A 71,336-nucleotide genomic window follows, 5' to 3' on the forward strand; every position below is an offset into this window, starting at 1 on the left:
GCTATATTAGACCATGGTAAATGTTCAGTAATACTGTTTCCTAACAATTATCATAACTAAAACGAAAAATTGCGAATCCGAAACAATTTTTTTCAATTTTGCCAATTTACCAAACCGTGAAAAGATCCCTTTAACGCTATTTCATAGTAGACGGACAGTGGACAGAGGGCAATCTTATTCCCTACCCCTCTCTAGCTTAGCGATTAATAATGTTAATTCCATAGGAAAAAATAATCTACTAAAGTGATAGTTTGATTAATTTATCATTCATGTCACATGTGAGTATTACGGTTATATGTCTCGTTGACGAGTGTTTCACATAGAGAAATATCGATATACTTAACTATGTGTGCAGAATGTCTCAAAGAAATATCCGCACATCAAGCATAGCTGCACCATTATATGGAGAAATGACATGCTGTAACTTTAAACAAATACATTTTAATGGTGGGTTTTTAAACCACACTTCAACGTTTGCTGGGTAGTAACATATGATGATGAAGATGACGTAGATTGTGAGATATAGATTAATACAGAGTTAGAAAGACTCATTTCAGATGAAACACGATGGAGCTTATAATATGAACATTTTTTTAATCGTGTAAAATTATGGCATTTATAATTGAGTAAAAAACAAAAAAGACGAACACAGATTCAGAATGACTACGGTTTATTTAAAATTGGCGAGCGTGCGTGCGTGCGAGCGTGTTTGTGTGATTGTGGAGGAGTGGGATAAGGGAGCATGCGCGCGTCTCCCCTTGTGTGTTATAAACCTGGGCTAGCTTTTTCAATTCATCTTTGTGTCATTATCACCCACTACGTATAATTGAATGTCATTCAACTGTATGAAGAGTGTCTTTAAACACACCTTATCAGCGCATCTGGCCTTATTTATTAAGTGTTTGAGATAATTCTATTCAGATAGCAAATGTCGATGCTACGAGCAAAGAATTAAGTTTCTATCAAGGTGATATAAAATAGTTCAAGTACTCTGCAGGTACCATGCGTTTGCTACTTCTCATAACAGTGCTGTGGAAATTCCCTTTTCATAGAGGTAATTAGCATTTAATTAATTGAAATGGTTTTGTTTTAAAGATATTACTTAATTATAGTAAAATGTTTTATAATACATATGCGAAGATTCTAACCAGACTTATAAAATGTAAATAATTGTATATTAGCTTGCTTTTTTTCTCCACGATATGGGTTTATTTCATGTGCAGTTGTCATAATGTGAAGAACTATTTTAATGATTTGAACTACATTGTATTTCACCTTTGGAAGCCCTGACGTGTTTAAATTGCAACGACGTTGTGCAGCCACGCCACTGCGCAACGGTCATGACCTGTCCAGATATTGACGTAAGCATTTCAGACTTCACATTTGTCAGATACAAAATATATACATAAATATAAATAAATAAATAATAGTAATAAAACTAAATAAATAAATATAAATAAAGAAAATAATAAAAATATATGTATTAAATAATTTCATTAGCACGTTTTGCATCATTTTCCAGTTTAATGCACACATTGTTATTTAGAGACTATAATTTCAGGATAAACTATCTTATCAACTTATGTCATAGTCACATGCCCTAGATTTGCCAAACCTATAACGAAATAACCACGCGTATTGCTCATGTCTAACAAATGCTTTGCATGACCACAAGGTCATCTATCTTATGATAATGAGGATTGTTCGGATTGTGATGCCAGCCGCAAAAAATACGTAATATATATTTTTGGTCTCAAATATAGAATTTTATTACACGTAAGCACGTATTAAACGTTTTGACAATAATGCAAAAACATATCACATATACAAAATCGGCATCTGAAAATATTTCCATGTATTGTATACTTTGAATAATATGCGTCCATTGTCAATGTCATCTTTATCTTCGTAAAAAATACTATTAAGTATTGAAGCGTTATCGAGGCATGTGTATTAAGTTCATGAAACATGCTAAAATGGTTCAATGAAATACAATATCCGATACAAACATGGAAAAAAATAGTCTGAAAAAATCACCCCTCGTCACAGAAGGAATGGAATTCACGATCCGGAATAATACACATGTATATTAGTCAGCACTTGAAACAATAGCTTTAAATTATTAGGATCCAACCAGCTGAAATCAATATAATAATTTGATTTTATTAAATTGATTGCGTGCACTCTTTTCGTTCTGTGTATAAAATGTATCTACCATCCTACTATGTGAGTAATAATATCTGACTTTGGTATTAATTTTGTCTAAGACATTTATACCTTGCGGCTCGTTTTGATTTTGAAACCTTGTATTAGGCAGACATAACTACGTGTAACATTAATTAATTAATAACTAATAATAATAATAATACAACAAATATGTTTATTATCAATAACTGACTGTAACCTTTGCATCGATGATTACCAAGTATTTGTATATACAGTTATTTAATCTAAACCAATTTGTATGTGTAGGTGTGCTTTGTTGAAAGAAGAATTAATTTGGTGAAGAACGCTACGCTCTTGGTTGTATGCGAGATCATGTATGTATAGTAATGGCGAATACATTTCTTTTACATCGCACTTGATGTAAACAAACATTACAATTTTAATATTTTTTGTAACTGTTTCTGCAAAGCCCCTGAATCGGAATGTACTGGATATTCAACATATTTAAATAATACACATTGTCTTGACTGCATGCATCAGTAAACTTTATTTTTTATAAATTAGAGCGTCGATTTATGTAATCACGGTACCCTTTCAATACATTCGTGTATACATAGGTGTGCAGAAATATAACATCAATATCGTCGACAAGTCGCTGCGCACATTGTTACAGTTAAGATCTGTGTAACCAGGAAGGTTGTGGCGCACCAGGTATGCCTTACAATAAAAAAATATCTAAATCTGCATTCATGTACAATTAAAATGACGTGACGTAAATTGTATAGGGTTGTTATTATTGTGTTTTCGCATATTAAATTAAAATGTTAAATCATTGATGAATAAAACGCATGTTTTTGTTGGTGCTACCATTTTCGAGGTAATGTGCTTCATTCTTGAAGGTTATCCTGATTCTCGGGGCCCCGTATGTTACAACTGTTTGGACGCAGTACCCGAAGGTCGGTTTCTTCAAATTGAAATTTGTCGACAAGGCGAGGTAACACTACATACACTCAACAAATATGTAGTCAAGAAACATCAAATAAATATTGATGGATTTACTTCGTTAGAAGATAAAAATGCTGTTTCTCGAAATTATTTTGAACACGTTCATAATTGTAAAAATATGCTTTTGTTAGTTTCTGTGTGCACACAATTATCATAAAAAAGATGTTACTATGATCAATTTTTGTATTGCATTGTTTAAAACATACATATATTACAGTATATGATTGTCTGTTCATTTGTATCTAGATATGCAGCGTCAATGGCAAAGGCATGTTTGGAACAACTGTGTTTGCATCGAAATGCATTCAACAAGAAGTATGTTCGACCCTCAAATTTTTCATTATGCAAAAAACAAACAAACCATTTTTTACTAAATAGTTTGTAAGCGGGTGGCACTTAAGTATTTGTAATATAGGAATGCATTTAACAACGATATATAATGCATGTGTTTACAATATAACAATTTAGTTCTGCCGTGTCGATACCGTCAAATACTTATCATGTGTAAGAATGATTGAAAGAATAAAACAAACATCAACAAGTTATCGGACTTATTATGATCGCGATATCTTTCAAATTAAAAACAATAAGAATTAAGGTATTTTGTGTGAAGGGCTTATATAACTCATCTTTTACATAAAAACGCATATGTGTAGAGCTGTGGTGCGCTTCATGCGATAGACATAATTGGAAAGCGTGGTCAGATGTCAGCGATACGTGCATACGACGTTCATGACTGCTTTCAGTGTTGAACTGCGGACCTTTGTAGCAGGAACTGCCATAACAGCGGTAATATAAATTAATCACATACTTAAGATGTTGTATTAGATCAAATACAGGCATAACTATTAGTATTCTTTGTTTTATTAATATTTTTTTAATAATTATTTGTATGACATTGTTCATGTATTGAACACTGACATTACTTCTGTTTTGAAACATTGTTGCTTCATCTAAACAAGCCGTGTTGCGATTCCAGCGGATGGTCAATGGGGAACGTTGGGCCGATGGTCGATGTGTAATGTAAATTGTAATAAGATAAGAATACGGTCGTCCAACAATCCAGCTCCAGAAGATGATGGACGAAACTGCAGAGGTCTTGCGGTTGAAGTTACACATTGTTCAGTCTGTTTGGGTACAGCTGTTTCATTTGTTCAAAATTTGTCAATAACCTTAAACTAAAAATTAGGTCTGCATAATTAAATACATTTTATAGACCGGTCATTGCAAGATAAGATTTCAATCCATTCCCACAGGGTATAAGACAATTTGAGGAAAAATTAATACTACGAAATAATGTGTTGATTGTTGAAGCAAAAGACTGTTCCGAGTTGTTGGTTCATGACGCGAGGCTAAGAAGTGGCGTGTACAACATCACTTCTCCTCTAACTCACGCAAAGGTACCTGTGTACTGTGACATGGACACTGATGGAGGAGGCTGGACGGTATGATCAGTTTACTGAATATAGAGAATATTATGTGAGTTTTGGATAAAGATCAAGTTTATCATGCGAGGGTTAGAACCGATGTAGCGCGAGGCTTGCCGAGCGCTAACATGGTTCGTGCCGAGCATGATAAACTTGATCTTTATCCAAAACTCACATAATATTCTATTTGTCCTATTATTTTGTGGTCGTTTATCGTTCAAAAAGAGTAAAAATACTTTAAAATTCAAAGAAACAGCGCTGGTTTTCCAAGTTGACTCCGAAGTGTTTGTTTACTTCAACGTCATCATTTGCTATGACGTCACATTCAAACATATAGTGTTCTTAAGATAAAGATCGGAAAACCATGGTCTAAACATAGCGATAGTATAAAGGTAAAGTTTATACGATCGTTGTTATACTATCGATTTTCATCTGGTAATAGGATAAAACATGTTACCACCCCTCTTGCACACAGCAAAATACAGATGAGCTTTGTGATATTGAGACAGCTGCAGATAGATGGAAGGTTTTGTCAAATTTAATCATAAATTAAGTATCACAACCCCTCTAACGCACACACAGATACATATAAACTCTTCTGTAAACTTGTCATGCAATGAGGAGGGTAGACCGTAATATCAGTTTAATTATAAATGCGATATCCCCACTAATCCCAATCACATGAATAAACATGTCAGCTTTAGCATGGAAACGGAGTGAGGATAATTGGAGCTACATACATTTTAAATAGTAAAATTCCATAAGAAGCGTTTACTTATTACTTACTATCACTACAAATTTATGTTCCTGTGTTTTGAATCCAAATTTCAAGTTTATAGAAGATGCGTTAATATGTGTTTACCATAATTTTTTCAGATATTTCAAAGACGTTTCAACGGAAGTGTTGATTTTTATAGAAACTTTAGTGACTATGAACACGGATTCGGTCATGTGGCTGGTGAATATTGGCTAGGTAAATTTTATAAATACATACATCACTTTAATTAAAAGAACGCATATAAACACCTTTTTATAATAATATCAATAACGAACTTGGTTTTAAAAGATGTATTGCATGGCTTAAACCTCCTCCTATCATAAAATGTTGATCCATTTAGTCATGGAATCGACTAACTGATCTGCGCGATCGACTTAGTAAGTTTTTGAATGTCTTAATAAGTCGAGGGGACTTCTAGTTATACTTTAAACCCCCCATATATATCGGAATAAAATAGTATTTGATGGTATTGCCGCTATCTAGTAAAATGAACCTTATAAATAATACCATTTAAAAATACCCTAACTTTGATTGCTTCGTTATGTGATTGCTTTACATGGCGTCCATTCGCCATAACAGTTATCAACATGTGCACGTACAAGTCGGTACACAAAGATGTTTACGTGCGCACGTAAAGACCTGCACGTAGACGCATTTAGAAAATATAAAATACATATTTTACTCCCGTATGCCACTGTTAAATATATTTATTCATCTGGTATTTGTGAATTTGAAAACGATCAAAGAACGTAACTAAGAAATATTCTACATACGATTCATGTGTTTTTGAAACAACTCTTCTAGAACATGTGTTAACTCAGTGGCATATAAGAATCATTTACTGCATATGTCATAATTACCGGTATCTTATACATGACGTCTTGTTCAGTTGTGATATCATTTGGTTGTTACTCCTGGGTTTAAAAGTTTGTATCCGGGTTTGTCAACAACTTCTTTTATACCGCAATTTGCTTCGCTTCAAGAAGGGTATATTCAGGTGCAGAATCAACGGGGTGTTCAGCGGTTTACAAACGGACTGGACAGAATGTAATCACGCCGTTAAGAACTTATTTTTTTGCAAATATCTCAAGTTATTAAAATACGTTTGAAAAATCTTAAGTGCATAAAAGGAAGGTTTTCTTGCAGTTTGTGCTGATATCTTAAGTTATAAAAATAAAAAAAATCCTTGAATACGTCTGAAATCGGTGACAAAATTTCAAGTTGCGTGTCACATAACCGTGTACAATGAATGCAGTAAAAATGGAATTTTTGAACAAGAACATATGCTTATTAAATAAAGTAATTCTGATTTATTGCACATTGTCATAAGCAGCATAAAAATCTGTCTTTTATGCACTAATTGAAATTCTTCAGAAAACTTGTTTTAAAAAGTTATTTGAAAAAAAGCACCACTTACTGTCGTTTAAATCCGTGAAAGTTAAAAGGAGGAATCACATAAAGTCACGTGATCCTGCACACTGATATTACTTGCATGTACAAGTAAGTGACTATATCGACGATGAACAGCTGAAAATGTATGAGCAGTTCACGTGACAGACTGAGCAACTATGAAACGGCGAATATCCGTACTAACAAACCACTATAGAAATATTTAGTACGCTCCGTCGTCAGCACCCACTCTTTATCAAATACGCTATGGTTCTTGATTGACCATGAGAGGACTCGTATGAAAACTTCGTACTCATTAATTTGACATCAGGTTGTGTATTACATGACGCGATTTAAAATCAACTTAACGTTTGTGCGGTGCTAGCCTTTGTCGTTTTAAATATTTAAAATTTGACCAATTATATGTAGATTTCTTTACTTTATTCGATTGGTTTTAAGTTCCTGTTATTTCATTACTTAAAATGTGCCTTAATAACATGCTTTAAAATAACATTCTGACAATCAAATCTTCCACGAGATATAATGTAGTTATACCGAAATATCTAGTGGGCTTCGACAACAAGCTCATTAGATGAATTATTTCGTTTTTTCCCTCATTGTTACATCTGTTTAATATTGTTCTATTGTGATCAGGGGCTCTAAGCGGAATAAAGCATTTGGTATTGCCTTGTTTTTGCACTTACATTTTATTGATATTTATGCAATCAGTATTCAAATTAACGTTTTTGGATTTCACAGGACTTAAATACATCTACGAAATAACATCAAACGGTTCCTTTCAACTTCCTTTGAACATAAAAAAATATGACGAAAGAACAGGTTATGATGTATACAGCAATTTTAGTCTTCAACATGGAACCAACTATACACTCAATCTTGGGGAACGTGTAAAGTCACAAGGCGGTTATTATTGACTTTTTATGCGCATGAGTTTGATGAACTGTTTGTTAGCTGTTTTGCTTGTTTTATATTTGCTCTTTTGTGCTTTTGTTTGTTTGCATGTTCTTGTTGTTTGCTTTTTCATTCACTTGTTCATTCGTTCGATTGCAATTTGAACCAGTTAAGGAAAACATGTGCTGCCTGTAATAATGTAACGGTTTTGTTAATGTTATGCGAAAGTAATATATTAAAGGCTGTATAAATCTGAGCCTCACTCTATAAGTATGTCATTTTAAACGATAAATTTATGTGTGTCTTTCTTATTTTCCAGTTGATTCAAGTCTCACATTCTTCACAGACTCGGCACATACACCCGTTGGAAGTGCCTTCAGTACGTATGATCATGATGTTGACAACTTTGCGACAAATTGTGCCGAAACGTTCAAAGGTGGCTGGTGGTATAATGCGTGTTACTACTTAATAAACCTTAATGGTTTGTACAAACCTGGAATCGATGAAACCACGTCTATGAAATATGACATGTCCGGTGGACTTACTTCGAGCACGATTATGTTTAAAGGCACGGTCAAGAAAGCATGAACCTGGTACCGGAAACCGTGATTTTAACTATAAGAAAGGAAAGGCAATTACAATTTAAATATTTGATTTATTGCCTTTGGCTTTCCTTTTAGTAGTTATAAATAAAATTCAACACGAATTGTTGTTAGAAATGTGTTATTATATCATTTTCTATCGCATAAAATGCTAAATCTGAGGAGCACTTTTTTAAAAAGGTGCCGTTTAAAGGAAATTTCACAAGTGTCAAAATGGATATGCGGTTTTTATAAAAATTATTTGCAAAAAATATCAATCATACCTTTAATAAATTGTAATTATTTCATCCATTTTTTAAACATGCTTGTTATTTTCAAACTGTTTTTAGCGAATTTATAAAACACTATCGTATAGAGCAATGAGCTTACACAACAAATACATTTTTTAAATAAAACATGAAGCTAGATTCACGTTTTTTTTTTATCTTTAAATACCAACATAAAAATTAAACAAATGCCACAGACATTGACGACCCAATTTGAAGACACAGACAAATTCATTGTATGTTCAACAGTGGACAAAAAGACAAAGTGCCAAAAAATAAATAATTGCAGACTAAATTCCGTTTTCTACGATCATCTACACATTAAGATAATTCAGCTGTGAGATAATTATAGCGATACCTAGCAACCAATTAAAGAGCAGTGTACATTATATTTTTGTGTTTATATGTTGAGAAGTTGAAACACATACAACAGACCACAATGAGAATTCCTTTTTAATGGTCATGCAAACACTAGGGGTATTCAGCTGTTTACGGTTTAAGAGGATTCATGACGCCGTTGCTGAGGGGTTGGAACACACACAGGTTTGAGGACTCAATTTTGCAAAAATTGATCATATATTAAGTTTAATCTAAATTTTAGCACAATCTACCCATTTTTTTAAATTGAGTTGAAAACACACGCTTTAAATTGTACGTTATTTTAGGAAATATTTTAACCATATCGTGACTGAGATAAGGATCATGCTCAAGGCGATGGGTGGCCGAAGATGGGCAGCAATAATGTGTCGGCGCACTTCGACCATTTGTAACCGGATTCGGCGCCGTAATTTTTATCACACCCTGCCTAGAGATACATCAACTTAGTTATTAAGGCTAATCGCTAAGTGTGGCATGAATCTCCAGATGGAGATACAGCGCCCTTTGACCTTACATAAGCAGCGCCGATTCACATTTGTAAAATCATGAGTTCAAGACTTGACGCGCATTTGGTCGCAGTCGCGTATCTGACACCCATCAGAAAAAGAAAAATCTCTGCAAGATAATTGACGATAATTTATCACTTTAAATATTGATAACATAATGTACATTTGCACCTAAGTAGTATACTTGTCTTGCCGTGACGTTTTACATTGTCCGCGAGATGATCGCGTGAATTATGACTCAAAATATTTTAACAAAATTGACAATAAAAAACAACACAATCTTCGAAAAGGAAATTTATTTTCAGTACCTGTACCTGCCTTTAACAGACTGAATTTCGTCAGTTTTACTTTTTACTGTGTTGTCTTATTTAAGCAATACATTTAGTTTTTTTAGTGATGGCAGTATTTTCCTGTAATGTAAACACAATATGTAGCCATGGGAAGTTGAAACTCCAATATTCAGAATGACAGCTGACAGAAGAGCCATCCACTGTATACGGAAGTCAGCTACCTTGTATTTACAATACCGTATTGTTCTGGAGTTTCATGACCTTGTCCAGGTTTTGATTGAATTGTGTCGATTTTCTTTTTAATAAATACAACCTCATTTGCATTTAATAATCTTAACTAACGGAGTCTAAGCATGTGCTTGAAGAAACATAAGGTATTGTATGCTTGAATATACATATCCTTAAGTTACAGTTATAACTATGTTGTTTGTTGTCTCAATGGGATTCACTCTATTTGCAAATACAAACGCATTTATGAGTTCTACTTTCTTAAACACAAACCTACGACAGATGACCTATTTCTATTTTAGTACAAACATATAGGATGATATATGGTTATCTAGAAATGGAATCTCTGAAGCCATACGTGTGTGTACATACCATTTATTTTGCAAATTGATATAACCTTATTGATTATTGAAGTGTAACATATTGCCTCTCAGGTTTAATGTCAGTGGTCTTCAAAACATGCTGTTTTTAATATATAATTTCAAATTCGATTAAATAAAAGACGCACACCCTTGTAGTGCAATAGTAACCAATCATGTGGTAAATCTATAATTCCTAACTTTGAATCTTTTATTTACAATTATACAAGAATCTGAATTATGTAATCAGATTGTCATAATATATCCGATGTAATATAATAATCCGCTATGTAAGTAATTGAATAATTTGAAAAAAAAATAAATCAAAAGACAGACGAACATACATAAAGACAGAAACACAGCACCTTATATGGTCATTAACATTATTAAAACAAGACACACTCTTGTATCAGATATAGTACAAAGGTATAGTGAGCGACTGCTTTAATTACATAATGATAAATATAAATACTATCAAGAAAAAATATATACAACACGTCAAAATTGTTAAAACATGGTATAAATCGAACACTGAATTAATAATAGTCGGGAAAGTATGAAATTTTAGGACGTGATTCTTTATAAACAAATTTCGCACACACTATTTTAGCCAGCTTTCTTTGATGTTCATACGATATGCGGTTGTATCATATACGTTTATTATAGTAACACCTGTGAAATCAGTGTTTGTAATCTTAACGACGAACCATTTTCTAGTACATCATCAATAATACTATTTGCATTTTTACATACGAAAGCAATCGATAATGCAATATGGACAAAATGATCATCTTTTTACTAACACGTTACTGTTTGATTCATATTAAGAAATAAGATAAAATGCAACTATTCTGCAGATATTTTATGCTGCTTTTGGCATAATTTTAAATTTAGTTTTCTTACAGCGCATGTGTTATGAAGATCAAATAATTTCAAAATAAAAAAACAGCATACATAAACAATAAATAGCATGCACAAATATGCAGGTTTTGTATTAAAGATATGGATACTAAATATATTAAAAACAATCGTGAAATTCATGTTTACCAATGTATAAATATTGTCCATCTGTGCTATACATTTTTTTAAATTTAATAAGCTTACATATCTTTCACAATATGAACCAACTTACGTTAAAATATAAAAAGCGAAACGTTTTGAAAAAGAGTCCATGACAATGTACATGTGTAGCAACAGTTTGGAAATGGTGCAATTTTATACAACTGTACATATGCCATGTTTACGCCATGTTTATATGTGCAGCATAAATTTTATCAGGTAATTCTAGGTTCATTTTACTATAACATTGGTGATTTGTGATGTTTAACAAGTTTATTGAACAATACATCTAGAAGGCCAAAAGCCCAAATGGACATAGTAAGCATTCAGTGTGTACAAAGTGAATAGTGTATGATGTAAATGTTATGATTTTAATAAAAAGAATACCGAAGATATTATATATCGCTTTTCTTCACAGCCAATGATTTTTTGGTGAAACAATAAGAGTGGTCATGTGTCGATTAAACAATGTCGTGAAAGGTTAAATTACAATTCTATTTAATTCTGACCTAATTTGTGATGCTATATTAAAAGGAGCATTAAAAGTAACCATAGACGGGCTCACAGACTGGGACAACAGTTGAGTAATTTGCATGATATTGGCATTTAATGGAAGGTCAAATGACGTTGTATTATACGTCAATGTGTTCTTATTGTGTGATACCTGTATTGAACATTAATAAGTAATTATATTATTATAAAGTACTATTATAACAAGAGTAAGTGCTGGCAAGTCAGAACAAAGGCAATTTACAAATTACATATAAAATACTATATAGACGTATGTTGCCTCATATTGGGGAAGACTCTGTATTTTACTTCCACATCTTTCGAGATTCGGAAAATTTTGATTACAGGAACTTATATCAGTAAAACTTCAATTGCGAGATTGTTACTATATCTGTGGAGTTTAAAATATATTCTTTTGTATTTTTAAACCACTTTGTTTTGTTCCAAGAACATGCGAGTCGTAATATTAGGACGGCCTCCACTCAGGTCTGTTGTGCGCTTCTGAGAGTAATTCAACCATGGGATGGGATGTCCATTCTTTTACATTATCCATCCAGCTTTGCTTTTGACGGCCTCGACGCCGATCTCTTTCTAGCGTGCCCTGGAGAGCAGTCTTGCAAAGAGAGTCGTGCCTGGTGTATAAACATTTTTTCTCAATTAACGGACATTTATTCATAATACAAATCTTAATGCCTACCATTAATGTTAGCCACGTGTTCTTAGGTCATCCCAAAGGCTATGCGGCGCATTTACCTCGTTATTTATTACGGGTTTGTTGTTAAAGCGGGTTGATGAATCTATACATATATTAATGAAACTGATTCCGTTGCTTCGTGATAAGATAATGATCTATTATCTCTACAATTGTTTATATCCTGATATTGGTCATATAAATATTACCGCTCGCCTGCTTTGTGTGAGCCTCTTGTTTCATCATCATTAGCATCAGATTTACGCTTGGTGCATTAATTTCTGATGTCCATTTTTAAACATCGGATATTATCTGATTCTGAATGTATACATGTTAATCATGGATTAACATGCATACATTCAGAATCAGATATATCCGATGTTTAAAAATGAACATCAGGAGTTATTGCACAAAGCGTGAACGATAATCATTTATCTAAAGACGACGGAGCACCACCAAGCAAACGGCGCGACTGCAGTGGTGACGTTTCTGTGTCAAACGAGCCCACGTCAGATATTCAACACATACGATTCTCAACCATCAACAATCGCTACCTCCGATCTTCAACAGCCAACCGCTTGAAGTGTTCAAGTGTGCCATGATATGGATATTGGGAAGCACGTCAGTAACGATCGAATCATTTCTAGTGATTCCCGCCATAAGCGTTTAACAAACGCATACACACCTCAAATTTACTACGAATTCCGATAAGACTCAAATGGTAATAGATGCATTTGTCATCCTTAGTTGACAAAATATCAGTGGCTAGCGAACTCACCTTTGCTAAAAGGGCCGGTATGTAAACTATGTGTGCTTATTTTGCAACCAGTTCACTGGACATAACTGGCGCCTTCATCAGTGAAACTTGTCGAAAGTATAACGCTTCCATTACGCTATGCGTAGTGCCTGACATCATCAATCTCAAGAGGATGCTTACAAGTTCCTTGCCAACTCGAGCAATCCAGAATGTCGTGTTGACAGTGCCTTCCATGAAAATGTTTCAAAGAACCGTGCACAAATAATTCCATTTTTGTAGAACATAATCTTTTGTGGTAACCATGATATTACACTAAATGGGTAAATATTCCAAATCCGGCAATTTTAATGTTTAGTGATGGTTTCGAATCGTATAAAGTGGTGATTTCCTTAAGTGACATATGGAAAGCGCAAGTGATAATGGAAATATACTTCGAATCGAATCCAAAATGAACTGATTAGTCTATGTGAAGAGACTGTGAGGGATGATAGTGTTACATGTACTGCAGCTAACACTTCAACTGGATGCTCAATGTGAGCGGACGAGACTGCGGGTATCTCGGGAACGGAGCAACTTTTAATAGGACTGAAATGTTTCGATGAAGAGAAACTCGTCATAAGAGACGAATTACTTTGATTTACAGAACTGGATGGAATAACGCATAAACTTTTGCAGGGACAATCGTAATACAGTGCAAGATGTACCGGCTGAACTTGAACAAGCTTCGCGGAAAAGGATACGATGGGTACTCGACTATGACTGGAAAAGAACATTTTGAACAAGACCGTTTTAAAGCCGAATATCCTAACCACGTCGCCTTCACTGGACCTCGTGGACTGAATAAATGTTTTAATCTCCCCTCGATTTGACGCCAATGAATCATATTTAAGACAACGTGTTGAGTGCATTTAAAGTGTACAGTAACCGCATCCATGATTTGTTTACATGTAAATGAAAGTAGATTTTTCGTGTGAAACTAACACGGGGTCATTCTGATCCAATTGTTCAATTCATGAATTCCAGATCACCGATGTCCAGGTGCAGTGATTCAGCTGACCGCATTTTTCCCAATGTTCGGACGCCCGTGCTCTTACGAGCTACTAATAGAAGGCATATGAAGTCAATATATTAAAACTTTGTTGTTTGGGAAATATTTGCGTTGTTAAATATTGTTTGGTCTCTTGAAAGGCAATACAAGATGCAATATGCTTACAAAGGCAAGCACAAGTTGTATTGATGATAAATGAACTCGGCTTTGTTCAAATATACATTCATACCTGAGTTCTTCCCCCTATTTTATTAAAATTTTCAAACCATTCATGTGCATACATTTGTTGAAAAAAGGTTTTTGTTTCAATAATCATCTTTCAAAAGAAAGTTGAGTTGAGTCTTTCTCATACCGAACTTATTTTCACTTGTTTTCACGAATTTCTTTTCTTAAGTGTAGTTGATGAAACATCCTCCGTTAATAGTTTACAGTGTAAAATTGTATACATCTTTTTTACGCATATTGTATAACTGAGCTGTGTAGAGAACTATAATGTAGCATTAACGAGGTGACATGAAATGGTCGTTATTTATTTTTTCCCCGTTTAATTTATAATCATTTTAACATGAAACGCTTTCACCTAAATTAAATGAGGTTTGTTTGTAAAATAAATGCATAATAAATTAATTACGTACCATATAAAAAATAGCGGTTTCACTGCAATGAAAAATTTGTTTTCGTCATGTGTGTATTTAGGAAATATACAATATCGTGGGTTTTTAATGATGGACTTAATTATAAGTTGTCCTGAATTGTGGTCCGAAGTGTATGTATTATTCGCGGTTTATCTTAATCACGCGTTTGTTTAATCATAGTCTTCGAATACTTAATGTTTCTTATCCACCTACATGCGTATAATATATTATTTACCCATTTCTTACGAGTAACATCATCCTTGGCAAAACCGAAAAGTCCCTTGTTTCCCTTTTCCGGACGTTTTTTGCACCCGAAAGCAACACACTGAACCATGTCGAATAACGATTGTCATGCAACAAAACACACAGGAAAGCACACGTTTTTAATAAAACTTGAATAAAAAGAACTGTATTAATATAACACGATATTAAGTGTCAATGTTGACGTAAAGCGCGAAGTGTTCACGCTTCGATCCGTAATAACAATGGACGAGTTTCCGTGTCATGCGCGTTGTGTAAAAATGACGTCACAACCAAACTAGGTGGCGGAAATACCGAGCGGTTTATGGAAAACAAGATCATTGTTTTTTAGTCTCATAATATTTTTTGCCAATGCTCTTGATGATTACAATCGTTTTAGAATATACATATTTATAAAATAGCATTTTTCGTTATGAAATCGGCATTGGGCGTTTAAGTCTAAAGTTTGTCTAAAAAATCGAATTAAATTAACCTTATACATTGTAACAAACACAAAACCTTTTACCATCGACGATTATTTGCATGTTTTATGGTTAAATTCTCAAAACAAAACGTTGATAAAAACCGTAATCACCGAACACCGAAGTTTTGAATTGACAATTCAAGCTTTCTTACGGAGGTTCGGGATACTGTCGGTGTAGCACGATTAGACACAAGATCCATCTTGTCGTGGATTTCGGGGAAAGTCGATGTAATACTCGGCGTTTTCTCTTGGAAATACTGACACGTTTTCGTAAACCGTTGGCGTGTTTGAAACTTTGAATAATAGCATTATTTTGGGAGTACACCTTGCTAAGTAAGTTGTTTTAATATGAGAATTAATGATAAATGTATTTTCTGTTTGTGTTTATTAATGCCAATAATTATTTGATGTTGCCTACTTTACCTAGTTAAGTGCCGTCTGGATTTCGGGTGGAAGCGTTTCCTAAGAAAATCTCGTTAACCGGAGGGTCAAAAGCTGGGATTTGTATTATCTGAACAACAATAGCACTATTTAAATCTTAACAGCAACCTAACACACTCTGAAATTTGAGGCGAACTGCCACACATTGTAACCTTCAATGGAGAGTGCATATAAATATTGGTTAGTGCTCGATGTGATTATATTCGCAACAAGCGCGACCAAATTAATATTTCTATCTCATTATTTTGTTCTGCCTATTTTATTATTATGTTCAGAATATTTTTTTCATTTTTTTTCCTTTCCGCTATGTAAATGCCCATATGATTGATATTTTACATAACCAGTGAATAAAAAAACTTATTTTGTTGCCGCTAGGCCGATTACATTGTAACATATATATTGTATATATCTTCAGCGTCCGGTTCGTTTAATATAATTGTTCAGATATATGAAACAAAAAATAAGTAAAAAATAATCTTGTTACATTTGCATAGTACCTGTATATCGCATAAAATATTGATAATAATCACACTGCATACCTTTTTTTTAAGGCACTTGTGCACAGTTAATCCAAATGACAAATAAAAAAGATTGTTATCCATTCCAAAAATAATATAGGCATTATATTCAGACAAGCAAAATAAGAGTATTGGCTAAAAAAGTTTAAAAATATTTGTTCGTTGAATGAAAATAATCAATGAAAATTGTTTAAAAAAAATATAGCGTTTCTTTATTGATACTATAATTATTTAAAGCAATTCAAAATAATACTTATTTGTAAGTTAATGAATTTAATATTTTTTAAAAATAAGACAATTTATGAACAAGTTCGTTTAATAACTTTGTGCAACGAAGTATTTTATTTATATTATAAACACTACAAAACAGTGACACTTGCACTGAATATTTTTGAAAGCAACATGATTTTTTAAACTTTTATTTTAAACTAGTTTAGCGTATGTCTATACTTTGATATTATTTCTTACAGGAACCATATTTTGTTTGATCTTCGAAAAAAAGATATAAATTCGATACAAGCTATTCGATATAAATCGCTATTTTGTGCCAAAAACAAGTGAAAACAATATTGACTTAATATTTTAATAAATAACATTCATAACTGCCCTAGAAGAAGGGTTATTTAATGCTATTGCCACCATTACATGGGGTCATTTGTCGGTTTACGAGCGAGCTTTTCCTATTGGAAGCGTCAATATGCATAATATTACTGAAATCCTCGTGTTTTTTTAGAAAATGATAAAACGGATTAGTTGTTTTAAAGGGGCCTTTTCACACACTTCGGCATGTTTTGTCATTAAATGCATTATATTGATAAATGTGAACATTAGATCTCAAAAGCTCCAGTAAAACATAAAGAATTAAATTAAAAAAATGAAAAAAAAAGTAGCCCGCAGCAGGGCTCGAACCAGTGACCCATGGAGTCCTGGAGTAAAAACCAATTAGACCACTCGGCCATCCGGCCATGTATGTATGAGAGACGTATTTTATACTATAGATACGCAATCTTCGTAGTTTCACAAAATTAAACGACAACAACAGAACTCTCCAAATTATTCAATCCTTTCGCGTTGCAACGCTTTAAAATTTTCATGTTTTTAAATCGTCAAAAGATGCATATAATCGCTATATTAGACCATGGTAAATGTTCAGTATTACACTTTCCTCACAAAAATAATAACTAAAACGAAAATTTGCGAATCTGAAACAACTTTTTTTCAATTTTGTCAATTTACCAAAACGTGAAAAGATCCCTTTAAACTTTTAAATAAAGTGATTCACAGAGGTCCTATTAGCACTGTTTCATGTTATTAATATCACCTCTCTGAGTAATAACGAAGGGGATAAGGTACCCGCTCGGCGTCGGAAATCGGGTTTAACTTCTCGAAATCCCAGTTATGAAACTCTTGTTTTTGTCAGATGCACTTGCATACCATGTTTTATTAATCATTGTGTAATACACATCGGTAAATACCATTGTAGAAGTGCTTATTTATTATTGTAACCACCATTAAACCTAGCAACATGGCGGATTTCGGTACCCGCGCCTGAGAGCGTGGTTAACTTTTCGAAATCCCAGTTATAAAACGCGTGTTCGTGTCAGATGCACGTGCATACAATGTTTTGTTAATAGTTTCGTAAATAACATCGCTTAATCGTTGTTAAAGTGTTATTAATCATAAATACCAACATTAAACCTAGAAACATGCGGGATTAAACCTAGTAGTACTTGTTTGTTTTTCGGTACCCGTGCAATCATCTGAGAGTATTGTTTACTTACCAATATACCCATTATAGTTAATATAATTTAAAAACTAATATTTTTTTTGCATTTACGAATCAATAAGTGATACAAAATAATTTTACCATTGTTATAAGGAAATAAAATAATATTAAAATCATCAAGAATATCGTGTTATATATAAGCATAGACGCCAATTTGGTTTTAGCCTGTCTAGGTTTTCTGACCGCTATATTATTGCATTAAGTGGGCGGAGCGATTGGCTTCCAGGCGTCTTTTTTAATTCGGCCCATTGATACGTAACGATAAATATGAATTCATTAAATGACTAGATATACATATGTATTTGTCATTGCGCTCGCTTTCCTTTCACAGCTTTGTACAAGCGAATTACTACAAACTGACATATGACTTCTAAAGTCTATTGGAACATTAGATACGGTAAAAAGTGGATAAAATATGCCAATTTTTCATTTACACTGCTCTTGTTTAGCAGAGTTGCATCATTACACGTCAAGGTGCGAAGCTGTTTCAAACTCATTTAACAAGCCATCTTTAGTGCTCTCACCTTCATTAAGGCATTTAAGACTGATATCTGACTGAATATAAACGGGGCATCAGTGTAAGGAGTTTTGTTTGAACGTTCAATGCCGACTTCTTTTGCATGTCCAAATATTGGTGGCTAAGTGTTTTTACAGAATCTGTTCCTGTGATTATTGCAGTGTATGACAATCCTATGAAACAAAGCTACTAGGTAAGGTTATAAGTGCAGAAGGCAACTGCCTGGATATCCCACCATAAAACACATACTAATGTGAAATTAACAGAGTCGTATTTTGTTCATGTGTTCTAGACATGTTTAAATATAAAAATATAGATAATTTCCAGTAACAGTTTTATATATTTTTTAAAGTTGTGAATAGTACAGTACATTTTGTTTTAATTGAGCAACACGGCTTGTTGACACTTCAAAATGTAAAGCATGAAAGTGTTAAATGCTTTTGAGAATTTTATAATAAAATTGATCACATTAACTTATCTGGACTCAATCTTATAAATTAAGACGCAAATACTTCTGACTTGAAAGTGCAATGTTTGTATAGTATTAGTTGTATTTGTAACAATACATAAACCTTATTTTTTACTAAAGAGAGTTAAAATATAAAGAAAAACAACAGTGACATAGAAACATCACAGTCTACGTTTAATGATTTTTATATTTACAAATACATCTGGTTTAGGTCTATAGATTTTTTTTTAATTTGTTAGTAGTTTTTCAACGCTTAGTTCCGTTTTTGTTTTCCAGTTTGAATGATTTTAATTGTGATAAGTTAAATAATTTACCTATCATTTGAAGTAATTTTTTGCATTTTTTTACTTTACTTATTTCAGTGGCATTTTTCTTCATTAAAATGAAATAATATATTTATACTTTGCTGAAGACAAAGAAAGCTCTTGTTGAAATTGTTTTGTTTTATTGATTCTTTGGAGGACATTACATTAACATTATGGATGAAGGACGAATCTGATTGCTTTCTTTATGAACATGATTTAAAATTCATACTTAAAACACAGACATTGTTCTGAGATCACATAAATTTTTATTACATCATCCATATTTATAAAATAATTATCGCGCTAGAGATAAAGGGAAATTAAGTCTAGTTAAATAAATGAATCATGACTATGATCGAATAATTTAATTGCAGAAACGCTGATAATACCTTATATTGGTTTACTTGTCTTGAAAAATAAACTGTTAATATAGCGCCGATATATGCACCAATTCTTTTTATTTTATGATGTTGAAATGTACAGAACCTTTTCTACCATTTGGCTTTTAGACAAGCAATCCCTCAGTCATTCATCGTGACAATAGGCAATCCATAATATTGTTTATCATCAGAACATATTTTGGGATCCCACAGATAAGCTTTGTTAAGACCATTTGTTTTTTTTTCAGGGAAAATTCGGATCAGTAAATTCGTATAATATTGCTTTTGTAAGAATAAACAGTCGATATGAAGCATTAACGCTTCACTTCAATTAAGGAATATGTGTTTATGTGTTTATGCTAGGAAGATTACATAAACATATTTTGATAAGTAAATCATAAACTTGCATGTCTAGGAACAACTAGTCAATATTTAACGTGAATAAATAAGAACATGATTAATTTTAAATAAGATTATTAAGTACAATGTATGCTTCTTAAATAAAACAGTCCCAATTTGCTTGACTTTTAAAACTTCGAAACGAAAATGTTAAAGTTTTCAATTACACGATTTAACGATTGACCTGATTAGTGTAACTAATAGCTACACACAATCACCAGCGAAAACTTCCACCGAGATAGGGCATGCAACATATTATGATAAAACAAATATATACCCTAACACGTGATGAAACAACCACCGTCTATCAATATTGTCCAAGTATATTTATCGTGTTTTTTTCAAGGACGTGTCATTGCCGTGTCACACTGTCGTTGTTGCACCACACATGCGCATGCTTCACAAGTACGAACTCTCCTGGGATGAACCATTATTTTAAATGAATGTTCGAACTTTTATTTGGCAATTACTATTAAAGTAAGTCATGTCTCATTTAGGAAATGTAGCTCTTTTCTTTAAAAAAAGTCAAGCCATTCGCAGAAAATTACACTTGGTGTGTGTGTTTTTTAAACATCGGACAGACACTGTGGTTCATGGACTTTATAGTCTATTTCTTTCGCTCTCTTTAATCAAATAGTATCGAGCGTGCGACAACCCTTCTTTGTGCCAAAAACATCGCATGCACACAATCGCACAAAACAACGAAGATAAAACTACCCATCATATAGGACGAAAAATCGCAAATGTTACTTGAAAATCGACACATGTGAACATGTTATTTTTGTCTGCAATTACGAACAAGGTAATCACACATCCCAAGTAAGACTTTTGATTATAAGCAAGTTTCATAAACCGGCAATAGGAATTTTATATAGTTTTTTACGCTATATGCATCATAGTTTAAAAAAAACTACCTTTATTTATTTAACTTGCGTGAAAGGTATTCAGGGACCATACCACTAAGACACATATAAGTTACCTTAACCATTAGACGGCGTGACTCGCACATGGCTTTTGCACAACCCATTGATAAACGTAACATGTAGCCATGTTTCATGAAAAGCCATCGTGGGGTGCACGAAATTTAGGTATGTTTATAACAGACGGACGGAGGAATGGACGAAGACCAATCTTAAACTCTTCCCCTCCGTAGCTTAACGGTAGATTTTTTAATGGGTCAGGAACAAGAAAGCTTCTCACGTTATAATTGGACTTATTCATGCATAATACATTTGACATGCAAGCATATCTTTATTGTGTCGCGTCGACGATTATTTACACTAACATATCTTAGAGGAATATCGAAATACTTTACTTTGCAGCAACAAGCATTTCTACAACTTCTGTAGAAAAATGGCACATTGTGACTCCAAACAAAGACATTTTAAAAGTTTTGCTACATTTTATAATAATTGTTATGTTTTGCTTCATATGAGAACACAATTTGCACGTTAGTAATCGTTTTCGTACTTTCTCGAGAGATTTCAACTTAGTCAGGAATATGGGCTTATGTCTAAGCGCCCGTCCCAAAACTTAGACATGACGATTCTATTTTATCTATTTAATAAAGTTTTATATACATGTAGTCATCGTTGTGACAAATAACGTAACATGAAAGTCTTCACAACACATGAATCAGTGTAATATTTAATCAAACGAAGATTACATTTTACAATATGGTACAGCGTATTTACATCGCATGCTGCGAACGAGGCTTTTAATAAACTGCTACGAGTTGTACTATAAATAATTTACACAATATTTACGAAGTTGAACACATAAAAATTTTCATTTAGTGTTTTAAAATTTTAGTATATGTAAAACTTATGTAAACATGTCTGGTTAAGAGTCAGTTCATTTACATACACAATTATATTGAACAGTATGAACACTATAACTGCATATGAGACACATAGTTATAGTACATACACTCTACAAAGAAGTATGAAACACGCAAACAACCAACCATAAATAACTACAATAATTGATATTATATCAAATGCGCTTACGTGCATGAGTGCTGTTTTCCGTTTAATGCTTAATATGAAGAAAACAACAACAACAAAACAAAAAACATTATTTTTCGCGGACACTTAGTTCGGTAATGTTCGATTTCCTTTCGGCTTTGGTACTCTGGAGCTGGTACCTTTATTCGATAACACAGAGAAGAAGTTTATATTGAGGTGAGATAAAGATTTAAATAAAAAAGACAAACTTATCATTTTGAAATTAAACACCGTTACAGCAATTTGTAATTTAATTAGGTATGTGAGTTTATGAGAACAAACATATTCAACACGTTTTAATATTATACAACCTACTTAATTGGTATTTTTAAAAACATGAAATAATATAATAATTTTAATGTGTTTTACCTGCACTATGCACATTGGCTGAGGCATGATCGATAGCACTGTAGTCGTCGGATCGTCTGTATGCATAGTTTAATAAAGAATTTACTACATGTTTGTTACAACACATCGTATTATAAGCTATTAATACATGCGTTACCCTACTACTACTACGTATAATAATATATACTATTTATGAATAATGATTATGCAAATCTTGAATAATAGTTTAGAGTAGGCTCTTAGTATTACTTGTGAGTTAATATATGTTTTATACTGAGCACATTTAACATTCATGTACTATTTATAAGAAATATGTAGTATTGAGTAAAGGCATTTGCTTTTTGTTTTGTTTTATAAATCTTTTTGTTTTGTTTTTTATTATCAAACTTGATTTAATTGTGTATCATCTAATACGAATTAAGCTTTGTTTCTTTTATATCCTTATTGCACTAGAATATTGTGTTACTGATGCAATTCTGATATATATATGTGATTCATATGTCATTATTAATGTAACCCGTGATTAGTTTAATAAACAATTCTTATTATTATTCTTATTCCCTACCCATATGTAAAATTATTGGAACGCATATAGCATTACAAGTATCCTTTCAATGGAGTTCATATACTCAAGAAATATGTTTTGATAAAGACACTATTGAAGCGTTTAGGCGATTACTTTAAAACTTACTCTGCCCTTGTTGCATCTGAAAGCAAATACAATTGACAATTAATAATAATAATATATGTTTTATATTGTCTTCAAGAAATATGCACAATTATAACATCAATTTATTAACATTTATTCCGATATTTCCGGGAAATTTAATTTTCTTACCAGAAAGTGTTTCATAGAAAGTTGTTTTTGCCGATTTTGGCCTGAAAGTAAAACAAACAATGCAGGAAGTGTATTTGACTGAAAAACGGTTTGGAGTGTACATTTTGTAATAAATCGTTATAAATAGTTTATATACACAAAAACAATGAACCCAAATACCGATGGTAAACATTAAAATTGATATTTTTATGAACACCGACACTTGCTTGCCAATATTATAAAGCTTATAAATAAAGACAACAATTTTTTATTCTTATTTATTTTTATGAGTTGGAAACATTTACCTGTCTGTCTCTGAAAGGATAAAATATCGATATTAATACATTTGATATACCAAATATAATTCATGTATTATGTAAATGATTGGGTTTAGTTATAATACTAATGTTACTATTTAATTTGGTTACTTTTTCAAAGTGTAATTGTATAGTATAATACAGTATAGTATTGAAAAGATTTTGTATATAGATATATACATGAAACTCTTTTTACACTATAACTAATCAATATCCCATGAATTGCCTTTTAATTCAAATACCATTACAAAATAAATCAAAGGCACTTCTTACGCTACACATTTATAATTCTAATTTATCATAAAACTCTTAAGATATTTAAGATCGAACTTAACAATGTTTCATTCAAATTATGAATCCAGCTATCTTTTACATATTAATATTTCCTTAGGACGATATGATCAATAAAGTATAATTAATGTTATAGTTGGTAAGAATGATTGTGTGTGCAATGCTGTTAAACACAAGTACGGCACATGCAACGAATGAATTACATCAAACAAAACGAACATTTTCTCCGCAATCAAAATTAACCCATCCAAAAAGTATTTACACAATTTTGACGGCTGAGTTGTTCAGACAAGGCATTCAAGCAAATGAAAACTTGGATGGATCTGTATTCGGGATTGTTCGAATATTCAAATCGGGATTGTACGTTCAATACCTATCGGCGGATATTATGGGTTCTTTCGGAATTAAATGCGAAATTGTGCCATCTGAGCGATGAGTTGCAATGAATGTTACCGCCATGAATGGATCCTTATTATGTGAATGTTAGATATAGATAAACTATTGAAATATTTTTACTGATCATAAATATGTTTGGATCGCGTCATTTTGTTTAAATGTAATATTGCACTTCGTCGATTAATTACAGTAATATTTAAATAGGATTTATTTCTTCATATTTATCTTTTTACAAATTAATTGATAAATACTCAAGAAATAAAAAAAGATGTGAAAGTGTTTCGTTAGAAATGCATTTGAGTGTAAACAATCAAATATATGTATATTAAACGGTAAAATTAAATAAATATAAGAGCAATAAACCTCGTTTTTCGTCCGGGTGAGTTATATCGTCCATCACAACATACTCTTCCGTGGAGCTTCAAATAAGAAATACATGAATGTTAAGCTTCGAAATCAATATTGCCGTGGGTTAAAATATGACTTTGTTTAAAATAAAGGTTTACGAAAATGTGTATTGAATTGAACATTTATAGTATTTATTTATCTCTGATAACACTTTATACATTATACCGGTAACATTGAATAAAAAATTCAGTGATAGTCGTACCTATGTTTATTAATAGATTTATACAATTTATTTTGAAATTTTCTAGTGCTTAACTTAAATTGCTAATTGTGGATGCTTTGCTGCTCATGACAATATGAAATGCATCAGAATTACTTATTTAATAAGCCTGTGTTCTTGTTAAAAAAGTCATTGTGCACTGTACGCTTTGCAACGTAAAATTGTGTCACCGATTTCAGACGTATTCAAGGATTTATTCTAATAACTTAAAGATAAACTGCAAAAAACTTTCATGCACTAAAGATGTTTGCAAATGTATTTCAATAACTTGAGATATTTGAAAAAAATAAAGTTCTTATTTGTGTGTTTACATTCTGTCCAGCTCGTGTGTAAACCCCTGAAAACCCCGTTGATTCTACACCCTGGAACAAAGTCTTTGGGATTTGAAATTACTTGAAGAAACCCCAAAAGACCAGTTTTACAATACGAACACTGTTGCTATTATTAGATATCACGTGACGAGTCGAATCTCAGAACGAGGCGGAACGTGACAACTTTCTTTGCCTATGTTATGCGAATGGTTGAGAATATCGATCATTATAGAGCAGTTGACTGTAATGTTTTACATTCGGGACGGTTATAACATTATTACAGAATGTGTTGAGTCAATACATTGATAAACACTTCTTAAATAAACATTATAACAACCATAATAATAATTCAACGACATACTATCTAGTACAAATAGTGAATATTTAAAAAAAACACATCTTTATACAAATACGAATAACCCGTTAACATCAGAGTAAAGGTGGTCTGAAGACCTAACATCGATAATTGCTCAAAACAAAGATATATAAAAGCCGCAAAAATAAAATAAATAGTATTATATGATTATAATTCTCAAAGGTATGGGTGTGTTGGTGTGCGCTATTTTTCATGAACTGTCGAACGTGTAAGCGGTGTTGAATCAACCATAAGACAAAGCACTATAAACGCGAAGTACATGACACTATTTAAATTATATGTTAATTTTCTTTTACATTAAATAAAATGTATTTTAGAGTGAATGACAATATTGAAGAATTATTATAACCAAGTGAAACAAACGGACGTGGTCATGGTGGTGGAAATTGAACTGTCTACACATGTATAATGAAATTTCTTTATAAGAGATTATGAGTGAAAATGTATAGCATTTTATATCAAAATGTTTAACCCCGTTGTGGTTAAACGAAAATGCTTATTTTAATTATGTTAGTTCCGTACGGTATCCGGACATTCGTTCACACGGACAATCATTCCTACGCTTATTTTGACAAGGCGTACATTCGCTCGAATATTATATTTAACAAACATGACAATATTATTTTGACAGCCCGGATATTCGCTCCTATGTTATTGCGTAACTTTCTGTTTTGTGGCAAAAAAAGCATTGTATTGTGCTTATATGCTATAAAGGTTGTTGTTGTAGTTTTTGTTATTTGACAGTCCTGACATTGGTTCCTAGAAGTAAATGCAAAACTAAACAAAAAAGCAATATTCCGAGCAAAGCTTATCTTCTTTGATAAGCCTATTCAATTAACCAATCTTGTTTACAGTAAGCCGATTCAGAATAAGCCAGCCGATATGATTTTAATTGATTAGTTGACTAATTAATTAACTGACTGACATTTTGTCGACAATGCATTTAACGCAACTTGTTAGCTCTAAGCCGATTAAAAACAGTTTGTCGATTATATAACTTTAAAAAAGGAAACTGTGAAAACAATATGTATGTTGAATAATGGCCCATTCCTTAAAATTCACTTCCAACATATAACTTCAAACGAACAATCGCGGTCTGTCTGTTGGCCATTCGTACTCAAAGAAACACATGTGTGTGATACTCGATTTTCTAAACAATTTCTTTATTGCGCAATAGTGCTCGTATTTGAACTCAATATTTTAAATCAATTATTTTAACGATGTTTAAAAAAATGATTGGCAACAGACTTATCATGTAATATAGAACTGATTTGTACAGAATTGGAACTCTGGTGATTGAATACATGTATATATATATGGGTTTACATGATTGGAAATGCAAAAGTCTCTGATATTTCTAATTTAGAAAGTTTACCTACAATTGTCTATTGTATATATATATATATATATATATATATATATATATATATATATATATATATATATATATATATATATATATATATATATATATATATATATATATATATATATAATTGAATGTTTGTATTGTTGTATTGTATGTAATTGAGACTATTATAAAAATAAATCTTCATGTTTTACTCTACACTACGATGGTTATTCACAAAAAGCCTCTTCGATGCCTTTCTTAGGCAAACCATCATAATTATAAGTTAAATAAAGAACAACATATCAACTTCTTATGCGGTTCTAATGGTTTTATTCCGTTCAGTTTTGTTTCACTTATTCTAGTAAATGTAAATAAGGAACGAATGTAATTGCTTACAATAATGAATGAACCATTGTCAGGGCTGTCAGTTTAATGCATGAACTAATGTCCAGGCTGTCAAAATAACGTTGGAACGAATGTCCGGATTGGGAAAAAATGTGGAAACGATTGTCCGGGATGAAAAAAAACTTAGGAACGAATGTCCTTATTGTCAAAATTAGCGTAGGAACGATTGACCGTGGGAACGAATGTCCGGGAATCGTTTCGTACACTACCGTACACTCTTCATAGGACTACGTAATGACGGAGTTTAATTTTACCAGTTACCGTTGAATACGTTAAATGTTTAGCAATTAATTTGTTAAAATATTAAAAATGTATGGGTATTAAGCACTTCATTATAATGATTAAACTGCTAATATCTATACAGTATTTAGTTTCTGACAATCTGTTTGGAAAAAATAACTTTCAATTTTTACAAAATCTTACATATCTAATTAAAGCAATAGTTAAGTTTTGGCTTTAAACAACTCTAAGAAATGACTATGCAATACCACTACCACGAGAAGACACGGGGGTATCATAAATTATGTGGAAATGACCAGACATCCGCAACGTGTGGTTTATGACACCTTGCTGTTATTTAATATATGTCGGCACAGTATCTGATCATAACGAGATAATGGGTTTGTGCTGAACAAAGGGACGATTAAACAACAGATATACCAATAAACACGATTATTGATAGATCTTTGCTTAAACACCGCGATAAAAAGGCTCAAACTAACAGTGTCAAAATTTGTGCAAACATGTGAATAAAAACAAGTACTTTAATCAAAAAAATGTATTGACACATAAAATGGGAAGTATATATTTACAGACGATGTCATCTTGCGTTGACCATATCGTAACGTCAAAAGCGTGATGCGTTGAAATTAGATGCGGCATTGCGTGGTATTATAAACGGCATCACGTTTCGCCTCGTTCTGGATTTCTGCGAGTCACGTGACTTCGCGCTCTTATCGATTTTGGCTTATTGTGAAAAGGGTCTATTATTCATGTGCTAATTTGTCGTTGGAACATTCTTTAAAAACGAAGTTAAACAATTTGTTTATTTTACAATATAAAAATGATACTTGTATTTACACACCTGTCCATTCCTGAGTTGACATACGTTCGATCGGCTCCTATCATAATGCATGCATATATTATTGATGCGAAATCACGCTTTATAAATGTATACATGTATACAATACTAGTTAAGACAAATTCATTTCAAGTTAAGTTGCTATAGCATTTATAAATACTGTTTCAATACATTTATTAAAAATATTTCATATTTTACTGAAAGAGCGGAAGTTGAGCTGCAATTCGGAGCTTATGCTGTTTCTTTTTAATTATATGACTTCATACATTTTGAAGTTGCAAATATTTCAAAACAAACAAACACAAAAACATAAAGAGAATTTACCAGCATTCGCCCTGTTAAGTGATGATCTGAAATGTTAAATATTGCTCAATTACCTGTGTTCAATTACATCAATTTCAGTTGATAACACAAGGCACAATGTATTAACGCATTTGTTAAGATTCATTTCATTGTATATCCTTAAACCGTTGCGCAGGATAATAGAATGGTATATGAATTTGTGTTTCTTTAAGTGAGCGATCAGAAAATTGTAAACGTTTAACTTTTCATTAAACACTCGCCACAGTTCTTTATAATATTCGATCTTCTTGATTTTTTATAATTTAAAAATTTACTTTCAAACTGAGCAATTTGAACATATTTCATATATTAATGCAATTCTGTTATTGTTAACCAAACGTACACATAGGTATTCGGGTTTGTCGTCACACTCATATCTTTCGATTTTCTGAAAACTGAAAAAAGAACAATATATTATTCATTTTTTAAAATAAATAATAATCTGTTGTATATTGCCAGGTTAATAATCTGAACATATTATATGTGTGCTTATTGTTTAAGCTTTATTTTTTATTTTAGAGGAATCGTGCGATTCCCTTATTTCGAGAATTGACTAATTTCGATCACTTTGTTTACATTAAGAACGCGGCTCTCGTGACGACGTCACACGCATGCGCTTCGAGTATTTTGTTTTACTTACATTATTACGCTAGAAAATAATTACAGACATGACTTAAATAAGGAAAAAATCAGTTAAATTGCATTTAAAAATCTGAGTTCAATTGAAATAATCCTAATTTATGCCTATTCCGTGCATTGCTTTGGTACTTTTCATTCAACTTACACATGAATTGCAGACCACTGCACTAGTGTAAACACAACACTTTCATGTATTTGATTTATTTTTAAGAAAATTCTTTTACTTTTCACGATACCCAGAATATGTTGCATGGAACAATCTGTTCGCGCACATCGCAAAAATAGGTGATATTACGATATACACACGTTTAGTGGGTAAACCCTGTCCCGATTGGATGATAAGTTTATCAAATCTTCAAATAGTTACACATATGCCGAAATTTTTTTTTGAAAAAAATGCGAACGTTGTTTGTTTTGCAATTCTTGAGCACTTTTTCGTGTCAATGTTGCACATAAGAAGATCGACCGATAAAACAGAAACTTGTTAACTTGTAAATAGAAGTTATGAAAAAGTTAAATTAACCTTTCAATTTCTATAAATTTGTTTAGTGAATCGAATTTTCGAAGTTTTGTTGACCTCATGCCTATTGCAATCGAGTAATTTCGCTTTCGGATGTGACCTCTCGACTCAAGGTAAACAACGCGCGTAGTGTATGTAATATTCGGGTGTGTAGGAAACTATCGGCTTTGCATGGTTAAACACGCTGTAAAAAACAATTTTGACATGGATTTAATGGGAATGAAATAAATCTTTAAAGGTACATCGTTTATTGCGGCATAGTTTGAATTCATTTAGAAATTATTTTACTTGTTTCCTTAACCGACTCAATGTAATTGGAGGATATGAAACTATTTTCCAGCATTAAGAGTAACATTTGTGCATTTATTTATCTGAAACTCAGTCAGGATTGTCAAATCATTTTTATAATCCTTACTGTTGCTCAACGTCAGATTTCTTCTGTGCATGAAGCAAACAACGGAAACAGCTATAATTGCCATAACGACCATGATCCCAGAACCAATTGATTCACCGAGTATCAGAGTCAGATTTGCTAAAAAAAACAAATGGCACTTATTTAAGGCATGATATTTCCATTTGTATAATTTCTTATGTTAAATGAATTTGCAAATACTTTTGAACATTAAAACAATATAAACAAAACATTTTTGTTCGACACAAGAAAACGTGATGCCTTTTATATTGTACTGAATTAATACGGAACAAACTCGAATAGAGAACTATTCATACATTTCTTCGTACACTCAGGTGGTGAACTGCTCCATTTTCCTGACAGTTCGCATGTTATAATATCTGCCCCAATCAATGCAAATCCTTCATTGCAAGAAAACGTTAAAGATGCATTGACCGTTGTCATGACTGGATAAGTTTGTATGCGCCCTTCGTGTATTTCAACGTTGTCACAATCTGAAGCAAATATCATTAATTTTATATTTACATAATAAAATAAAGAGGAATTGTCGCTAGTAAAATTAAACCAATGGACGAAAATTTATAAATAAATATTACAAGTGATCACAACATGAAAACATGAAGTAATAACTGTATTATATGCGAAGTGTCAATAAAGATAACGATACCAGTGCAAATCACAGACACATCATGCTCGTGAGAACAGTTATGGTAAGTGTTGTATTCACAGTCGTTGATATGAGAGGCATCGTCTCCACAGTTGAGTTCGTCGATGAAAATGGGACCAGATCCAATTCCATAACTTCCTTTGACAGCAACGGACTTGGCATGCCTGAAGAAGGCGATCCGTTTTTAAATATCATTTAGCATAACGTGTTTTTTTTCTGCGTGATCCTGCTTCGTTCGTATGCATTGACCTAAGAAAGCACTGAGCGTTAGTCCGGTATTAGATCGCGTGACGTGTCGTATACAGTTTATGGGTATTCCTACGATAAGGATCATTACCATATTTGATTTTAACGGAAGTTTGCAGAACGGAAATACTATGTACTGGAAGTGATAAACAATCCATTAATTTACAAATACCACACTTCTTGATACAACGTATTTTATACCGAGAATGATATTTTCTACCGAGGCAAACTTAAATTATAAAATGACGAGATTCATCTGTTCTAAATGTCAGTCTTAATGACAGATTCACAGGTGAACATTTGTAAGTAAGTACACGTTCTTTTACTGAATGATAATGAAGTTGCTAACAATAAAGGTTTGAAGGAAGCAAAATCCATATTAAAAATTATTCCGCATGAAGCATGTGCTCGATCGAAAATTGTAAACCTCGTTGGTTTTAATACGTTATAAACAACAAAGACAAAATTTCTCGCATCACATAAAGGTTAAATATTATGCAGATATGAATATTATATATTTTAAGCGACCAAAGCTAAACATGGGTGACGAATGTCGACAAAAATGTAAGCAATGACGAAACACATTTTCACTTAAATTTGGGCTTGCATCGGTACACAGTATTGTAAGTTTCTTGTAATATTGGTCGTATACAATTGATGAATAGAGTCTCCGAACCCATTATGATCAGCGTTGTGTAACGTTGTTTTGGAAAGCAGTGTTAATGATTGAATACACGTTTTAAAACAAATAGATCAACATTTTAAAAATGAAACGTTCTTACTAGTCAAGCCTGTTTGCAAACACAATCATGTTTCTGGTCTTCACCGTTTGCACCATATGCAGTCGGTATCTTTCAAAATGAATGATGAATTAAAAAGACCTGTTGAAGTGTTATTATTTTGTAAAAACGATGGATATCGTTAATATCTTCGAATCCTTAAGGTATATTTATAAAATGTCACGTTCGTTGAAATTTATTTTCTATTGATCTGGTTAAGTACCGTACAGTGCAACAAAGGCGTTGTAGTCAACGATCGTGGACTGATTACTGAATATCTAAACTATTTTTTGTGATAATTGTATGCTCAATTTCGCGATAAACGATCAATAAGATAAGTATTTTATCGTTTCATTTTTTTTATAAAGATAACTCATAACGTATCTTATAAAACCTTGAAACTATAGTTAAACATTGAACTATGTACTGCTAGAAAACAAAGAGTTAATCAGCCGTCATGAATGTTGACATCGTAGAGTCCATTCAAGCGGGTAGATTATGTTCTATTTCCTTTGTGTCAGATACTTTTTATATCTCAGCACCAACCATGTATTCTTCAGCTTTAAGTGTAGATTTAATTTTGTCTTTTTAATGGAAATTTTTGAGTTTTTATAACACACATTTGTTGAAAACAACAACAACAAAATCAACGTGTGTGTTCACTGAATATAAATGTTTCGTATTATCAAAGGAAATGATTGAATATACGTACAAGTATCCCAGCATTCTGCAAATCACCTCCGCTTCTTTTATCCCAAAGTCATCACTACATACGGTGCCCCAGGTGTCAAACCCTTTTATCTCGACCCGACCCTCGGCTGGGTTGCTTCCATTCACAAGACGAACACCTTGCACCTCCAGGGGTTTACCTTTGCAGCAGACGTATTTGTGAAAAGGAATTCGTACATACGGACTCGGACTGTTATATTTCGTATAAGTCAAACATATTAAAAACATACAGACACATATGACCATAATTATATAAATAATGCAACTTGTATTTAAATATAATATCGGACATTTTTATAAGTTTTAAAAGATAATGTAAGATTTTTTACTCAACATTGTACTTTCAAAGAATCAATTTATTTTGTAAAAAAAATCAACGTATTAAGACAGTTCCTGTTTAAGTGTTATTTTAAAATAACTGTTTGCAGATATGTTAAACGTAAATATTTCTGTTTAAAATAGCGGTATATTCGTACATATATTTAGTAGATTATGTGTTTTATTTCTTCACGTGTATTATTTCTTACTGTACTCGATGCAGTTTCCGATGGTTTTCCACGTGCCGTTTTCGCAGATCGCGCGCAGCTGACCAAAGTAGGACTTGTAGAAAGAGCAATCGCCGTACATTACTATGTTCGAGTCATTGAATAGAAACAACTTGTCATCCAAGTTGGTGACAAGTTTGCCACATTCTGAATTGTTATAAAAAAACGTCAGTATCAGTGTGCGTTTGAAGCTGCTACATATAGAGGACAAACATTAATACAGCAACACGCTTTTTGCACAATAAAAAATACATATCATATGCATTGAATCAACCATCACCAAATAGTAACATTTAGAAATAACTAAACAATTATTGGTGAATATGCTTTGTATTGGTTGAGTTCTGTTTAAATTTAAAGATATTGCTACAATAGGACTGTACTATATACATGCTGTAAAAGAAGAGCACGTAACGCTTGTCATCTATGTGGAAGGCAGGTGGTCTCAATTGCAAATTCAAAGTATACATGTATCGGTACTTGTGCCATCTTGTTTTCGGACTTTGTACTGTAGTGTGTCGTATGATAGCATTTTATCACTTGCCATAAAATATCGACCGTTGCTTGTGTTTAGAGTTTTCTACCTAGGCGTTTGGATTGTTTATGTTGTTTATATTATAAACATGAAGCATTTACTTACCGTTGCAAACCAATGAAACATCATTGGAGTGATTGCAAACACCTGTTGTCCTGTACAGGCAATCCTTAATGCTTGTACGATCAGATGTACAGTCCAGCTGATCGATATAAATAGGTCCTGTACCGGGTCCGAAAAACGAGCCATTGTAGACAGCAGCAGCACGATACCTGATCGGTTAATATATTCTCCATGAAATATTATATTTACTAAACAAGTAATCGAGTTTAGATATATAATATTTTTTGTTTAAGTAATGTTACTTACAAATAGGCAAATGCCAAACCGTACAGTAATATTTTGTATTTTTAAAACTATTAATACATAGGAGGTAACTGCATGTTATTCAATTAAAAACAAAACGTTATGTAATTCATTTTCCTCGGAGAACAGTAATTTATTTGCGATATTGTTTTAAAGAAGACTCAACTCTGTATCTTTAACACTTTAGTAGCCAAACGTTATTAAACAAGACAAAAGGTTAGTGACCAGCAATCTTAATGTTAGATTAAACTTTCGAAAATGTATAAGTGCTTCGTAACTACGATAAACCCGTATAAATATGCAAGATTCACATGCACGAATACATATATTAACATATTCGAACCTTAGATTTATAGATTTGCATGCAATATCACCGTCCAAATAGCTAAACTCATTGGCGCATATCGTGCCGAATGCATTGTTCACAGTTATTTCCAATCTTCCGGCATTTGTATTAGGACCATCAGCGAGCCGAACATGTGTTACGTTCAAAGATGGAACTAAAAAAAAAAATTAATTTGTATGTTCGTTACTTAACTGTGTATATATATATATATATATATATATATATATATATATATATATATATATATATATATATATATATATATATATATATATATATATATATATATATATATATATATATATATATATATATAATATCTAGTATTAATCCAACGTTGAGTTTATATGATATAAATCTATTTTGTAATCGATTACTGCCATTATTCAAGATCATATGTACAAATCAATCAAATTTAGAAAATGTAATATACCGCTTACTTAAGACACACTCTACATTATTGGCAGACCATTTGCCACTTTGGCATCTAAATGCTGTAATATTTGAAAAGTATCCTTCGCTGCATATCAAGTTAGCTGTTGTCCCATCCTCAGAGTAAACAAGATTACCTCTCGACACATTTAGTTTTGGGCATTCTGAAATAATTTTATGGAACATAACAATAACTGTTTATGTTAAAAAATAGATGAAGTGCATATTTGCAAATATGTCAATATATATTGAGAACTGTCGTCTACATTAAGAAACCTTCAGTTTGCAAAGAGAAAAAATTCACCCAATTGAACTTTTCCTTTTTGGGAACAATTATTCGTATTTGCCAAGTTCAACGTAATACATAGTATGCTGATTTCAAACTTTATTCTCTGAGTGTTATTATTCATTGATGTTGTGCAAGGATATCCACCAGTGTTTAATGGATAATTATGAATACCATATACAGGCATATTGATAAAGTAGCGGAAAAGGTCCAGGAACACCGACATAGCAGCCGTATAATTCTCGAGTAAACTCAGGCAGAATGTAGCTGATTTCCTTAGAATTATGCGTACGTGGTACAAACTAAAACCTTTTTATAATCCAACTACTCATGTGACTATTTTCATTCTAATTAAGAATTAACGATTTCCAATAAAATAGAATACTTTTCAACTGCGAAATGTCATGTATTGAAGAGTGCATCAAAACTGTTATTTGTGTTCTCTAAATATATTTTACCTGAGCAAAGAAGTATCACGGACCCGTCACAGTAGCCGTCCCTCAGATGGCGCATATACCGACGGTTTTCATACCTGCATTCACCGATGAATGCATCTTTTGAAGCACAATGCAAATAACGTCCAAATATCAAACCACTTCTATGTTCATGTTTAGCACAGCAACGGTTGTCTATATAACTGGAACAATTATATAATGAAGTGAACATGCATTCCAAAAAATATTTTTTCAACAGAAAGCTATCAATATGTCTATTTAATGGAAATGTCTTTTTAACCTGAACCATATTGAAATATATTTTTCAACTTACGTCATGTTCATCGTGCTGCACATTTCTATGGGTTGATTTAAATGCCCACACAATGAACGCCAAACACCGTCATGTAACAATTCCAAAACTCCGTTAAATTGGCTTGAACCGTTTACCAACCTGATGCCGGAAATATTTACAGTCTCGTAGAAGACTAAAGCAATATAACAATATTTTTATTGCAATTTCTTAAAATTAAAATTTATATATATATAGGCATTAATTAAAATAATAATAAAAAATTAAAAACCTAATTAAACGGCTGTATAGTAATGTTGCACTGTTAACAAGTTTTGGCATAACTCTTGTAAATATTATACCTGACCCTACTATTTGCCATCTGTGCTCATATACATCGTGTTCTGACGGTCACCCTGGGGTGACATGAAGCCAATTCTAGTCAACCGTGGTACACTAGCGTCGGATTGAAGTCACCCAAGGGTGACATAAATTTGCTTCTAGTCAATCCCGGGTGACTTCAAAGCATTTCAGGTCGACAATGAACTATGAGCGTTGACTAATAGCCGATTCATGTCACCCTGGGGTGACTTCAAGCCGATTCCTGTCATCCGGGGTGACTAGAAACCGACATGACGGCTTCGAGTCATCCACCGGGAGACTTCAAGCCGATTCAGGTCGACAATGACCCAATAAGCGTAGACTAGAAGCCGATTCATGTCACCCGGGGTCGACTAGCGTCGGCTTTTAGTCACCTCAGGGTGACATGAATCGGCTTCTAGTCACCCCCGGGTGACTTGTGGGCCATTTCAGGTCGACCCAATGAGCCCTAAGTTACTATATTTATTACGATTAAACAGGGGGAAGCATTTTACTGTTGCCATCTAAAAGGCGATAAACGTGTTGTATTTGGAGCACAAAAGATACTGGCTGTTAACGCGGTCTTAAATCTAAAATATCCTAAAAACACAATTTTTAATCGGTATAATTAAAAGATAGAAACAAAATATCATGTTGTGCAAAAACGGACGTTCATGAATACTTCGTATGACAAACACAATTAAGTAAATGTCTTGTGCGTGTCAAAAGTAGACCGGGTTTTACTAATATCGCTCGGAACGGGTGTTTATAAAAACAACTAATGAACGTAGTCCGCTTTCTTAGCCATTGAATATTAAAACAGATGCCACAATTTAAAATGAGAAATTCTTAAGGGTAGATTTTATTATATAATGAAAATATGCCTTTATTTGATCAAGATTATTTCAAGGTATACAGTTATTAAAACTATCAAACTGCACAATCACCAAGTACGACGTCATTGCAATAGACATATTAATCGTAATTAAATGCGCTTATGCAAAATGAATACATTATTTCTTGTTAGAAATGCCCATTGTTTATAAAGAAGATCTTCGATACGGTATAATAAGTATGCCACCGGTTATCTCCGACGCCTCATCTAATTGAAAGTGCATTCATAAACGAGCTCAAGATAACTTCTGCAATGATGCTTATGAACGGACGTCTTTTGAAATGATTTTGTGTGTGTAGAATATGAGAAGGTTTCATATGATGTTTGACTATTCAAAGACAAATCACTTCCCCACACAATGTACACAAAGATACAATCACATCATATTTCGAAACGTGAAGACTAGTATAATTTTTACATGGTGGTATTTTGAGCAGGTAACTTATGATTTTGCCTTTATGTAGATCAATCATACACAAAATTATATCAGTAATAAAATAAAACATTATCTTTTAGACTATCAATTTGACGTTTTGGTAAATTGACAAAATTGAAAAAAGTTGTTTCAGATTCGCAAATTTTCGTTTTAGTTATGATATTTTTGAGGCAAACAGTAATACTGAACTTTTACCATGTTCTAAAATATCAATTATATGCATCTTTTGACGATTTAAAAACCTGAACATTATGAAGAGTTGCAACGCGAAACGATTGAATAATTTGGAGAAGTTCTGTTGTGGCGTTTATTTTGTGAAACTATGAGGATTGCTTATATAAAGCATTAAAATACATTCCTGATTGTATGAGCACGGATGGTCGAGTGGTCTAAGTGGTAGACTTTAACTCCAGAACTCCAGGGGTCAGTGGTTCGAGCCCAGTTGCGGGTTAGTTTTTTTTCTTTTTTTAAATGTTATTCTTGTTTTTTTTTTACAAAAGTTCTTTTAGATCCAATGTTTACATTTATCAATGTAAAGCATTTAATGACAAGCTTCAATACATGACAAAATCTGTGAAAAGGCCCCTTTAACAAAACCACCAGTTTGTTATCGACCAAATAAGATTTTTTTTAATTTTCCTTAATGTGGTTGAGACAATGCTAATGACGTGGCTCTTACAACAGAATGGGGCACCAATGCACGATTAATAACATGATAGTATTCTAATTATTATCATCACATGGCTTTTATGCCGTGACTCATTTATGCTTAGTTATTTGTATACAATCTGTAACCAAAAACAATTTAAAGAACATAAAACTGTTAATTGATAAAGCGCATATATCAACGGTATATTGTATACTACACATACTCAGTTAAAACAAGTAAGAAACATTAAAAAACATACTTATGTTAAATACCTTACATGGATCATTTATAATGAGTCCATTTACTTAATAACTAAAATTCGCAAACTATTTGTTATACACGATTCCGTTTTACAGAAAGATGTGTTTTAGTTGTTTTAACGTTTATATGCCTTTTAGGTTACTAGTCAACGTGTCTGCTTTAATCACGATTATGATATAAAACAGTCAACATCGCCTTAGCAAAACAAGTTTTCAGTTAAAGCGAGATTAAACGATTTTGTAAAATATTTATTAATTTATATAAAATGTGTAAAAAATTTATTAAACATATATTTCAATATAAAGTAAAATACAAGTTAAGACGAACATGTGTCGAAAAATGCAAAATAAGCCAGATATTTCATTCTGAAATCGGAAATGTCTGTACGGTCGAATTCGCCAGCATGTAAATCATGCATGCACGATGTGAATCTAACTTTAGTTAAACGGTTCATTTGTAATTCCTGCAACGATATCTATTCATACGACACACGAACACTAACTAAAATGACGAATGCTTCGGTTATTGTAGGAAAATATGTATGAAATATCTTCGTCACAATCGGCTCGGGGCGCAAATTTGTCTGTGCTGCATTTTATGAAATTCGTCTTCAATGTATATTTTCTTGCCTATCTGTGTTTTTGTAACATATTTTATCAATATATTACAATTAAACACATATAAAACTATCGTATAATCTCGCTTTAAGAGTGCGAAATGCATTCTATCACTAATGACCGACATTCCTGTACATGTATTATATGGCACTACATTACCCAACTTGAAAAAAACACAACTGTCGTGTGTACTAAACATTATGCTTATTTATTTTTGGTCTATCAATAGGAGCATGTTAACCATTTGATACATTTGACATACATGCAAAGAAGCTAATTTACGTTTATAATAATTTCTACTTATTATGTGGTGGCAGACGATTGGTCATTTTAACTCTCAATGCACAGGGACTTTTAAGTTGACATTAAGTGGATAACGCACGCGCTCTGTTTGGTTATGACAAAGATACGCCGATGTTAACATGTTTGTGTAACACATGTTACCTAGAAGTGCGGTGAATACGTTTGCAAGGCATTTGCTTCCACAAGTTGTCGTTTCATTACATGATTATTAAACGAGTTAATGCATTTGTTATAAAGCGTATTAAAAGCTGCACAAAGTACGGATTCCATCGAGCGGGTTGAAATGTAAATAAACATCCCGAAGGAAAAAGTACAGTTGGTAACGCTGAAGTCAACGATTGCTCGTGGCTTCAACCGGGGAATAAATCTTACCTAGGGTTATATTTTTTTAAACACGCATTCATAAAATCATTTACTGCTCAAAACGGATGTGCCGATTTCATTAACTTTATATATAAACACTTTATTCGCTAGTTCATGCATGTATTCAATGCGTTTATCTTTTTTTTTATTTATGACAAGTCTATTATGAGTATAACATTGAAAGTAGGCTCAGCATAAACTTACATGTACCTCCGCATACTACACCGGCATCATTGGAATGGCTGCATGTAGTCTCTGTAGTAAATGCACACTCACTTATGTCCTTTTCTGAACCACTGCAGCGCAACGATTCCATGTGTATCGGACCGGAACCAGGGCCGAATCCGACATTACTATGGGTGTTATAATCATATAAATCATAACCTGCATACCTGTGAAACAAATTGTAAAAAACTAAATTCAAAACACGTCAACCTGATGCAAAATAACAATATTACAACAGGAAGTAATTTTGCAAACGCACACATTTGTGTTAAAACATGATAACGACGCGATGTCTGACCTGACCTGTAATTCATCATTCTACATAAAACTTGTCTCTCAGCACGTCCCAAACCAGTATCACAAATAGTTCCCCACACGTTGTTAATCTTAAGTTCCACCGTTCCTCCGAGTAAAGTACTATTTATGCCAACGAGTCGTACGCCCTGAATTTGTATTGGTCTACCTGAAATAAAAAGTATCTTATTACTCCATTTACAGGCAGATTAGCATTATTTATTTTAACTTAACGTGGTCATAACAATAAACCGTTTAAATTCGTGAAATAAAACATTTTACCCGACCTCCCCAAATCGTTATTTTAAAATTCCACTTGGTGTTCACTATCATAAAATAAAAACAATTCAATTTGTACAAACATGATGAAGTGCTTGTCCATGACCCTGTTCTATTGCAGATGTACTGGACAGTACGTGGAATGTCAGTATGGCATCGAACGGTTGCAGTATTTGTCGTGTAGTCGTATGACTGTACGTAACCATTTGAAACATTCAGACGACCACATTCTTTTGAAACATAAAAAGTTAATTCATTTGATTGTATAATTTTACTTAGGACCCGTTGTTTTAATATATCAGTATTTAAATGTTATGAAAGCGTTCATTTCTTTTGATGTGTAGTTGATGTGTAGTTAACAAAAACAACCTCGTTTTATTAAAAACGTATCAAAGTAGACTTAAAGCGTATTCACTTGTAATATAACGAGATATGTAATAATACAATGATTTTTATATTATTTCTATGAAGATCTTTTACGTACCAACACAGAGGATCCGCGTTGATTTAGAATGACATTTATTGAAAAAACTCGGCACACTATACGAACAGTTATGGAGATGGTTTTCGTTTCCATTACATGCAAGGTTCTTTATCATTGCATATCGTTCTTCCGCTACTGCGTAGGCATCGACGTAATACGATGAAGCACTAGAACAAAATCACATTAGTTTAAGATGGCTATTTTTGTAAATATTTATCAATTTTAAGCTGTGTTTGGCGTAATATTATATTATTTAACTGAGTTTAACAGAAGACACTGTTCAATTGCTTGAGTTTCAATAAGTACAGTCATTTTACCCTATCCGATAAACTTTAAGCGCAACATTCTATATGTGCAATTTCAGTGTGCAATCGCGATCTTTATACTTACGTGTCATTTTAATTTAAGAAAAGATTTTGAACACACTGCCGACTTATTTAACCATCATAATTTTCTAAGAGCAAATATGCACGCATTTCATCACCTGAATCCTAACATTTTGCAAACGACTTTGGCATCTTCATAGTCAAATCCATCGAAACACACTGTACCAGTTGCATTATCCACGTTTATTGCAATGCGACCTTCGTATGGACTTGGCCCGTTTTCTAATTGTATTGTTTTAATGTTGTATTTACTATTATCTGAAAAGGTACAACAATAATGGAATTTTTATATCATGTATATTAGCGTTTTTGGCCATAACTTTATTTTTGTCAATATATTCATTTCAATTTACAGTTTACTAATATTAAACTAGTAATAATTGACCACAATATTTAGAGCGAGTTTTCAACTAGTTAACAACCACTAACCGTTAGCTAATGCATTAAATGATCATCGCTACCTATACTGTTATTGATGGAAGTACATTTATGGGGGGGGGGGGCTATCGATAGTTTACAATTATTCATGCCGTTATTCATCCTTTGTTTAGTCTACAGAAAAGTATTTTGTACGTTGTAAGTAGTTTGCGAGTATTTTTAATGTTACCTTGACATGCTATCCATGCCTGATAGTGACAGACGTGACCTTTTAAATGCTTACAGAAGCTTATGCTGGTTTCATTACCGATGCAACTGGTTATGGTGACACCTGGTTTCACTAATAATTTCTCTAGGTAACTGGATGCTTTATACCTTTAAAGTGCAAAACACACAATCAATAAAGGAGGAGTTTTTTATATGTTATTGGCTCATTTCTAAATTAAATTACTGACAGTACTGGTGTGACGATGCTTTTGAAGAGGATATATAAAAGCATCAATTTAAGTTTATCTACATCACCATAATCGTATATGTGGGTACGAAAATTTGGGTACGAAAACAAATTTGGGGTACGAAAATTTTGGGTACGAAAAAAATATGCCAAAACAAAATTTTGGTATAAAAAAATTGGGTTTTCAAAAAAAGTTTGGGTGCGAAAACAATTAGGGTTAACAAAAATTTGGGTACGAAAAAACATTGGTTCGAACAAAAAATGGGTACGAAAACAAAATTGGGTACGACAACAAAATTGGTACGAACAAAAAATTGGGTACGAAAAAAAATGGGTATGAAAAAGAATTTGGGGGTACGGGGAAGTAGTACCCGTGGGGAACTTGACCCATTCAGCGAAATTGGGAGGCGGGTTATATTCTCGATCAAATCTAAAAATAACTACATTTGGGGTTTTCCCAGCGTCACAACCACCTGGCAGTTTCGTGACTGGTCGTGTCCCGAACGTCTGATAAATTTGAAAGAGGACGGGAACCAAGCTGCCTTTGCCTTTGTAAACGGTAATCAGCGAGGTATGCTGATTGAGAAAATTAAGCTATCTCAATTGGACTGGCTCGGTCGTTTACATAGGTTGGCAGTGTGAATACTTGTTTATGGTATGATAACTTAGACGAGCTGCTTCGCTGAAGCAGCATCGTCAAAATACAAATATCTTTAAAAACTAGACAGAACATGCCCGACTCGGAACATTGATGTGCGTTATCCTGACCGTCTTTTATTCTACAACAAACTATGCTAGAACAATACTATTTTTTAAGCGACCGAAAATAAATGATAAATCGGATCGATTTATTTAATGTAAAATTTATACGTAATTTACAACTCACCTTTTTCCAATCATAGAGCAAACAATGTTTGCCTTTGAAACGTCTATGTAATATATGTTCCGATTGATTGTCGTATAACCACAAAGTGGAAGCCACGTGTCACCTACCGAGACCTCCACAAACCCTTCCATGTAGTAGTCACCCGTCAGGCGAATATTGCGTACGACTATCGAACAGCAAAAACGATATAGAAACGATAAACTAGAATACCAAATAACTGGTTTTCTCACTCGTAAAAGGACTTTAAATGTTTGAGGAAAACTACGTATGCATTACCTGTATTTGTACACTGATTTATTAGTTCAATCCATCCGCCTAATGGGGTGCATGTAAACATGAACTCTTGTGAAGGCAGTCCGTGAATACACGAGCCGCTGTATACATCACCGAAGTTGGTTATGTTAACGTGCTCAAGTAGACCATGGGACGTTTCTAGTGTTGCATTTTGACAACCTGATTAAATAATGGTTATCAAATAAGAGTGGTCATACTCCTTGATGACGACTATTTCATATTCGATAGATAACACGTGTGTAAGAACACAATATGTCAATAAATGTTAACTTGGAATTTAAAGTGTGAAGTTTATAATCATATTTCTTCCATTTGCAAAACAACTATTATCTATCTTAAAGGGGCCTTAACACAGATTTTGGAATTTAATGAAGTTTGTCATTAAATACTTTATATTGATAAATTTAAGCATTGTATCTAAAAATCTCCAGTAAAAAATCAAAAATAAAAATTTAAAAAAAGAAAAAAAAGTAACCCCCAACTGGGCTCGAACCACTGACCCCTAGAGTCCTGGAGTAAAAAGACTCCCATTTAGACCACTCAACCATCCGTGCTCATACCATGATTGATGTATTTTATAATTCATATTAGCAATCCTCGAAGAACACACCATATTATTCAATCGTGTCGCATTGCAATGCTTTATAATTTTCAGGTTTTTAAATCGTCAAAAGATGCATATAATCGCTATTTTAGAGCATGGTCAATATTCAGTATTACTGTTTCCTCACAAATATAATAACTAAAACGAAAATTTGCGAATCTGAAACAACTTTTTTTTTATTTTGTCAATTTCCCAAAACGTGGAAAGGCCCCTTTAAATATATGCTATTAGTATTTCTAATAAGATAAACATACCGACGCACATTAGGCCAATATCGTTGGAGTGTGTGCATCCGGACGAATTGTATTGGGAACGGGGACAGTTGTCGATTGTTCTGAACCCGAGCAGTGCAGATAAAATATAGGTCCACGTCCGACCCCATATCTTCCGTCGATGTAATAGTCTAAAGAACTTTGTATCAAAGAAACAAAATACAATTGCATGCAAAGTAAGCTACTTGAAGGGTTTATAAGTGTTACTTTTAACATATATGTGTTACTATAAGTATATGTTTATCTGTATATGTTGCGTGTTTCTGTTAAAGCATTACTAAAAGCAGATCTTCATTAAAAAAATATACACTTATTCATTTTCATCGGATTGCGATGCGTTACTTTCAGATGCCATATTCACATAAACAAGTTCATTTCAACTTTTGCAAAAACATTTTTTTTTATTTCTTATACAAGACAGTTTATCAATAGGTATGCAGTGGAACAAATAAATAAATGGCTTTATACATGCACTACTCTTAAATATTAATTGCATTATGTGAGTGTGCAATTGATCAACACTTTCAAAGTGTTCTAATGTAAACATCCTAGATAGTGTATACGTATAGACAATGGAATTATTATTTGTGCTCACATCTTGCATTGTAGTGTAGTTAGTTATTTACCGTAGGTCCATGTGCAGCATTCTACACAGTACATTTGCGTCATTCATATCGAAACCGTAAGAACACATTGTTCCCCAGACGCCATGTATTCTGATCTCAACTCGTCCTTCCAATGCGCTGTAACCACCAATCAGTCGGATGTCTTTGTCGGTGAAGTTATCTACATTCGAAAGACAACCATCTTCTAAATATTAAAACTACATCGTTATTATTTTTTTTTAATCGCTGGGTTGGATTAATAAATAATTGGTTGTGTCTATATGTCTAGAGCAACATTTGATAGTACAATTAAATAATTTTGATTGTAGCTTACTTACATCCTTGGTATGAAGCTGTGACCACACCCGTTGTGAAGAACACATATGATAATATAACTGAAGATACAAATATTGTTTGCAAATAAATATAAATGACAAAGTGACGAACTTACAAACAAAACTAAATACAGCCCAACGTTAGCAACATCCAAACATGTTCGGGTGTAAACAAAAAAAAACGATGTACAGGTACTAATGCTTATACACTAGATTTACAGAGACCCGTAATTACATCAAAGTGTGTGAATATTCAGTTAAGTATGAAATACACTTCAATATAAGATATCAAAATACATTTGTATTTGTTTTTCATTTAGAGTACTTATATGTGTCGAGCATTGCAATAAAGACACATAGGTTTCAAATATATCTACGAGTGTTTTCCCAATGTCATTTTACTTTTGATTTGGGCAATTAGTGTAATGTTGTATGAAATACGGTGACTAGAATCGGTTCCCACATATAATTGTCCTAAAGCCATTTAAGGCGCTTTTGATGTCGGTCGCTATGCTTAAGGTTGCTTTTCCTAAAGTTCCAGCAGTTAACGTTTTATCCATGACATGCTTATTCCAATGTCCAATTTTTATGGTTATCATCACTTAACAAATCGTTGCGGTTATTGTTGACCAATCGTTAGGCCTTATCAGATCTTATCAAATCATAACATAAGTGGCATCTATTGTGTTTTTAAAACAGATTTGTTTTGGATGGCTCAGACAAAGTTAGCAATTCAACGGTCCTTGTTCAGAATATATGACATCTTAGTGATTATGGCCGACCTAGAACAAGACGACGAACAAGCTCAACCACGAGATATAACGTTTCGCATTATCCTAATGTTCAAAACCTGCCGAGAATGACTGATATTCTTATGAAATATTGAAACATCATTCGCGAGTTGATACAATTAGTAACGAGGATACCAGACCACCCACGGTCTGATGCGTATCACTATATGTTCCTAATACAAATTACCTCATTTATTAATAAAGCCTTGTAGGTAATAAATCATTTAGCACCAATTATTTCTTGATTTGTTGAGAGTTGTAAACACATGTTTTTAAAAACGTAACTGTAAGATGCAAGTTGTGCATACAATTATATAAGATAGCAAGTTGTTTGAGAACACCGATTTCATCGAAGAAGTAAATCGTGACTGAATCTTCCAGCCGAAAATGAATGTTCTGGAGGCTGGACATATGACTTAGCGCTGCTGTTTCCTCCGTTTCCCTATCTATTTTCAAGAACACTGCCCCCCGCCCCCCCCCTCGGTTGCGTAATGTACTGTACTGTACTGCCTTTTGTGTTGTGGTAGCTAGTCTATCATTCTAATACGATGTATTTTACCCATATTGTTATAGTACGAATCATACGTCGTCAGCATCTGTCATTATACATCTTTAAGGAGTGCTCCGTTTAAAGATGATTCCATAGTGATGTTCATGCACAATTCGGCCGTATTTATATCCATCTGGATCCAGTCGTGGTCGTAATTGTTTATGCTGTCAATTCATATCGGCATTGAGCGCTTGAATTCGTGATGAACGAGTAGTAATGAATCTGCACCTGTAAGGTCGTATGCTATCGGGATCGCAGTGGTTATTGTCGTGCAAGATGCAGGCATAGTCGCAGACCACATCAAAACAATCCGATTTGCAAGTTCTGATTGTATCTGAACTGGAAACCAATTTGTTATACAGATCGTGGAACATTATCCCAAAGAAGCGCCACACATCGTATTGGAATATAATTTATCGCATTTCTTTGTCATTTAAACTGTAGTTAAAAAACATCCGCGAAAATATATGACATTCATTCGAAATAAATCGTAATAAATCGCACGATACTGGAAACCTAGTATAAAAGCGATGTTCGGTTCCAGACGAGCTTTTAGACGCAATCATCCGTTGGGTCAAATCTGCACCTTCACGTCATTGAAATTAATGTAATTCAGTAGCCCGTATAACTAAACCCATGTTTAGCCTGAAGGGTGAAGAATATAGTATTATTACCTAGAGCCAATAACAAAACGTCAATGGTTTGGATATATACAGGCTGCAATTAAACAGAATGTTTTACAAAACTGTTGATGTAGATAGAGGCAGGAAGGCCAGGTTTGATCCAAAATGAATTGGTGAATATTTGAATTTACGGAATATTTATTATTTCACACGTAAGTTTTCTTAGAGATTTACGTCAAGAAAAGTGGGATAATGACGATGAGACATCTTAATTTCAATCACATCTGCTAGTATTTTATATTTGTTAAGAAAAACGGAATGTCGCAATTCCAGTTATTTTAAGGTTTAATATAACCCTGTCTTTACCATTGGCCGTATACTTGTAATGTACATAACAGATTTTATCCGTTCCAGAATAAATTCCAGTAAATTTAAATTCCCATGCCACTGTAACGAGGACGCAACCAATTTAGAGCTAGTTGTCACCTTACTGTATAGATAAAGCATTCAACTTTACGTGTAATTTAAACAATTATACAAAGCTAATATAATTAATTTCAATAAGCTATAAGATTGTGATTTGAATTATATTTACAAATTGTTTATAACTCTGCTTTTTTGAAAGAATATAATCACATACGGTATGAAGTAAAGATACAAATATTTAAATGACTTTTCCATTTTTCAACTAGGAAAAGCTTTAAACTACCTGCGTGAACTGATTTATTAATTATGTGTACAACTGGTCAATTGTTTCAAATTTAGCGGGATCCGGCAATGTTCTTTACTAACAGGATGAAAACTTTAAAATTCGTAAAATTAAAAGATTCTAACAGCCGTATTGCTAGGTGCGTAACTGAATTGGTCGTGTTTTTGGTGTGAGAGATGCAGAGCAGTCTTTGGAGAGATTGATGTTCAAATGCCTGGGTCCTGCGTTCTGTGTCCGCGTGAAGCGGCCAGGTCACCCGGTCATGGTGATGTCTGCACTAGTGTTGGTCGTGCTGCTTATCATGATCTTCGTATTTTTCGTGCTGAACTCCCATCCCGTATGCTCCGGCTCTTTAATAGAATCTGTTGTTGAGATCTAGAAGTTCAGTGCTGATGCCACCCACGAGGTCAATCAGCGAAGCTTAAGTTAGAGACTGTTCTTTCACTGATGTAGATAGAGGGTGGTGGTCATGGAGACTCTCCTGCATTATCCTTTCATGGCAACTGGAGAGGGCAGACATCCCTGACGGACTCCTATTGATGTCCTGAAAAAGTATCTCCACTGTCCGTTTAGAAATTACTGCGCTGCTTGCGTTACCGTAGTGGCCTTGCAATACTTGCACCAACACTTCGTCAATGTTGATTCCTCTCAAAACATGGCATAGGCCATTATGACTTACGCGGTCGGAAGCATCGTGAAGTTGTGAAAGAGCTCACGTTGGTGTTGCAGGTGTTTCTCAATTATGATTCTGAAGTTGAAAATCTGTTTCACTGTGCTCCGTCCAGCTCTGAATCAAGCCTGCTCTTCGGCCAGCAGTTAATTTGCCTTACTTTTCTAACGATTAAGGATGATGCGTAGCATAACTTAGCTGAGATGACTAATGATGCTGATGTTGCGTTAATTCTTGCACAACTTGAAATTGCCTTAACGGTAGGGGTATGACCAGGGACTGGATCTACTCATTGGGCCACTTTTCTCCTTCAAGAACCGTTGGAAAAGTTCCGTCATTGCTGAAGTCGCTGCCTCTTCTCTGCGTTTAATCAGCTCGGAAAAGACGTTGTTATGTCCCAAAGAGTTTCCTGCCTTAAGACTAGGCACTGCCTCCACAAACTCCGTCTCAATGTTGAAGCGGGTAGTTGTGGAGGCTTTGATGGTGTTGTATGCCTTCTTACTGCTGATTGCGGTCATCTCTTTGTAGATGTTGATACATTGTTCCTCAATTCGTTCCTCATTGGCCTCTTTAATCGTCTTTCTTACCGCCTTCTCTGCTTTTTGGTAATTTGCCTCAGTCCTGGCTGGTGTACTTCTCACGCCTCAGCTCTCGTCTTTGTCACATAGGTTCATGATTTCGGTCGTCACCCATGGCTTGTTTCTTCCTTCTCTCAATCCCAAGCATTTCTACGGCCGATGCCAGTTGGACATAATTGATGTTGTTAGTTATGGTGTCGATGACATTGTCAAAGATGTTAAGGGCTGCAAACTTGCCATCTATCTGTGCTTGAAATACCTCTGTTCTATCTGCATCTTAAAATCGTTCATGACTGATCTTTCTCGTACAACCTTTTCATTGATAGTTTCGTTTGATATAATACGATATAACGATTATAATATAACGATAACGATATTGTTTAACGATATAATAATTATAGAGTCCGACTAAGGCAGTGTAATTTTCATTATGAACACGGATTTTTATGTAAGAACATTTGAGGTAATTTTTAAACGATATTGATTATTTTAAAGAAATACCAAATTCTGGTTGTCAGCAAACATTCACCAAAATACGAACATTAAATCACATCAATATTACATTAACTAATGATGAAATAAATTATATCTTAAATTTTAAATGGAAAACAAGTTCATTCTATGGACTCCCAAAAATACACAAAAGAAAAATCATCCAGGACGTAGTTAAGAAATGTAACTCAGAATATATTCAACTTTTAGACCCAGAACACTTAATTTTCAGACCTAGTGTTGCGGGTCAAAGTTGTGAAACTAATAGACTAAGTAATTTATTAGATATTCTGCTATATCCTTTTGCTCAGCATATAGACAGTAATGTAAACAATAACATATATATTATTCAACATTTACCTAGGCAAGTTCCAGAAGAAACTACTTTTACATCACTTGTACAAAGAGAATACCCTAAATTTGTCATTAAACAAGGTATCCAGCAGGCTCTTCTGGTTCCGCGTGAACTTTTATTAACAGAAAAACCTGCGGAAAATACATATTTTATACCGTTCAAATCTACATATAAACCTAAAAATAAAGAAGTTTTCGGTGAACAGAAAAATAATATTGACATTTTGAAAGCTTACTCAAGTATGAACCAAATTTTACAAAATGCAAAAATAATAAAGTGTAAAAAAAAGAATCAATTGAAAGCAGTTACTCACATAATCTAATTTTAACACAGTCCAGCCCAGTGTGAAAAAAGGTAACGATCCAAGATGCTGTGTGTTTACATTATAGAAGGTGACAACTTTAATTTAAAGGTAAAATATTTGAAATAAAAACAGAAATGTCATGCCATGTTAAAATTTTTATTTATGTTTCAGTAAATAGTGGTTGCAATAAATATTACATAGGACAAATTGGAGATAAACTGCGTAATCGACGAACTGTTCATGAGCAACAAATGCGCGATCCCTCAACAAGACAGATACCAAAAGCAAACATCTCGATGGATGTAAAATTGTTTGCATATTCATGCGAGAATAAGTTCCTCACTTGACGGTCTTGGCAAAACAGATACGAGTGTTTACGGAAACAGTAAGACAGTTTTTTTCTGATACATTTTTTGAAGACATTATATTTAGCATATTTTAAGATGATGCTATTTTATTTGACGTAAACGAGACATTCAAGAAAAAAGAAAAAAAAAACAACAACAAATATTCATGATATTTCACTGCGCAGATCGAGCGCGCAAATCGAGCGCGAAAGGTTCTACGTGAGACAACGTACACAATCTGTACACCGTTCTTTATCCGGGTAAAGGCCCAGTCTCACTATGATGCCGGCGGATCCCCGGTGCGTCCCCGGGGCTCCAACGGGGACGACCGGGATGAACCAGGGAAAACCGGGGTTCCTCCGGGAAAGTATTTAAACGTTCAATACCTCCGGGATGAACCGGGAGTCACCGGTCAGGAGCGGAAACGACCGGCGCGGCACCGATAATTACCGGGATGGCACCAGGAACAACCGGGACGGCACCGTAGCTCCACCGGGGCCCATACAGACCCCGGCAGAGCTACGGCAACGCCCCGTAGGAGCCCCGGTGAATGCAATTAGAGTCCCGGTATAGCTACGGTACATAAGTAAAACGGCGCTGTGCCGGGACGCCACCGGCATTGACCGGGGATCCGCCGGGGCATTACCGTCGACGATCGGGGTGAAACCGGAGCGTTGTCGTAGCTCTGCCGGGGTATGATGCCGTTATAGCCCCGGTGAGTGCCGGCGGTGTTACGGTATAACGGGGCTCTGCTGGGACGCTGCCGGCACAACCGGGGCACTACCGGCGACAACCGGGGCTATGTCGGGACGCTGCCGGCTTTCACCGGTGCTCAACCTAGGCACTAGCGGCGACAACCGGGGCTCTTCCGGGGCTTCACCGGGATAAACCGTAGCCAGTCCGGGTAGACCGGGACTCTGCCGGGCTGTTGACCGGCTTCAACCGGGGCTGAACCGGGAAATATTGTGACTGTGTTAAAACATTTCTTAGAATCATCCCGATCCTCGCCGGTCGACCGGCGTTAGCAAACAGGGATTGACCGGGGCTCTACTGGCAATAGTGAGACTTGTGCTAAAGTGGATTTTCTTTTGTGTACACAGTACAAAGGGAGTATGAGTGTTTTCCTGATCTGTTAATTATTTAATAGAAAGCTATTTTTGGCTATTGAAAGTGATTTATTTGACGCAAACAACGGCCGTTTTTTTGCGGCCATGTTGTTGTTGTTGTTGTGTATCTTCACCGCCTATGTAGACGAACCTCTAGCAGATCTGTAGAGTTGAACAAAAGGTTATCGTTCTCACAACCAGTATCGTGTCCACCGTCTCTGTACACTGTAGTATATACACAAATACTGTGTTTTCTTACAGTCTCTGAGCTTCTGCACTCAACCGCTTGGGCCAATCCGTATAAATGCGGACAAAGGGAGAAATTCGGACAAAACATCCTAAATGCATTTTACGTCACACTAAATCTAGCCGCAGGCCTTCAGCGCCTACAGCACTTTGATTCTAATACCCATGCGAAGTGTGATTACTGTTTTCAACATATTGATAACTTAGTCCGGATTCACTGTACATTTTTACATACTATATGAGTTTTCTTACACGTTTTCAAGTAGTCTTCCATTAATTGCGTTGATGATTTTATATTTGTAAAAAAAAAAAAAATTCAGTAAGGTTTGGTGCTTTTAAATTGTATGTATATCTCTAAAATGTGTGCATATGTGCATTTAAGCTGAATATAATTATAACACAAATGATACAATACAATTAAGACAGCTCTTAAACGTCTAGTTGAAAAGAAAATTACTGTTTCAGCTGAAGACATTTCAAGGTTCATTTCTATATTATCTATTATATGAAAAGTGAGGACTTTTAACTTCTCTTGCAAAATTATTAATTCACCAAACTCACTAATACGATCTATGTACGATAGGAATATCACTTATGTAAAACTATGCTGGGCAAAAGCTAGCAAATATTTTATTGACAATTTAGGCTTTACTTATTTATTGCATGAGAATGTTAACATAAAATACCATCATCCAAAACTCAAACAACGACTTCGCGGTCAATTCCTCAAGTCATGGTATGATATGATAAATTCGCAAAGTAAATCATATTTAAATTTGAAATTTAAAAAGGATTTTACATTTGAAACAATGGAATGTGTTGATAATGATGGCCATAGCAAAGCTCGAACAAGATTTAGACTAAGAGCTCATTCGTTAGAAATTGAAACTGGTAGAAACAATAACATTGCTATAGAAAGCAGGAAATGCAGACTGTGTGATTCATGGTTAAATTACAATATCATTTCTTATGTATATATACGCTTTATAAAGATTTAATAATAAAGTATAATGTTAACCATTCGTTTTATACTGTCAACAAGTTCACATCTATGATGTCCAGTACTAACACTAGACAATAAAGAAATATTTCCATATTTATTTAGAATGCTATGATGCTATGCTACTTTGTTGCTTCTTGTTAAGACTAATGTTGCAAATCAATTATTAACTCACGTATTAATTTAATTATCTATTTATGTGAAATGCTTTTTATTCAGTTTTTCATTTGTTTTGTCATCTTTATGTATATTTGTTTAGTATGTGGCCAGATGAATGTATTTGATGATTCTGCAAATAAACTGAAACTGAAACTATATTGACAAGATAGTCGAAACTTAAAAAAATCACTGTAAAATAGGGATGAGTGTAAACTTTTGCATCTGCTTAACATGTCAACATCACAGATTAGTAGATGAGTAGAACCCATAAAAATTGTGAGTAACAATCGCGGAAGGAAAAATCATACTATGCAGCGAGCAATTTTTTTTTTTAAGTTTGTCGCATTTCCGTTAACACACATCTTCCTGTTCATCAACAAACCGCTTTATGCTTAATGGCAATCGCTTATTATATTGTGCGACATTTATCGTTTTGAGTGGAGCTTGTGTTATGCGGAAGGTTTTGAAACAAATTCAGTAAAAAAATCAGCCTTCAACTCTAAGCGGTTTATAACAAGGAACAGAAAACGCAACTAGCAATAAACATTTTAAAGAAGATTGTTACACAAGTACATTTGAAATAACAAGAATACTCTTTATAAATTTAGTATTAAAAGACAGATTTAAACACTGTCTGTTATAAGATAAAAAACATAACAAACTTTTTGGTGTAAGATGTTTATTTTCTAATTAGCTTGGATGCGGCATGGCATTGAATATTCTGAAAAATAAATATCTCGATTTTCTTTATTGGCTGATTTATGACTGTTTAACCCAATCAGAAAAGAGCTTTTAAACTTTATTTAGACCCATGTTAAGCGAAATAATACAGTGCCACTTTTTGAAATTCTTCCTTAGGAAGATTTAATTGTTACTACAAATGTTATGGCCAATCAGGGTTCTGCTAAAACTAACAACCCATCAAAATACGCGTTTAACGCATTTCACGCGCGCTATTATATCTTCCTATGAATTTTGAATTCTTCCTAAGGAAGATTTAATTGCTCCTTTTAATATTTTAGCCAATCAGGGCTTTTCCAGAAATAACAGCCAATCCAAACCTTTTGATTTCACGCGGGTTATTTAATCTTCCTACGAATTTAGAATTCTCCATGAGATGCAAAAATGTTCCTAATGTAGATGTATTTTACATGAAATGAAACTATGAACGAAGTTCAGCGCTAAATTATGCAATTTGTATTTAGTAAAATTATTATAGTATTTAAGTAGTATTTGAATCATTTTATTGTATTCAGTTTTTCGTTCATTTATCGAATGTACTTTAAAACAGCTGCAGCATTAGTATTTGTATCCAATTACAGCATAGATTTTAGATCTATATACAACTAGATTTATATAGTTGAAACTGTGAATTTTTATAATCTTTCATTAATTAATAAATGACCTCGTAATTTAAAACATGAGCTGATAAATATTTGAATTCATGTATACATAGTTTTAAAACAGTTTACATATTATAAATGTTTCAATACGCGTACGACATTTATCATCATTACATGCACTGATTATACATAACAGATCATATAATAACGCTGTGGCGAGGTACGCGTCAGTCTGGTAAGTGGTACGCTTCGGCAATGATACGCTTAAGCCGACATTCCGTTGTATTAGTATGGCGTTGTTGTTAATTGTTGTTGATGTTTACCCTCAGATATCCAAACCTTTTGCTGCATGTTTAACTAATTCCGAAGTATAAAAATGATCTTAATCACTTATTCCATTTTGCACTGTACACTGTCTTCATTGAGACTTCTTTTTGAGCTGTTTCAAGCCATTAATTAACAACTATAAAAACGAAATCTTTTACGCGCAGCCAATCACACAAAAATCTTCGGAGCCTTTCAATATACGAAGATTAACAATCCTTTCAATTTCAGTTAACAATGCCCAACACTTTATAATTATGTGACATGTTTGGCATACTTTATTTTAAACATGTATGCTACTTTACACAAATTATCTGAAAAGAGGATGTCATTTATTATCGATGGCCCGGGGTTTTATCTAGTAAATGCCTTGGTGTTGAAATATTGAAATTTGATTTCGATTTTGAAAGGAAATTTCCAAAGAAACGCTAGTGTGTACGCATGCCACAAATTACTCGAAGTTAGCTCCGTTCTATAATGTTAAGTGACCATCTTGGCCGCTGAGCTAATATAAACATTGCTTAAAGTTCTTGTCATTTAAATCTTAATTGGAGTCATTCAGATATGCACCTTCATTTCATTACGTCATTAATTAACATAGACTATGACAACAAAATATAGAGTGTTTGAATTATTTATATAAATTATTAAAATTATTATGATATTATCATTATAAAAACTATATTATATAAAATGCGCGTAACTAATGCAGGTAAATAAATCCGATTAAATACAAACCAAAATTATTCAACAGGGACTGTGGCAACACAAAATAAAGTGTTTGAATTATTTGTATATATAATATAAAATATATATTATAAAATGCCCTTAACTAATGCAGGTATTCAATAAATCAGATTAAATATAATCAAAAAAAAATATAAGAACAAATAATAGCGAGATCGAACTCTTGACGGAGGAGGCATAACAGGAAATGTGTGTATATTCCGAGGTCCTTTCGCGCCTAAGACTCAAGTTTGGACGATTTTTTAATGATAACTGCAAAAGCTAGCTATTTTATTTTGACCGGACAGCCAAATAAGTTTAAAAGGATAAATGCAGTTGATGATGATGATGATTTTATGAACATGATGATGATGATCTGAACTCTAAATGCTGAGCACAGGAAGATTTAATTGTTCATAAGGAAGATATAAATCTTCCTAAGGAAGGACAAATTATGTGTCTGTCTTAGGGCAAATGTGCATGACACTTGGGATAAGTCATTTGCTTTTGATAATCCTATATTGTTCGATACAAATAAGCTGGGAACAAAACATTTTTTTTTTGAAAACTAGACTCATATGATATGAATCTAAAAGTATGCACCAACTGAGTTCCGGCTTTGGGCCAAGATTTTGTTGTTACAGAAGTGCATTATTACACTCTTCAACTCGAGGACGAGTGATGTTTTTTTAATCTTTGATTCCAATCAGACAATATAAACAATCCAAGGCATTCAGCATTGTATTATTTAGTAACCCACACAATGGTTAATGTCATGTGTAGCTCTAATCGCAATCTAGTAAACAACCATCTAGGGAACTGAATTTTTCTTCAAAATTATATGTATTCACAAAATACAAACACAGGTAAGTAATATATCATTATTGTAAGTTAACGAACACCAAAGCATGAAGTTGTGTATGCGTCTAAGCTTCACACGATATAGATCTAGACACGCAATCCAAATCATTCAATCTGAACTAGCATATCACATCGAACAAAACAACATGCAATCCCTTTTTAGGTACCCGTTTAAGCTTTACAGTCAAGCATTATGCCTGGGGTAGAACCATCCTAGGTTATTTACTTACAAAAGCCCACTATGAAAATGTGTTGTCTATCTTGAGGTTAATATTCTCGTATATCTCAGAATAATTGAGAGCCCTTTCAAAAGTGTCAACTGGCTGTATAAGTGTGAAATGTGTCATCATAGACATTTTAAAATATTGTTATTGTTCTGCTGATTATACAATGTTTAGAAGTGTTCTACAGGCTGACAAAAACTCTTTCTTATCTCTTAAAAGCAACCTTAAAATGTTCTAGCAGATGATACCAATATTAACTTAGTAACATGTGCTGTAAATTTCAATTGTGATGTAAATTAAATAAAATGTAAAATCTCACTTACTTAAATAATTTAAATGACTTTTGTATCACAAAAATTCAAAACAAAAACATACACACATCATTGAAAACATACATAGATATATGTCATTTACTTTCATTTGTCATATGTTGATAAATAAAGTGGACGTCTAACTATAAGTGAAAACAGATGCGTTTGCCTACGGCCTGCAGACACTTTTCCATGCATGCAATAAGCTGTCATTCAGATGAAATGTGCTTCGAGACATATTGTCATATTTTCAACATCAATAGTGAAGGATAGACCATATGTGTATTAAAGAATGAAAGAGGAAGTAAACAGCAAATACATGCTCCCAGATTGTATCCAGAGTCTGGAAAAAAAACGCGTTTTTGGACTTTTTTTCTGAAAATGGAACCTGATAAACTATTAAAAAGTTTAACAAATGGTGTTAATGTTGGTAAGTTAATGCGTATGAAAATATATATGCATGTACCAAATCATATGGAATAGTGGAACACAATCATTATTTTCTGAAAAAATCATAAGAATTCTTGGAACTCAGCAAAAACAAATTGTAAACGATCATACCCGAAAAATAAATCTTGACATTCGCAATATATCGAAATATGTATAATAAGTGAGGGATATATTTATGCAAGCCTATATGCACGACAATCATATACACTGCCGGCGAGACCAGCCCTGACCTTCACCTGGGCGATAATATATATTTCATAAATAAACCTCGCTTAACGCCACAGAAACAGTATACGGAGAATTATTTTACCGTTTAAAGTTATCGTATATAAATACAATGTAATCTGAATGTATATAGCACCATACATATAGTTGCCGAACAAATTAATTTTGTCAGGAAAGTATTCGCGAAGAAAAATGTTTTAATTGAAAATCGAAACTTCAAAAAACTGCTCTAGACTTCCTTTATCCAAAATTGAAAGAAAATACTTATCAACTAATAAACTAGTCTTTCTTAAAATTATAATTCTTCTTGTACAATTACTTAAAAAAACACGTTATCGAATGAAACACACGGCTGTTGTAGGCCAGCGCTCTTAGCAAGGAGCGTATTGGCGTTAGTGCAAGAATAACATCATAAAAATGAGCATTAATTGAATGTTCTTATTTTCTATTGTAAGTGCAATATAAAGAAGTGAAGCCATGGTTACATTTATTGAATATTACATTTCAATCTGGCCCTAGTCAATCTGACAGTTAGGAATTATATAAACCATTTGTCACCCATTAGCAAGCGTTAGCTGTAAGTATTACAATGAGCAACACGAACCAACAATCTTTTCAAGATGTCTACGCTATGATTGTAATTGTATTGTCAAGTGTTATCACCTAATCATTTAATGCACGAAGAAACAAGTAATAATAATAAATGTTACATTCATTATATGACTTACCGAGGCCTTTATCCATTTTTTTACAAGAATAATCTACTAACTACCTGCACACACTGCTTTTCAATAAAGGAGTACAAAGCGTCGGTGATTTAAATAAAAAGCGAGCTATTTATTTTGTTAACGGCCGACCGGGAAGAGAAATAAGAAATGTCGCAACATTTAAAGAGATGTTAATATCGAATCGCGTGCGTGCATAAATTATGGTAGCAGTGAATTAAATCTTTGTTTTTTTAATAAATTCAAACGCATCTCTAAGTGAACAATAATTTATATGTAATTTTTAGAAACTATAAACACAGCTTTGTCAGCATTCGATTAGAATTTGTTTAATGCACAATAACGCATGGAACAGAATAATAACAATTATGACAACTTCATTACCTCTGTATGTTAACGAAAACCCGTGTATATAGTTGTGTATAAGTTGAATAATTGAAGGTATTTCTAAAGCAATTATACTTGTTGACATTTCCATATCCAACTTGCAATTTTATCCAACTGTTTATATTCTCATGAAGTATTAGTATCTTTATACAATATTGTATTAAATACATATTGTCAAACTGCATGGAGAGTTGCATGTTGATCACCCTTTTTAAGTGTTAAAAATCCCTTCGCCAAACGCAACGCATATATTAAGTACATGAAACTACCGATCCGCATCGGAGCATACACTTGATCGATACAAATATATTAACCAGGATTGAATTGTGTTGAATTGTATCGATATATACATATAAATCTGTTGGTCTAACGCATACGTGTATCTCAGATATGGTATAAACATATTCCGTATTCGTTCTTAAGTTTTCACATTATTCTTATTAGTCTCTATGCACTCAACTATCTAAAAGATGTTGTTGTTTTTATTTTATTGTTTTTAACTAACACACATAACAAAAAATTATTATTTGTTCATATGTACACTTTTAGCGTCAATGGCAAAGGCATGTTTTGAACAACTGTGTATGCATCGAAATGCATTCAACAAGAAGTGTATTCGACCCTAATATTATTTTTTCCTTATATCAAATATCATTTGTTTACTCAATAGTCTGTAAGTGGGCGGCTCTTCAATGTTTGTAATTTAGTAATGCATTTAACAACAAGATATAATACATGTGTTCACAATATCACAATTGAGTTCTAACGCGTCGATTACGTAAATGCACATTATGTTTAAAAATTATAGAAAGAATAAACAGGGTTTTGATAATACGAACTTCAACAAATTATCGATCGGACTGTGATGGGCGCGATATTTTTCTTATTAACACAAAACAGAACTTCGATATTCTTTGTGAAGAGCGTATACAACCCCCTGTAAACTTTAAAGTGTTGAACGCACAATGTTATAGACATACTTGGAAAGCGTTGCAAGATGTCAGTTATGCGTTCAAACGACGTTCAGTGTTGTACTGCGGACCTGTTTAACATGAACTGCAATAACGACATACATCACGCACATATTTAAAGTATTGAATTACATTAAAAACAGGCATAAAAATGCATGCTCAGACTAACGTTCTTTTATTAAAAATTATTTTCATGACAATGTTCATGTATTGGTCACTGACATTACCCCTGTTTTGAAATATTGTTTCGTTATCTAAACAAGTCGTTTTAACATTCCAGTGGTTGGTCAATGATGAACTTGGAATCAATGGTCGACATTTAATTGCGATTGTAATCAGATAAGGATCTGGTCTTCATCATTTAAACATTTTATAGACCGTTAAATGAAAACATCATGTTCGAATCCAGTCACAAATGCGACAAGACGATTAAAGCAAATTTTAATAATACAAAAGTATACGTTGGTCTTTTCAGCCAAAGACTGGTTCGAATTGATAGCTCGTATCTTGACGCTAACAAGTGGCGTGTACAGTATCACAATTTCACTCTATCATAACAGGATACATGTGTACTTTGGCATGGAGACGGATGGAGAAGGGAGGACGGTAGTATGAGTTTAAATATAAATGTAATATTGCAAATCCACTCACCCCTCTAGCACACAAGTGTATTGTCACATGGTGACAGGTGGAGGGAATTGTATGCTAATTATAGAAACAAGATTACCACTTCATTCTACATTCTAAATAAAGTATCTGCAAGCCCCTAACGCACACATTCATACACTTGTTATGTGAGATGAAGATGGACTGTGGAGGATTATAACAAACACACAAAACAATATAATGCTAACAATTACTACATGTGAATCTAACAAGAAAACAATAAATCCTCAACCACAAAATCTTTCAAAGCAATGTATTGCTTAATTTTCAGTATCTATAAAACACTCTTCGCCAGTCTGTTAATCATTATGTCATATACAAAAGGGATTGTATGACTTCTACAGACTGAATTTCGTCAGTTTTACTTTGCGGTCTTATTTAAGCAATATATTTAGATTTTTGAGTGATTATTTTCCTGTAATTTAAGCCCACTATTTAGCCATGGGAAGTACCGTACTTTTCTGGAGCTTCATGACCTTGTCCAGGTTTTGATTGAATTGTGTCGATTTTCTCGCCAATAGAAATAGCCTGATTTGCATTAAATACATATGTAATCGCAACTGACGGAGTCTAAGAAGAAACATAAGATATTGTATGCTTGAATATACATATCCTTAAGTTATACATGTTGTTATTGCGATGTTGTTTGTTTTCTCCATGGTATTCACGTTATATGCAAATACAAACGCATTTATGCGTTCTGCTTTCTTAAACATCAATCTTAGACACATTGTTGTCCTATTTCTATTTATTACAAATATATATGATGATATACATGTATTGTTATCTAGAAATGGAATCTATGATGCAATAGATACCATTTATTTTTCCAATTAATATAACTTTATTGATTAATTGAAGTCTAACAAATTGCCTCAAGGGTTTGATGTCATTTGTCTTCAAAATGTGCCTCAAAACATTCTGTTTTTAATATATAATTTCAAATTCGATTAAATAAAAGACACACCCCATTGAAATGCGATAGTAACCAATCATACGGTAAATATATCATTCATGTTTATGAATCATTTATATACAAGTAAACAAGAAACTGAAGTATACGGCCTGATACTAGGCATTTTCTGAATAATGTTATCAGATTGTCATAACGTATTCGTTTGAATATAAATATCCGCTATGTAAATAATGTAATAATTTGAAAATAAACAGGTAAAAAGACAGACAAACATACATAAAGACAGAAGCACAGACGGACGAACGGACTTACGGGCAGTCGGACGGGCGGGCGGGCGGACGGACAGACATATAGGAAGGCAGTCAGACAGACCAAACGGCCGACAGGCAGGTAGACTGGCAGACAGGCAGTTAATAAACGCCAAAATGCCGTACTTGTGAAAACATTCAAGTTGAGTTATGAAATAAGTTAAAACTGTTAAAGGGGCCTTTTCACGTTTTGGTAAATTGACAAAATTAAAAAATGTTGTTTCAGATTCGCAAATTTTCGATTTAGTTATGATATTTGTGAGGAAACAGAAATACCATCCTCTAATATAGCAATTATATGCATTTTTTAACGATTTAAAAACCTGAAAATTATAAAGCGTTGCAACGCAAAACGATTGGATAATTTGGAAAGTTCTGTTGTTGTCGCTATATGTTGTGAAACTACGATGATTGCTTATATTTATTATAAAATACATCTGACATTATATGCGGAAGAATGGTCAAGGGGGTCAGTGGTTCGAGCCCTGTCGAGGGTGACTTTTTTATTCTTTTTTTAATTGTATTCTTGATTTTTAATGGAGCTTTTTAGAGCAAATGTTTACTTTACTCAAAAGAAAGCATTTAATGACAAACTTCAAAACATGCAAAAATCAGTGAAAAGGCCCGTTTAAATCATTCATGTTAAAAATACAGCACATTATATGGTCAATAACATTATTAAAACACATTCCTATAATATATATAATACACAAGTATAGAGAGCGACTGCTTTAATTACAAACTAATAAATTTAAATAATATCAAGAAAAAATATATACAACACGTAACAATTGTTAAAACATCGCATCAAACGTACACTGAAATAATAATAGTCAGGAAAAGTATTAAATATAAGGAAGTGTTTCTTTATAAACTAATTTCGCACACACGATTTTATCCAGCTTTCGTCGATGTTCATACGATGTTCACACGATATGCGGTTGTATCATATACGTTTATTATAGTCATAACTGTGAAACCAGTGTTTCAATCTTGAGGAGGAACCATTTTCTATTACATTATCAATAGTACTATTTGCATTTTTTTACTTACGAAATCAATCGATAATGCCATATGGACAAAGTGATAATCTTTTTACTGACACGTTATTGTTTGATTCATATTGAGTTATTAGTTAAAATGCAACTATTCTGCAGATATTTTATGTTCCTTTTTGACATAATATTATATTTAGTTTTTTTTGCAGTGCATGTGTTATGAAGATCAAATAATTTGCAAATTAAAACAAACAACATACATCAACAATAAATACCATCTCAAAATATGCAGGTCATGTATACAAAATATATATAGATACTACACATATTACCAAAAATCGTGAAATCCATCTTTACCAATGTATTAGTATTGTCTATCTGTGCTATTCATTTTTTTATAATTTAATAAGCGTACATATCTTTCACAATATGTACCCAATAACGTTAATATATAAAAAAGCGAGTCCATGACAATGTAGCAACAGTTAGATCGGCCACGCCAGTGCAAACTTTCAAGGCTTAATACTACGCATCGATTTTATTGCTCGTACGCTTTTTACAAAAACAAGCAAATACTCGCTTAAAGAACCAAAATTCTTCTTTATGTTTTTTTATTCAATTTGACCAATTCTTTTTAAGACACACTTTAAGACACATCTTTTTATTTTATAAAAAATAGAATTGCCATATATTCACACTGAATACACTCAGAACAGGCAAACTTCGCTGCAGCATTACATGTATACTAAACAAATAATTTAAACAATCCTTACACTTAACATTGACTTGTTATTAGTGAAACAAATCGAAACTTCTTGCAACTTCATAGTCGATTCTAGCAATCACGTTATCGTTTGAAAGAGCTGCTTAAACTGTACTGCTCCTTAGATTAATTAGCAATTCATCTAAAGTAATTGAATATATTTATAAATTAAAGTATTTGGCAAACTGGTAACAAGAGGTACACACCTGTTCCTTCAGATTAATTCTACGCCTGCCTCTGACAAAATGAATATAACGATCGATTTAGTTACCCATTTCATATGGCTAAGGTGATAGAAATGGTGCAAAGTTATACTACTGTACATATGTCATGTTAACATGTGCAGTTTAAATTTTACAATGTAATTCTAGGTACATGTAACTAAAACATTGGTGATTTCTGATGTTTAAAAAAAGTTTATAAACAATAAAGGCCAAAAGCCCAAATGGACATACAGTAGTAAGCATTCAGTGTGCACACAGTAAATAGGGTAAACGTTTTGATTTTAATAAAAAGAATCCCGAATATATTATATTACGTTTTGTTCACAGCCAATGATTTTTGGTGAAACAATAAGAGTGGTCATTTGTCGATAAAACAAGGTTAAATGACAATGCTATTTAATTCTGACCTAATTTGTGATGCCATATTAAAAGGAGCCCACAGACGGGCTCACATACTGGGACAACAGTTGAGAAATTTGCATGATATTTGCATTTAATAGAAGGTCAAATGACGTTGTATTATAAGTCAAAGTGATCTTATTGTGTGGTACCTGTACTGAACAAGACAATTTACAAATTAAATATGAAGACTATATATACTTATGTTGCCTCATATTGAGGGAAGACTCTGTAATTTTGTTTCCACATCTTTCGAGATTCGGTAAATTTTGATCACAAGAACTAATTAGTATTACTTCATGCATGAGATTGTTACTACATCTGTGGAGTTAAAAATATATTCTTTTGTACTTTTAAACCACATGGTTTTGTTCTAAGTGCTGAACAGGAATCCTTGAACAAAACGGACGCGAGCTTGATCATCATCATCATCATTATCATCATCATCATCATCATCATCATCATCATCATCATCATCATCATCATCATCATCATCATCATTATCCTCCTCATCATCATCTTCATTTTTTTATAATCAATCCATTGACCGGTTTTGCCGTTTGGGAGAAATGAGGGACGACGATACAGAAATCCTCCTCCAGTCCGGTCTGTTGTGCGCTGTTGAGAGTAATTCAACCATGGGATGGGATGTCCATTCTTTTACATTATCCATCCAGCTTTTCTTCTGATGGCCTTGACGTCGATTTCCCTCTAGCATGCCCTGGAGAAGAGTCTTGCACAGAGAGTCGCGCCTGGTGTATTTACATTTTTCTCAATAAACGGACATGTATTCATCACCTACCATATTACCATGTTAGCTACGTGTTCTTCGGTCATCCCAAAGGCTGTGCGTTGCATTTACCTCGTTATCTATTACGGGCTTATTGTTATGGCGGGTTGAAGAATCTATACATGAATGAAACTGATTTCGTTGCTTCGTGACAAAATAATGATCTATTATATCTACAATTGTTTCTATCCTGATGGTGATCATATAAATATTACCGCTAGTCTGCGTTGTGTGACCCTGTTGTTAATCCAACATGAACATGTATACATTCAGGATCAGATATATCCTATGTTTAAAAATGGACATCAGGAATTACTGCCCCAAGCGTTAACCTGACGCTAATCATTTATCTAAAGACGACGGAGCACCACAATGCAAACAACGCGACTGCAGTGGTGACGTATCTGTGTCAAACGAGCCATTGTCAGATATTCAACACATAAATCACGAACCGTCAACCGGCGCTACCCCAGATCCGAAACCATCAACAATCGCTATCCCCGATCTTTAACAGCCAAACGTTTGAAGTGTTCAAGTGTGCCGTGATATAGATATTGGGAAGCATGTCAGTAACGATCGATTCATCTCTAGTGGTTCCCACCTTAAGCGTTTAACAAACGCATACAATTCATATCCCAATGTGTGGATGCCCATGCTCTTATGGGCTACTTGTAGAAGGCATTTGAAGTCAATGTATTGAAACTTTCTTGTTTGGGAAATAATTGCGTTGTTAAATATAGTTTGGTCTTTTGAAAGGCAATACAAGATGCAATATGCTTACACAGCAGCATAAAGGCAAGCAAATGTTGTATTGATGATAACTGAACTCGGTTTTGTTCAAATATTCTTTCATACCTGAGTTCTTCCCCCTATTTAATTTGAATTTTCAAACCATTCATGTGCATACATTTGTTGGAAAAAGGTTTTGTTCAATCTTCATCTTTCAAGAGAAAGTTGAGTTGAGTCTTTCTCCTACCGAACTCATTATCTGACACTTGTTTTAACGATTTTATTTTCTTAAGTGTACTTGATGCAAAATCTTCCGTATTTAGTTTACAATTTAAAACGGTATACATATTTTTTAAGGCTTAATCTATAGTATAAATAAGTCGTTCAGAGAACTATAATGTAGTATTAGCGAGGTGACATGAAATGCTAGTTATTTATTTGTTTCCCGTTGAGTTTATAATCATTTAAACATGAAACGATTCCACCTAAATTAAATGAGGTTTGATTGTAAACTAAATGCATTATATATTAATTACGTACCATATACAAAATCGCGGTTTCACTGCAATAAAGAATTTGTTTTCGTCATGTGTGTATTTAGGAAATATACAAGATTTGTTTTTTTAATGATGGACTGTAATTATATGATGTTCTTAAGTGTTGACCGAAGACAATGCTCTTAAATGTCTATAGAATCGATTTTGGTTTGACAAATGAGACCAGATAAAAAAGTACATGAAGCATTCGCGGTTCATCTTTAAAACGCATGCATGCACAATAAACCAATCGTCTTTACAATCCAGGACAATCAATAAAACATCACACTAATCATAAGAATAGAACTTAAGCTGGTTCACTGACTTGAAAGGGTAAATTTACATTATTCGGTGTTTAAAACAGTTTAATTAATCGTCAAACCCCTTACTAATGCAGCAGTTATCACATACAAATGAAAGTACACAATCATTGACAACAAAGTACCACACACCATGCTAAAAAACACACACAAAGAAGTTCTGATTCCACCGCCTTTGAATAGTCATTGCAAAAACAAGTTTACGAAGGACAAATAAGCACCTTATAATATCTACTGTTCCAAGTATGTTTCCTGAATATCACAGGAAGCCCAGGGTATCACAGGAAGCCCAGGGGCGTTCCAATACGCTTGGAGAAGAATTACTACTTGACGATTGTTGTAACATTTGAAAGGTCTGGTTTGTTTTCAAAATTTATAGGTGTATGTCATGTGAAAATAAAGTTCTTGGTTTGAAGATATGAAAGATGATGCACAAAAGCAGTGAGGGGAAGCTACATTAGGTCCCTGTAGGTGTTTAAGTGTTTTATTTACCGAAACCGGTGATTTCAAATGCATGTCTGCGTGTTTAATACTTATATAGCTGAACTTAATATACAGATGCGTGCCCTTCCTTAAAATGTATGTCAAGTTAATCCTACTTTCGTTTTCTTATCTCAATTATAGCACGCGCCTCGTATTCATTTACATGATTAATAAACACAACTTGTGAGAAATAAAGCGTCAGTATTTCATGCACTATGAAACGGATTAATTTGCAGTACGGTCTCTTCATATTTAGCGATCAATGGGTTCGATCCGCTTTGTGGGAGCTTCCTTTAGATTTCCCGCAAACAACAAGTACTGGTTCTACCCAGGAACCGTCCACCGTGGGGTAAAGACCATTGTTAATATCTTCGTTGCATCTTTCCAAATGCACACAAGTTTTTTATAACATAAAAATACGTAATTAATTTAAAATTAAATTTCAAAAATTTATAAAATCGGAGTAGCAAGAGCATTTAGCTATTATTGAATGCTCTGAGCTTTTTTGATTACATAGCCTGTTTCCTCTCTATTTGGCCACTTAAAAATATAATAATCTGCAGATTGTTAAAAAAACAATAAAATAAAAAATAATAATAACACTATATTGCATGTCAAAAAATTTAATTTCACGTGCCGCGATTTTTAAACCCCATAGAACCCCGTTATTTATCGTTTAAGTGCATCTACAAACTATTTCGCACCATCTCAATTTAATTCAATAACGGTGTTATTAGCGAGAACGAAAAGGACAAAGTCGCGATTTTTCACATATTCCGATCTACTCGCCATTTTCATTCAAACCGGAAGAGACGTCATTTGCTCTCATTGTTCATGCTGTCAATAAAGAACCTGCGTTATTAACTATCTATTTATCTATCTTTTATGACTACGGATGTATTATCTCTCGCAACTTTAGTTAGAAAAATTGATGAAAATGGAAGATGCTAGTAATTATGATGAGTTTTCCGTACAACCGTACATGTATGAGCCAAAATTTAGTGACTCTCTGATTCTGACTTGGACAGCGAGGACAATTTTGCCGATGCTCAAGACTACCATCGTGTTGGCAATACGGATTGGTAAATATATATTTTTGTTTCATGCACATGTCGGTAAAAAAACAACAACAATAAACGATTTCTTTGATTGTTATTCTACAGTACAAGCCTGTTGAATACGACAAGATTACACAAACACTGGTTAATAATGAAAAAATTAGAACGGATACTTGCACCATGTCTGATTATAACGGAATGTAAATATTTATAATAAAATTTAAATTTAAAACACTGTTTCTATTAAAAATAAAACTAGTTTCAGTGTGAAAATTTATATTTATTTATTGATAAATACAACTTCCGTTATAATCACATGATACAATCAAAACAATAGCATGGTGTAGGTCCAAGTGGGCAGAGTTGGACATTGGTGGGACATGGAACTGCACCTCTTGGTAAGCTAAGCTGTAGCACTGGTCTAATAGGAATACATTGTATGGTTGTTTGTTGATATGCTTGGGATTGGGCTAATCTCTTATCTGAAACCATTCTTTGTCTGCAATAATCAACTTGTGATATATCCAAAGATAAGGCACATTTCAACAGCCAAATAGCCATAAATTCTATGACACTTATGGCTGCTCTGTATGGACTAATACACAATATTGGTATATGGTGTCAATTTGACTGGATGTCATGGAAATTCTTAAAACTTAAGAAACTAAGAAATAAATCAGAATATCTATGCATATTGTTTTCAAATGCTATTAAAAAGTGGACATTCCAGTAAGAAATAACACTCATCTTCGAGAACGTTACATTGTTTACATACAAACCGTTTGAGAAGTTGAAATATTGGTCTTTATTTAACTTGAATTTATGATATTACGCACAGAGTTCATTTAATTTTCGGCTAATTATAGATATTAGCCTTTGATCGGCGTATACAATGTTTTAAGGTTTAGCATCTTCTTGTATGAACAAATGGCCGTGGTGTCAAAATAATGTCTGAGCGACTGTCCGGGTTGTCAAAATTTTGTAGGAGCGACTGTCCGGGTTTGTAAAAATAATGTTGGAGCGATTGTCCGGGTTGTAAAAACCTTGTATGAGCGACTGTCCGGGTTGTCAAAACAACGTCGGAGCGAACGTCCGCCTTGTCAAAAGTAGCGTAGGAGCGATTGTTCGTGGGCGAATACCGATTTCAGAGAAATGCCAAGCTGTTCATTGTTTATGAAATCAATAAATTGTACTAGTTATTACAATCCATGCACAAATCCCTTCTCAATGAACATTTTTATTTGAATATTTCAATATAAATACTGAATGGTGTTAGTAAATAATAGTAATAATTTTACTAAGACTTTTTGATTCCATTTTAAAATGTCTTTTAATAATCTGTGTAATAGACAGTAATTTAATTGAGTTAAATATCAGTATTAGAAAGTTTACATAGTTATTTTTTACCGATACTTTGACACTCTTTATTAGATCATTGTGACTGGCATTATTTCATAATTAATAAAACAATGTATAACAGAGGCGGAAACCACGTGATTATTAAGATGGCGACGCCCATGCCGAGGCAGGTATTTTTCACCGATTTTTATTTCCTATATTTCTTGTATATTTTTGTTTAATTCCGCTCACTTTCCAGAGATATAAGCAAGAAAGTTACTTGCGTTTATTTCATAATAATATTCACCTTATAATTCGCATTTATTCGCTGCGAAATTTCTTAGCGGGATGGCCTAATTAGGGCTCCACTAAGAAAATGTGCGATAAGAAAAGTCGAGATTTAAAGCGAATTCAAATACGAAATTAACGAAATTAATTTTTACTGCTATGGCTGGAAGGTGAGCGTCATTTAAAAAATAAACAAAATTAATAAAGGGTATAAAACGGCTCAAATTAACTGTCTCGGCATGGTCATTGGCGTCTTCTTGATTAACACGTGATTTCCCCTCTGGTATAAATATATTTACTCTAATCAACTGAGGAACAGAGTCATCATAATTGGAATAAAGAATAACACATCGCAAATTCTTACCTCTGTTTGTTCGTCCGTCCATCTACGAACTGGATCCGGCTCTTTATTAAAATGTTAGAAAATACTTGTATTACACTTGCTATAATATGAAAAGGCAATATGAGCATTATATTTTACATATTGTCATCCCATTTAAACTATCAATTCAATGTTTCTAAAACAGAACACAACTTTATGTTTGTATTTTATCATGTATAATGTCATGAAACGTATGTATATGCTATATTAAAATCGTATGTGTCTGTTCTCTGTTAATCAGTACGTCTGCCCCTCAAAACTCAAATAAGTTAATACATTAATATGAAAATAAAACTAAGTATACATATTGGAGTAAATACATGATCCTTAATTTCGCAATAGCTTTTTTATAATGTTGTATTCATTCTGGTAAGCAATACTAGTGACTCATTTATTTGCTTTCATTTATTGTCTGAATCGAGTAAATAATTACCTATGTTAGTTTGTATTTTCCATAACAAAGGGAAATCTAATGTATATTGAAAATAAAATAGTAAAATGCATGGATTGCTTCTCTTAATAAATGTAATACTCTTGCAATGTTACGTTGAGGTAGGCTTAAAACATAAACTTAATGCAAGCCTGACATGCTAATACGAATGAATGTTTGTTAGCAAAAAATGTTGTATTATCAGTAATGCAATATTTTCGGTAATGTGAACAATCTAATCGTGTATATGTGTAAGGTCGTTTTTGTACAGTTACAATTTCATAACAGCTAATGAAACTATTTTGTATGAATATACATTATTGGCATTGTAAATATGATGCAACCTAAATAAAACAATTATCTTTTTAAGTTGTATTTCATTTGAATTCATTAAAAACGGTTTTATCAG

At 33.3% G+C, this 71,336-nt stretch overlaps 2 protein-coding genes and 1 long non-coding RNA gene across 8 annotated transcripts; 1 reads left to right on the forward strand and 2 right to left on the reverse strand.

Moving 5' to 3' along the window:
* Positions 1-867: 867 nt before the first annotated feature.
* On the forward strand, positions 868-8,383 carry LOC127845003 (ficolin-3-like). 6 transcript variants are annotated; one of them, XR_008033003.1, is made up of 10 exons: positions 868-1,054; positions 1,285-1,361; positions 2,473-2,540; positions 2,784-2,877; positions 3,066-3,160; positions 3,418-3,486; positions 3,918-3,960; positions 4,151-4,616; positions 5,475-5,571; positions 7,997-8,383. XR_008033003.1 is itself a non-coding variant. In XM_052375614.1 (4 exons), the coding sequence occupies exons 1-4, from the start codon at positions 4,186-4,188 to the stop codon at positions 8,263-8,265; spliced, it is 618 nt and encodes a 205-aa protein (XP_052231574.1). In that variant the 5' UTR covers positions 3,970-4,185; the 3' UTR covers positions 8,266-8,383. The 6 variants fall into 6 exon arrangements, 1 of the variants encoding a protein (XP_052231574.1); XR_008033005.1 differs by having other exon boundaries at positions 4,486-4,616; XR_008033004.1 differs by having other exon boundaries at positions 869-1,054; positions 3,828-3,960; positions 4,486-4,616.
* Positions 8,384-22,180: 13,797 nt separating this feature from the next.
* LOC127846652 (uncharacterized) lies at positions 22,181-23,781 on the reverse strand. The gene is made up of 4 exons (XR_008033595.1): positions 23,738-23,781; positions 23,591-23,606; positions 22,921-22,976; positions 22,181-22,691 (listed from the first exon to the last, which is right to left on the reverse strand). It is a non-coding gene; the product is annotated as an uncharacterized LOC127846652 (long non-coding RNA).
* A 236-nt stretch (positions 23,782-24,017) lies between these two features.
* Positions 24,018-59,073, reverse strand: LOC127844649 (scavenger receptor cysteine-rich type 1 protein M130-like). The gene is made up of 27 exons (XM_052375048.1): positions 58,945-59,073; positions 45,826-45,882; positions 45,509-45,668; positions 44,951-45,021; positions 43,989-44,165; positions 43,713-43,878; positions 42,602-42,747; positions 42,093-42,252; positions 41,609-41,775; positions 41,208-41,354; positions 40,855-41,014; positions 40,531-40,718; positions 36,485-36,638; positions 36,175-36,353; positions 35,439-35,594; positions 34,996-35,152; positions 34,392-34,558; positions 33,734-33,898; positions 33,190-33,346; positions 31,453-31,616; positions 31,103-31,279; positions 30,789-30,905; positions 29,558-29,609; positions 29,197-29,222; positions 28,876-28,912; positions 25,084-25,139; positions 24,018-24,031 (listed from the first exon to the last, which is right to left on the reverse strand). The coding sequence occupies exons 1-27, from the start codon at positions 58,958-58,960 to the stop codon at positions 24,018-24,020; spliced, it is 3,393 nt and encodes a 1,130-aa protein (XP_052231008.1). The 5' UTR covers positions 58,961-59,073.
* Positions 59,074-71,336: the final 12,263 nt, after the last annotated feature.

This window comes from Dreissena polymorpha, chromosome 9 (assembly GCF_020536995.1).
Source record: "Dreissena polymorpha isolate Duluth1 chromosome 9, UMN_Dpol_1.0, whole genome shotgun sequence".
In the NCBI taxonomy this organism is placed as follows: domain Eukaryota; kingdom Metazoa; phylum Mollusca; class Bivalvia; order Myida; family Dreissenidae; genus Dreissena; species Dreissena polymorpha.

What these genes read in the sequence shown, in the direction of transcription:
- LOC127844649 (XM_052375048.1), bottom strand. An exon ending in CACAGCTTCATACCAAGGAT is followed by an intron (nt 45,669 to 45,825) that starts GTAAGTAAGCTA and finishes TTTCGAATGTAG; the next exon opens with ATAACTTCACCGACAAAGAC. An exon ending in GTCAACTCAGGAATGGACAG is followed by an intron (nt 25,140 to 28,875) that starts GTGTGTAAATAC and finishes TCTTATTTGAAG; the next exon opens with CTCCACGGAAGAGTATGTTG.
- LOC127845003 (XM_052375614.1), top strand. Translation starts at nt 4,186, where the DNA reads ATGTGTAATGTAAATTGTAATAAGATAAGAATACGGTCGTCCAACAAT. An exon ending in ACATTGTTCAGTCTGTTTGG is followed by an intron (nt 4,307 to 4,485) that starts GTACAGCTGTTT and finishes TGATTGTTGAAG; the next exon opens with CAAAAGACTGTTCCGAGTTG. An exon ending in CTGATGGAGGAGGCTGGACG is followed by an intron (nt 4,617 to 5,474) that starts GTATGATCAGTT and finishes TAATTTTTTCAG; the next exon opens with ATATTTCAAAGACGTTTCAA.